The sequence below is a fragment of the Garra rufa genome, chromosome 1, assembly GCF_049309525.1.
Source record: "Garra rufa chromosome 1, GarRuf1.0, whole genome shotgun sequence".
Taxonomy (NCBI): Eukaryota; Metazoa; Chordata; class Actinopteri; order Cypriniformes; family Cyprinidae; genus Garra; species Garra rufa.
The window spans coordinates 49,477,039-49,530,239 of NC_133361.1; the positions used below are offsets into that span (position 1 = coordinate 49,477,039).

The 53,201-nt window shown below is 36.5% G+C and overlaps 1 protein-coding gene across 1 annotated transcript; it reads left to right on the top strand.

Moving 5' to 3' along the window:
* The first annotated feature begins 476 nt into the window (after window positions 1-476).
* wnk4b (WNK lysine deficient protein kinase 4b) lies at window positions 477-49,507 on the top strand. The gene is made up of 18 exons (XM_073833454.1): window positions 477-690; window positions 3,261-3,418; window positions 24,307-24,395; window positions 26,992-27,211; window positions 28,234-28,636; window positions 30,639-30,841; window positions 31,362-31,435; window positions 32,762-32,897; window positions 33,083-33,199; window positions 35,972-36,145; window positions 37,265-37,319; window positions 37,875-38,003; window positions 40,243-41,123; window positions 43,219-43,321; window positions 43,668-44,217; window positions 44,561-44,766; window positions 47,625-47,719; window positions 47,839-49,507. Exons 1-18 carry the CDS (start codon window positions 492-494, stop codon window positions 47,839-47,841), a joined length of 3,795 nt encoding a protein of 1,264 aa, XP_073689555.1. The 5' UTR covers window positions 477-491; the 3' UTR covers window positions 47,842-49,507.
* Window positions 49,508-53,201: the final 3,694 nt, after the last annotated feature.

The window sequence follows — 53,201 nt, forward strand, 5'->3', positions numbered from 1 at the left end:
AGCATCCCAAATAGCACCACACTTTGTGACATAATGTTGCACAGATTGGTGTCACAGGTTGCATAGCAGGAGCACCATAAAATGGCAACTACACTCTTAAAAATAAAGGTGTTTTAAAAGGTTCTACACAACAATGCCATAGAAGAACCTTCTTTTGCCACAAAGAACCTTTTGTGAAGCAGAAAGGTTCTTTAGATGTTAAAGGTTCTAAATGGAACCATTTGGAAAAAGGTTCTTCTATGGCATAATGAAGCACCTTTTATTTTTAAGAGTGTAGCCTTTGTAGTCCACCAACATATTGCTCTGCATGGGAGACTGAACTCACAGTTGATTTCAGTATAGATTGTTGTTAGCATGTTGCATTGTGTAAGCATAACGCATTCTGTTATTGCCTTTTTCGTGAACAATACACATGATGCTTCCTTAGAAATGTCTGAAGTAACTACAATGCCAACATTTTTACCTGTAGGTACCTGAAAAGATTCAAAGAGATGAAGCTGAAGCTACTCCAGCGTTGGAGTCATCAGATCCTGAAGGGCCTTCATTTTCTGCACACCCGGACACCTCCCATAATCCATCGAGACCTTAAATGTGACAACATCTTCATCACTGGTCCCACTGGATCTGTTAAGATTGGTGATTTGGGCCTAGCTACTCTCAAGAGTGCCTCATTTGCCAAGAGTGTCATTGGTGAGTTCAGAATCGCACAACATTTCAGTTGACTGCTTATGGCAACAATTTCTCTTCAAACACTCTTGAAGAACTTTCTTTGACCTTCACAGTTACTGTAAACAGTGTCCTGAGCTACCTCTACTATGGGGCTTACCTTGTTTGTTTACTCTGTCAACTGTATTTATGCCCCAGGAAGTGATTGACACAGATTTCTCACCTTGCTTATATACTATGGTGCTTGTATCACATTAGCTCATTAGCTCAGCATTGGTTAAAATCTGATCTGCTCATGCTCAGATTAGGAGAGTTCAGTGACATGTGTAAATAAAGAATGTGTGACCTGCATTGGACATCAGGAAAGCACAACCAGGAGCTTAAGCTCAAGTTCAGTGTGGATTTCAAATGTACTGTTCATGTTTATGGGAGAGAGCACATTTAACATTCAGCCACTTGGTGGGCCAACTAACTGGGATCAGCCCTTGAGCAAGACACTTTATGCAAGGTTGTCCTTGTGATATGTACTGTATAATTACAGAAGTCTGTTTCCAACACTGAATAAAAAATAAGAAAGGTAATTGCGACTTGTTGACTTCACGAGTTAACATTTTGCAATTCTTCTTAGAATTGTAAGATATAAACTTGCAATTGCGAGTTATAAAGTCCGAACTGTGAGATATAAACTTGCAATTCTGAGAAATATAGTTGGAATTACGTTATATAAACTCGCAAAAATATGACTTTTTTCAAAGATGCATGATGTAAACTAGCAATTGTGAGTTATAAAGTCAGAATTGCGAAATATAAACTCACAAATCAGATTTTTCTCAGAATTGCATGACATAAACTCGCAATAGTGAGTTATAAGTCAGAATTGGGAGACATAAACTTGAAATTCTGAGAAATAAAGTCAAATTTTGAGAATTGAAGTCGCAATTTTGAGAAATAAAGTCGCAATTCTGAGAAATAAAGTCGCAATTCTGAGAAATAAAGTCCAATTTTGAGAATTGAAGTCGCAATTTTGAGAAATAAAGTCGCAATTCTGAGAAATAAAGTCCAATTTTGAGAATTGAAGTCGCAATTTTGAGAAATAAAGTCCAATTTTGAGAATTGAAGTTCGCAATTTTGAGAAATAAAGTCGCAATTCTGAGAAATAAAGTCCAATTTTGAGAATTGAAGTCGCAATTTTGAGAAATAAAGTCGCAATTCTAGAAATAAAGTCAGAATTGTGAAATATAAACACGCAAATCAGACTTTTTCTCAGAATTGCATGACATAAACTCGCAATAGTGAGTTATAAGTCAGAATTGGGAGACATAAACTTGAAATTCTGAGAAATAAAGTCAAATTTTGAGAATTGAAGTCGCAATTTTGAGAAATAAAGTCGCAATTCTGAGAAATAAAGTCCAATTTTGAGAATTGAAGTCGCAATTTTGAGAAATAAAGTCGCAATTCTGAGAAATAAAGTCCAATTTTGAGAATTGAAGTCGCAATTTTGAGAAATAAAGTCCAGTTTTGAGAAATTAAGTCGCAATTCTGAGAAATAAAGTCAAATTTTGAGAATTGAAGTCGCAATTTTGAGAAATAAAGTCACAATTCTGAGAAATAAAGTCAGAATTGTGAAATATAAACTCGCAAATCAGACTTTTTCTCAGAATTGCATGATATAAACGAACAGCTGCAATTTATAAAATAAGAATTGCGGGATATAAACTCGCAATTCTGAGAAATAAAGTCGTAATTCTGAGAAATAAAGTCAGAATTGCAAAATATAAATTGGCAAGTCAGACTTTTTTTCTCAGAATTCTCTGATATAAACTCACACTTATAAACTCTGACCTGAAAATTGAGAAATTGCAGACAAACTTGCAATTTGGAGAAATAAAGTCACAATTCTGAGAAATTAAGTCGCAATTCTGAGAAAGTCATAATTGCAAAATATAAATTGGCAAGTCAGACTTTTTTTCTCAGAATTCTGTGATATAGACTTATAAACTCTGACCTGAAAAATGAGAAATTGTAGACAAACTTGCAATTTGGAGAAATAAAGTCACAATTCTGAGAAATAAAGTCAGAATTGCAAAATATAAACTGGCAAATTTGACTTTTTGACCCAGAATTGTGTGATATAAACTTGTAATCGTGAGTTATAAAGTTAGAATTGCGAGACAAACTCGCAATATGGAGAAATAAAGTCACAAATAAAGTTTCAAATTCTGAAATTTTTCCTCAGAATTGTGTGATAAAAACGTACAATGTCAAGTTATTAAGTCAGAATTGTGAAATATAAACTTGCAATTCTAAGAACATATCAAAATTAGACTTTATCACTTGCAATTGCAAGTTTATATGTCACAATTGAATTGTGAGAAAAAAGTTATAATTGTGAGATTATATCTCTCAGTTCTGATATTATTACCTTATACCGAGCTTATCACGCAATTCTGAAAAAAAAACTTTTTTATTTTCCATTCAGTGGCGGAAACAGGCTTCCATAGTATACTGTATGCTGCTTTGGATAAAAATGCCTGCTGAATGGTAGAAAATGGTAAAAAAAAAAAAATTTGGCATTGATCTTTGCTTCCACACAGGAACCCCAGAGTTTATGGCTCCAGAGATGTACGAGGAGAAATATGACGAAGCTGTGGATGTTTATGCCTTTGGCATGTGCATCCTGGAGATGACCACATCAGAGTACCCTTATTCAGAGTGCCAAAACGCTGCGCAGATTTACCGCAAAGTCACCAGTGTAAGTCAATCCTCACACCTGTATTACAAGCTTGTGAAATACGTCATGGCCCCCGGCTGCAATTAATAAGTTATTTACTGTCAATATAGACTTCATTGTCTTGTCAGGTTGCTTGACAAATATCATCTATTTCCCTGTCTGCCTCTCACACATATTACAGCTTGTGTACACTCTTAAAGGAGAAGTTTACTTCTATAATAAAAATGTCCTGATATTTTACTCACCCCCATGTGATCTAAGATGTTCATGTCTTTCTGTCTTCAGTCGCAAAGAAATGAAAGGTTTTTGAGGAAAACATTCCAAGATTTTTCTCCATATAGTGAACTTTAATGGGGATCAACAGGGTGAAGGCCTAATTGCAGTTTCAGTGGAGCTTCAAGGGTTCTGCACCATCCCAGCCGAAGAATAAGGGTCTTATCTAGCGAAATGATTGGACATTTTCTTAAAAAAAAAAAAAAAAGATATACTTTTTAACCACACATTTTCATCTTGCTGCATTGAAACTTTGAAGCAATTGGACCTTCAACCAGTTGGCCACCATTGAAGTTCACTATATGGAGAAAAATCCTGGAATGTTTAACTCAAAAACCTTAATTTCTTTGTGACCAAAGACTGAAAGACATGGAATATTTTGGATAACATCATCAGGAAATTTTTATTCTGAAAGTGATTTCAGATCTATGGTTCCTTGAAGAACCTTTAACATCCATGGAAACTTTTCATTGCACAGATAATGTTTTTAGTCAAGTTCATTTATATAGCGCTTTTAACAATACAGATTGTGTCAAAGCAGCTTTACAGTATTAAATAGGAAAATAGTGAGTCAATAATGCAAAAGGAAAACAGTAAACACACAATTTTCAGTTAAAGGCAGTTCATCATTGAATTCAGTTTCAATTTCATTACCCAGCTCAGTTCAGTTCAAATAGTATGCAATGTCACTGGAAATTAAGTGTCCCCAACTAAGCAAGCCAGAGGCGACAGCAACAAGGAACCAAAACTCCATCGGTGACATAAATGGAGAAAAAAACTTAGGAGAAACCAGGCTGGCCAGACGAACCAGCAGTTTGTTCCATGTTGCAGCAAGGCTAGGTGACAAGGTCCTCATTGGGGATCTGTCTCTGGGGCTCATTTAGTTGACGTGGTCTCCACTGACTTTCAGGGCTATAAAGTTGTCTCTAGGCTCTGATCCACCATCTGGGCTGGATACAGACTGAATCCGGGGGACTGCAGTGACCATCTTATCTGGATTTAGGTCATTGCAGTGTTCTTCACACTAAGAAATAATGGTTCTTTTAAGAACTGTTTACTGAAAGGTTCTTTGAGGAACCCAAACTGTTAAAAAACCTTTTGGAACCTTTATATTTTAAAACGTTGTTGGCCATTTTGTGAAACTCTCACTCTCAGCTCACTGCCATCCACTTCATTAGCCATCTCTCCTCAAAGCAGCATCAAGATTTTACAAGTCTGCTAAAAGTTCTGTGAGGCCTTTATGAGGCTCTCGTTGACATTTCTTTGCAACAAGGGGACAATTAGCACATCTCTCTTGAGCTGTAATTCTATTTAGAAGATGGCGATCTTGTCTCTTGCCCAGATCTCTAATCAACCCTCTGGTTAACCCTAAAGTCCAAGTTGATTTCTGGTTACAGTGTTGCAGATGTGTCATTTCATTGTACTTGTGTGTAATGCATGCTAACCGCAATCTTGGGTGTGCATCGTGTTGCATGGTTGTAATCTCTTCCATAAGGAATGACTTTTTCCCTCGGGGCAGCTCATTAACTGTCCAACCAATCGGCGTGTTTACGTAAATAATATACAAAGCAAAAACCACACAGTAAAACAGTTCTAGAACAACAGTAGTAGCATTGTTGAATACAGAAGCTTTAGATGAGATTTATTTTTGTGGGCCAGCTGCCTGATTTTCTCTTCCTGAAACCTCTATCAGTTCCATTTATGATGTATTTAATGGCCAACACATGTTGAAGAAAGATTTTTCCAATTTGAAGTACCACACATAGATGGATGCTATTTCAAAATGATGTTGCTTTAAAAGCGCACTTTGTATTTTCTTTCCATTTAAAGTATTTTATTGCCAAAGAAAATCATAAAGTCTATATAGTCTGTATAGAAAAAAAACAATTTTATTCACATGACTAGTGCAATAATACTTACTTTATGACAAAATTGGTTGCAGAGTAAATGAATCATTTACATATGCGTCAAAAGTTCAGTTTAAATCAAACTGAAACCATTTTTGTAAGCCCTTATAGTTCCACTGAAATCATGCCTGTCCGATTTTTGCAGGGTCGTCCTGACAGACCTAGATAATAAATTGTAGCTTGTTGGCAAAAAATAAACACTAACTCTTTCATAAACTATAGAGTATGCAAAGCTAAACTCAATGTAAATATAATTTCAAGTATTATTTGGGTTGTTCTTATTCTTTCATAAGCATTATGAGCATTAGCTATGATAAGTTAAAACCTGTTTTGGCCTCCCTTTATTTTTTCACACATTCAAGGACATTATATTGTCCTGTCCTGCATTGTGGTCTGGTGTTTATGACATTACAGCTATGCAGACTTCAATCAGCACGTCCTTTGGTTGTTTTGTTCCTGTTTTCCCTCACCGATTAGTGTTATGTCAAGGTTAGGCCATATCAGATTTAGCTGATAAGGAAAGAGGAAGGAAAGCGGGAATTAGATGCTTCCAGTCGTTTGTGTGCCTGACATGACTGTTGTTCCTGATACAGTAGAGAAGGGACTTTGTGGCATGTGTGACTCTGGCTTTAAAGCTGGCATGCAGAAATTACATGGTTGGTCAAAGAGCACATTTCCGTTTTCCAGAACACTGAGCGATAAGGATAGACAGAGACAGTAGCGCTTTTCCAAAACATATTGAGCTGCCAATGTAGGCAGCATTTTTTAACATCATGGTTGTGCTTCTGATGCAAAAAGATACAAAATCCAATGTAGTGGCATACCTATTTGTTGCTATAAAGGCAATCCCACAAAATTTATATTTGGTATATTTATATATGTTTACATTTATCTATGGAAGTCTGTTTCCACCACTAAATAAAAAATAAAAAAGGTAATTGCAACTTTTTATCTCACTTCTTCTCGCAATTGCGAGTTTACATCTCGCAATACTTACTTTTTTGTGAGAATTGTGAGATATAAACTCACAATTGTATGTTATAACGTCAGAATTGTGGGACATAAACTAGCAATTCTGAGAAATAAAGTCGCAATTTCTGACTTTTTTTCCTCAGAATTCACTTTATAACACAGAATTGCAAGTTAAGTCAGAAATGTTCGATATAAACTTACAATTCTGGGAACCTTTTCCCTCAAAATTAGAATTGTGAGTTTGTATCTCACAATTCTGAGGAAAAATTCTGAATTGTGACAAACTCACAATTGCGAGAAAAAAATTGCATTTGTAAGAAAAAAAGTCTAAATTACATGATATAAACTCGCAATTGAGAGAAAAAAATTGCATTTGTAAGAAAAAAAGTCTAAATTACATGATATAAACTCGCAATTGAGAGAAAAAAATTGCATTTGTAAGAAAAAAAGTCTAAATTACATGATATAAACTCGCAATTGAGAGAAAAAAATTGCATTTGTAAGAAAAAAAGTCTAAATTACATGATATAAACGCGCAATTGAGAGAAAAAAATTGCATTTGTAAGAAAAAAAGTCTAAATTACATGATATAAACTCGCAATTGAGAGAAAAAAATTGCATTTGTAAGAAAAAAAGTCTAAATTACATGATATAAACTCGCAATTGGGAGAAAAAAATTGTGAGATAAAAACTGTGAGATACAAATTCACATTTGCGAGAAAAAAGTCAGAATTGCAAGTTTTTTTTGCAATTTTGAAAAAAAAAAAATCCAAATTGAGAAATTTAAACTCACCGTTGTAAGAAAAAAAGTCAGAATTAAAGGATATAAACTTACAGTTGAAAGAAAAAAAGTCAGAATTGTGAGATACAGACTTGCATTTGCGAGAAGACAGTCAGAATTGCACCTTTATTTCTCGCAATTAAGTTTATATCACGCAATTTTGAGAAAAAGTCAAAATTGCGAGATATAAACTTGCATTTGTAAGAAAAGTCTCAGTTGTGAGATATAAACTCACAATTGTGAGAAAAAAATTCAGAATTGCAAGATACAAACTTGCATTTGCGAGAAAAAAAGTCAGAATTGTGAGATATAAACTTACATTTGTAAGAAAAGAAAGTCCAAATTGTGAGATATAAACTCACAATTGCCAGAAAAAAAGGGCAAGTTTGTATCACACAGTTCTGAGAAAAAAGAGCGGTGAGAATTTTTCTCTTAGTAGAATATATTTCTATTTTCTATGCTCACCTAAGCTGCATTTATTTAGTGAAAAATACAGTGAAAATGTTATTATTGTGAAATATTATTACAATTTAAAATAGCTCTTTTCTATTTTGATATATTTTAATCTATAATTTATTCCTGTGTTGGTAAAGCTGAATTTTCAGCAGTCATTACTCCAGTGTTCAGTGTTACATGATCGTTCTAAGTTAATTTAGTGCTTAAATATTTTAATTAATAATATTAATGTCGAAAACAGTTGTGCTGATTAATTGTTTGTCTAAATTGTGATATTTTCAAGATATTTTGACAAGTAGAAAGCTCGAGAGCTTAAAATATATAATAAAAGAGAGTAATAGTGTCATAATTAAACATAAATATAACAATACATTTATTACCTTTTAAGGTTAAAATTAGAGAAAAAACATTTGAAGTAGTATAGGTATAGGATAAAAATACTGATTTAGACAGTGTATTTTTTCCCCCTGTGTGTGTATATCTTGTCTATCTGTATTTTGCATGTGTAGCTTGTATGTCTGCATTTGCATGTCCATTCACGTCACAGACTCGAACCATTCATAAATCACTGATTACGACTGTTCATTTTCCCACTACACACAGTGGATCAGCTATGCATGATCTAGAGTGTTGGCAAGAGTAATGCAGTGGCCCCTGGCAAGCATGGGAGGGACGCAGCGGAGTTCAGTGGGGCAAAGTGGAGCCCAAAGGAGTTCAAACCATGTGCTTGAGCATCAGCTGATTAGAGAATGTGTCTCAAAGGCACATTCATATTTGATCCCGACGGGCTTTTGCACTTCCCGGGGTTAATGAAAATCATCCTCTGTGCCGCCGGGGGCTGAGAGCGTGGGGTTTGTGATATGGCGGTCATGATCTGTGGAGGAGGCGTTTGACCCTGGCATGTTTATGAGAGCAAGAAAGATGCTGTTGTTTATAGATAGTTGTGTGCTCTGTTTAGACTGCGAACGGGTTTTGTGATCCGCATAAGCATGTAACAAGCGTTAAGAGACGGAAATAGGAATGTTCAACTGGTCCTGAAGCAAAGAAAGTTAGAAGGACAAACAGCAGCTTTTCAAAGCTGTTTTTGAAGCACACATCCCAGGCAAACTCTCAGCGTTGGAAACAACAGGTGTTCCTTAAGCCATGCGTTTCTACACTTGAAGTCAAAAGTTTACATACACCTTGCAGAATCTGCAAAATGTAAATTATTTGACCAAAATAATAGGGATTATACAAAATGCATGTTATTTTTTATTTAGTACTGACCTGAATTCAGTATTACAGAAGGTTCAAACGCTCACCGATGCTTAAGAAGGAAACACGATGCATTAAGAGGTGGGGGGTGAAAACTTTTGAACAGAATGAAGATTTCTTATTTTGCCTACCTCATTTTTTTCTCATTTAGTATTGCCCTTCAGAAGCTACAAAAGATACTTACATGTTTCCCAGAAGACAAAATAAGTGAAATTTACCTCAGGAGCATCAGTAAGCGTTTGAACCTTCTGTAATAGTTGCATATGAGTCCCTCAGTTGTCCTCAGTGTGGAAAGACGGATCTCAAAATCATACAGTTATTGTTGGAAAGGGTTTAAATGCACAAAAATGTAAAAAAAACAAAAACAAAGGATTTGTGGGACCTGAAGGATTTTTCTGAACAACAGTGGGCAGTTTAACTGTTCAGGACAAACAAGGGACTCGTGAGCAACTATCACTAAACAATAAACAGCTGTGGAATTTTCAGGTAACAACATAGTATTAAGAATTAAGCGTAACTTTTGAACAGGGTAATTTTTATAAATTCAACTATAATTTTTTTTCTTGTGGACTATATGTAAACGTCTTTAATGTGAAATATCTTATTCAAGTCAGTACTAAATAAACAATAATATGCATTTTGTATGATCCCTCTTATTTTGGTAAAATGATTAAAATTTTGCAGATTCTGCAAGGTGTATGTAAACTTTTGACTTCAACCCTTGTTTTGGCCGATGTGCAAATACCACAAAACGCATGCATTTTGTGGAGGATTGAGTTTGAGCTTTAATATTCAGAGCCTTAAGTGCATAACATGTTCTCTAACAAACAAAATCCCCAACATCAGCGTGTTTGTTTTTCAGATAGGTCCAGGCGGGTGGGCCTTCGAGCGCAACTTTATGAACCACGGCCCCTGCACTTAAAATTCTTCTGTTGTTATGCCACAGGTTTTTCTCGGTATTCTAGGATTGCCATAGCAACACAGTCTCTCATTTAGTTCTTAACCTGTCTTTCTTTCTAACTGCTGAAAGTCATTTTGTACGGTTGAAAAGAAAACGTGAACCACCTGGTGACTGGTTTCTAAAATATAAGAGCCTTCGAGAGCCTGACACCTTGCAAGTAATTGATTTTTGGAAATTCAAATCCGAAGTAGCTCAGAAAAAAAAATATATATATAATAATAATAATATATAAAATATAATCTTTCAAGTCACCCAAATTCTTTGGTTTTTTGGCATTTTTGTGAATTTGAACCCTTTCCAACAATGACTGTATGATTTTGAGATCCATTTTTTCACACTGAGGACAACTGAGGGACTATTACAGAAGATTCAAACGCTCACTGAAGCTTCAGGAGTAAAAACTAAGAGCTGGAGGGTGAAAACTTTTTGAATTTAAAGATCAGGGTAAATTTAACATATTTTTTCTTCTGGAAAACATGAATATATCTTCTGTAGCTTCTGAAGGGCAGTACTAAATGAATATATATATATATATATATATATATATATATATATATATATACTGTATATATATATATGCAAAATAAGAAACATGTAAACATCTTCATTCTGTTCAAAAGTTTTCACCCCTAGCTCTTAATGCATCGTTTAAAATATGTGTTACACAATGCATGGAATTTGTGGGATTTGAATGATTTTTCTGAAGAACAGTGGGCAGTTTAAATGTTCCCGACAAACAAGGGATTCACCAACAACTATTACTTAATAAAAACACAGCTGTGTATCATTCAGGTAACAGCACAGTATTAAGATTCAAGTGTATGTAAACTTTTGAACAGGGTCATTTTTATCAAATTCAACTTTTATTTTACTATATGTAAACATCTTTTTTGTGAAATATCTCATTCAGCTCATTTTGTACGATCCCTCTATAATTAACTTTCTGCAAGGTGTATGTAAACTTTTGACTTCAATTGTATACATTTACAGTCATGGTCATTAAGTTGTGTTTGTACATTGTTCTGCATCTAATTTTACAGTTCAGACATAAGGCTATAAATAAGGAGATTTTATACGATAAATTTTCGGTTGGCCTTGGTGTTGTTCTGTTTATATAAAGTAAGTTTCACTTGTTCCAGTAATGCAATGCTGTTGTTGTCACTGCTCCAGCTAATTAAGTGTAATACAATTAGCCTCTCCTCGATGTGAATCTGGGTCCTGCATTGCCATGGGGACAGATCTGTTCTCGCGAGGTTGCGGAGGCGTTGAGGACCAAACTTACTAATGTGCATGTTATTAGGAGGTCAAAAGATTGTGTACCACCTCTGCATAACACATGTGCTATAATTAGACCATCACTATGAAGACTGTCTCCTCATCTGCCTACACATAAACATAGATAAACCTTTGGTGAAATGTCAGTGGAATATAATGTTTTTCCAAAGAACCAGTGCACCTGATTGTACAAGTATTAAGAGTTTGAGATCTTTTTCACGTGTGCATGACCTTCAGTAGATCCACAGTTTGAGTAGCATGCAGAACCAGAGAGAATTAAGACTGGACCAGACGTTAATTATGTCTGTTAGTCTTTGTGGAGCCAGTTATGTCACTGAAGCATGTGGTTTCACCACATTAGCTCAGCTGATAGAGCATGGCGCTAGCAACACCAGTTAAAGGTTTGATTTCTAGACAATGTACTAAACAAGCTGATAAAATGAGTAGCTTGAATCAGGAGGTAACAAACCTGTATTTATCTGACTTTCTTCCATAAAACACAAAAGAAGACACATTGAAGAATGTTTTAACTGTTTTTGGCCATTAAATGGAAATCAATAGGGTAATTGAACCCTAACTTTTGTAATTGAATAGATACAAAAAAGGCATTTTTTCAATAAAAGATGAAGTCATACAGCTTCAAAATGACATATGGGTGAGTGAATGCTAACAATTTTTGGGTGAACTGTCCCTTTAACTGTAAGAACCATCATGGCAGCTTAAACTATTCTGACAGCTGGTTTCATAAAATAACACTGCTTTCATGTTTACAGCTAACACTGAACCACACATGATGTATTTACCAAAACATGTAACCTTGCTATTTTCTGTATTTATCTTCCAATTCACCCCATGCTGCTTACCTGTTAAACACACAGCGGAGATGAAAAACCTTTCCATCAACCATGAGGTCTTTGCCGGCAAGATGACTGTGGTCACTTAACTGAGACGCAGAGAAAATTGACCCTGCTTTTTACTCAAATCAAAAGCTTTCAGGTCGATTTATGGCCTTCGTGTAAGTGTAAATCCTATAATGAATCTTGCCTGTAAAACAAATGAAGATCTAGCAAAACTAATTAACCTAATCGCAGAGAGAACATTTTGACGTACATTGCTTTGCCCTTTAACACTTGGTTTCTGTGGGCACATTTGTTGGGTGGTATGCTTATGTGTATACAGTTGAAGACAAAAGTTTACTTACACTTTGCAGAATCTGCAAAATGTTAATTATTTTAGTAAAATAAGACGAATCATATCAAATGCATGTTGTATTAAAGGAACACTCCACTTTTTTGGAAATAGGCTCATTCTCCAACTCCCCCCGAGTTAATAAGTTGGGTTTTACCGTTTTGAAATCCATTCAGCCGTTCTCCTGTTCTGGCGATATCACTTTTAGCATAGCTTAGCATAGATCATTGAATCCTATTAGACCAATAGCATCACGTTCAAAAATGACCAACGAGTTTCCATATTTGTTGTATTTAAAACTTATATTATAATACTGCTCCTGCTTCAGCCTTATTACGGCAGCAAACTTCCTTGACTATTACGCCGGAATGGAAGTGTAGTTCCTAATCTTATCAGCCTAGAAAATTGAAGCTTTGCATTTCCACCGGTCTTAGTACACGATATAACTACAGAAGAGTCAAGTTTTAAATATAGGACAAATATGGAAACTCGTTGGTCATTTTTGACATGATGCTATTAGTCTAATAGGATTCAATGATCTATGCTAAGCTATGCTAAAAGTGATATCGCCAGAACAGGAGAACGGCTGAATGGATTTCAAAACGGTAAAACTCAACTTATTAACTAAGTTGGAGAATGAGCCTATTTCCAAAAAAAGTGGAGTGTTCCTTTAAGAGCCAGGGGTGTAAACTTTTAAACAGAAAGAAGATGTGTAAATGTTTCTTATTTTGCTTAAATATATATTTCTTTCATTTGGTACTGCCCTTTAGAAGCTTAGATGTTTCCCAGAAAACAAAATTAGTGAAATTTTCCCTGATCTTCAAATGTAAAAAGTTTTCACCCCCAGACTCTTAATGATTTGTGTTTCATTCTGGAGCATCAGTGAGCATTGGTACCTTCTGTAATAGTTGCATATGAGTCCCTCAGTTGTCCTCAGTGTGAAAAGCTGCATCTCAAAATCAGACAGTCATTGTTGGAAAGGGTTCGAATACACAAAAATGCTGAAAAACCAAACAATTTGTGGGACCTGAAGAATTTTTCTGAAGAACAGCAATCAGTTTAACTGTTCAGGACAAACCAGGAAAAAAATATAAATAAAAATAACATGCATTTTGTATGATCCCTCTTATTTTGTTACAATATTAACATTTTGCAGATTCTGCAAGGTGTATGTAAACTTTTGACTTCAACTTCAGTTTGGTACACTAACAACTGGCAAGTTTATGTTGACAGCTAGAAAGGTTGGCATGTCTGTCTGCAATCCTTGGCGAAAAGGTCATTTCATATCTACTGTGATGTTTTCGTACTAAGAGTATGAAAAATGTTTTGTCGGCACCAGGGCACCTACATTGTTTTGGGTAGGAAGTGTTTAATCCATTTCATATATGCACTGTTTTTTCTGCTTTCACTTTCTCTTTTGAAATCTTTCACGTTCAGCAAGGAGAGGAGAGGAGAGGAGGGCAAGGGGGGCGCAGTAATTTGTATGAGGGGCAAGGCCTATGAACACTTCCCTGGCATCAGCCCTGCCTGGCAGAAAATTGTAATGCTTAGCATTCGCTCTTTGATAACTCAGAAGACTTGGAATTTTGTGTAATGTTTCCTAAAAGTGCCAGGTGTTTAACCAACAAATTCCTCATAGGGAAAAAGCTCAAGTGAGACCGTTGTTGACATAGTAAGTGCTATGACGTGAATGGGTAAAATTTAATTACAAAAAGATTCAGTTAGTTAACATTGACTAATGCAGTAACTAACGTGATCTAACAAGACCTTTACAGCATTTATTGTTCATTTTGGTTAAAGGGCACCTATCATGCAAAATCCACTTTTGAACATAAATGTGTGTTGGCAGTGTGTGACACAACCACCCTACAATGATATAAATCCACCCACTCCTTATTTTTTTTAAACCAAATCAGTCTCATTAGGCATGCGGTTTTGATTCTTAAAGCAGTGTGATGTCACATTTTTTAGGCCACGCCCACACCAGCTGACAGTCAACAATGTCTCGTAAGCAATTAAGGTGTTCTGTGTTTGGATGTAAAACTGAACATAGGAGCCTTCATTTTCTCCCAAAATCTGAGCCACTAAGGACGCAGTGGATTACTTTTATTTTTGAAGGTATTGCGCCTCAAAATCAAAAAAAGTATTTTAACTGATCAGCACCGCACTGGTAAGATTAGAAAGCGGAACGCCGTTTCATCCCACTTTTGATCTGTTTGGCTTCCCATATGTACGGCTGAACACCGGTTCTCTCGCCCTCATTTATGTTGCTTTTACCGACTGTTTATTGCTGTAGGTATGCAAAGCAGAGATGTATAGGCTATGCCCTCTTCTGAAGATGGGGCGGGAATATGCAGCTCATTTGCATTTAAAGTGATACACACCAAAACAGCGCTTTTTTTTAGACACGCCTTAAAAAGGAGATTTTCTCATGTTATAATAAATGATCTGTGGGGTATTTTAAGCTGAGACTTCCCAGACACATTCTAGGGACAACCACGACTAATATTACATGCATAAAAGGTGCCCTCTAATGTAAAATTGTATAATACTGCATTTTATAAATTAAAGTTTTACATTAACATTATGAATAAACATGAATTAACACTGAACAATAGTATTTGTATAAATTAACATTAACTTTGATTAATAAAACCATTTTAATCATTGCAACTAACATTAAAGTAACATTATTGTTAATGTTTTAAAATTAAACCTCATTGTGAAGTGTTTAGCAGTAGCTCAGACAATTTGATCTTGCAAGCATTTGGTCAACATTTGGTCAGAATTCATATTAACTTTTGATTCAGATAATCTGTTGAGATTTCTAGAGAAAATAATCAGTTACTCAGGTTTTTTTCAGGGTTTTCACTTAAGAAACAAATGAAATCATGAAGATTATTGACAGCAGACTTTGTACACAGAGATGAAATCCGGTTTCAAGCCACCAGTACGTAATTGCTGCCGCTCTTTCAGCTGGATGTAATGTTGGGCTTCTTGCGTAAAAGTGAGGTAATGATCATTCCTCAAGGCACTGGCAGGGAAGAAGAAAAAGAGAGAAGATGCAGGGCATAAACTATTTTTTATTTAAGATGTTCCTTGTAGCACAACTGTGAACGTTTGCTGGTTTTAGCTGGTTTAAAATGGTTCCTGACTATTATGGCTGGTCACCGAGTCTTAGGGCCAGTTTTACTAACAGTCTTTTGGCATTAAAATAGTAGGGTACGGCGGGGCTAAAGGCGCCCTTGATATTATTTTCCTCTAAACCACTAGATGGCAGAAAAATGTGCCATAGCTGTTTCCAAAACATCCGCTTTTCAAGATACTGGTGCAATTTTGGCTGATGCTTAAAGCGATCGCAGCCAGCAGCGCAAAGTCAATTCTGTGCTTACTTGATCTAATATTTGATGTTTTTAAAAATGTTTTTGTTAGGGGTGTGTGCAGGACGAGACGAGACGATAGACGAGGTTAACAATTAACAATATATTTAATAGAATTCTCCAATGAGGAACAAGGCAGGAACAGGCAGGAACACTTTCACACACATACACTACGTTAAAGACCGACAGGGAACTGAAATCAAAGACAGACTCTTAAAGACATACTAATCATAAGACACAGGTGATACAGATGACGATCTAATCAAACACAGGTGATACACAAACGAGGACTAAACCAACTGATCACAAAATGACAGGGGGAAGACAAATGGGAAAAACCAATGACAAAACAGACAGAACTGTGACAGTTTTAGATTTAGTCAATAATTAACATGATAATTAATAGAAGGCTGACTTTTCTATTTGTTGACATGACATTGTTAGATTCAGATGGTAAAGATCATATATTATGTTGGGTGTCAATTTTAAAGATAATCAAAGATAATAACTTAAAAACATGCTATTAATTATATTATATAATAAAATATAATTTGTTGCTAATACTGTAAATCTATATTAAATTACTATGGGATCTCCTTCAATGCTTTCAGAATGTTTCAGTATTTAAAAATATATATATTGTAACATATTTTAATGACAGTATATTTATTGAATGAAAATGAATTATTTTATTTATCAAAATAATAATAAGCAGAAAATAGATACAATACACACTTTGCTAAAGTGATTGTTTTGAGCAAGTACTAACTCTATTGTCTATTAAAAACATTATTTTAGCTAAAGCATTTCTTTCAGGTGCTTTTTACCCCATGCTGGTACACAAAATTTGTTGTTCTATAAATGTTCAGTACAAACATATATTCTGCAATCATACACTTTGGCCACAGTGAAAAGCATTTTTTTTTTTCTTAGGGTGTGCCTTTAGCCTTAAGAAGTTGTATCCTACTGTTAGGATTTACTAAAGACATGCAGTAAAGAATTAGCGCTGAAAAGGCGTGGATAGTTATTTTTGCACCCGACCTTATTGAATATGCATTTGTTTACCTTTCAGATGCAAAATTTATGGGAGGAGAGTATAAAAATGAATAACAAGAATCACATCAAATTACTGGTATTTGCGCCATTATTTAACGGCCCCAAAAAAGCAAGCGGTAATTTGCTCTGCTCTTGGTAAATTGTGCTGGTCATTATGGAAATGATCCGGCTGTGTCTGTGTTTGTTAATGTGTGCATTGTCAGTAAATCACACACAGAATTTTCTCCTCCCATCTGTGTTTTTATGGAATTTCACTAATTTGCTAATTTGCCCTGTTTAGTAAAACCGGCCCTTAGGTTGGTCTTTACCTAGTCTAGTTGGTCTCTTAGCCTGACCAGCTAATAATTACCCCAAACCCCTCTAAAACTAGTAAACCAGACCAGCTTGAACAGGCTGAGAGGCCTAGTGCTGGTGTAAGTATTTTTGTTCTCTGTAGGGAGAGAAAAAGAGCTGATTAACGGTGTGTGAAACAAACATACATGGCATTTGGTTCTTTGCCTAATGGTCTCAAGAGGTCTCCTCAAAAGACTGATTTCATCAAGAGGCACCTGACCAGTGAACAATCATTCACTCCTGAACCCCGCGTTGAAAGCCTTTGAGATCAGTTTTACCCATGGCTTGGGCAGAAGCGTTTTTTAGGGGTTAGAACTTCAGGCCGTCCCACCCCCTTTACACTGAATTGCACCTCTGTTTTGTATTTTGTGTTTTCCTTTCCATCTCAACCTTTCAATGGGCCTATTATCTGAATAAGCAATACCAAAGCGTTCCTGGTTACGTCAACAAGTTCCTCTCTGTATTTTCTGGGCAGTTGAGAACATTGAGGTTGCCACAGAAATGTTCTGTCCAACAGCAGCATGGATCTTGTCCATGCTTTTGCAATGAGCGTATGGCACCGGGCCTGGCTGGAAGAATACTGAAGTTACGCCATAGTTTTCCTCCGTGAGGACTTCAGGCCAAGAACAGTATTTTAAGTGATGATGTGATAGATTTTAAACCATTTATGGCATATTGTGAGCTTAAGTTTACCTAGAATCACTGGGTATAGTGCTGCAAAAATGTCCTCAGCATAACAGTTTTGTGGTTTTCACCTCATCTGTTTTACAGTGCGGTTTCGGCTGCCTCAGAATTAGAGCTTGATTTGATTTTGCTTTTCCACTTAACAGAGGAGATGGACTGTGAAAAGAGTATTTCCTTGAATTCCAGAATTGTATGTCTTATCAACGAGAAGAAGTGATGGTTTTTCTAGGTAAACACTAATTTTATAGAATGACTGTACAGTGTGGTCTGTTTATCAGTTGCTTTTCTTTCAAATCCAGTATGGACTCAATCAAAGTGTTCTTTGTAGTCATTTTTTATGTCTGTTTGTGAGTGTTTATTATGCTCAATTGTGGAAACATGTCCTCACAAGGCTTGTAAAATCCAGTTGAGTGTGGAAACGGGCAACCGGACCATGTTCCACAAAGCATGTCTTGTGTGATCAATGTTTTTCCACAAAATGGCGTCTGTTCCCTGTCATTAGATGGCCAATAGTTAATATTGATATCATGGTCTGTTTAGCCCAGAAGGACTGAACATACTACTGGCATAATGTGTTCTGTTGACTAAATACACGCTGTATAAAAAAAGTATTCGCTTTGCGACCCTCTATCAGCCATAACAGCACTATGTAAGTTTGGGTCGTCGGGTCGCGGTTTTGTAGTTCAAATGATACTACAAATGCGACTTGCTTCACGGCAGGCTTCACAAAAGGTTTTCATACTTTTATAAAGTCATACAACATACTCTACCTTGTCACTGGACATCGTTATTTCCAAAGCCGGTCCTGGATAGCCTTTCAAACAAATAATGTGCATGTGACACGACGGTAGGCTAAATTATTTACGACAGTGGTAATGAACAATTCCGCTTCTAACCTGTAGAGGGAGCATTGAGGGAAAAGTTACTTAGGCCGCGATCACACCGAACGCGTTTTAGCAGTTGGAGGCGCCTCTTTTGAATGGTTTTCTGTTGGCAGTCAGCGTTCTCCGCGCTGCTTATGCGCACTGGGCGCCTCGCGTTTTCGCCGCCTGCTGCGCCTCGCGTTTTTGCAGGAGCGCTCTGAGCGCCTGAAGTTGAAAAAAAATCAACTCTGAGCGGAAAAACGCCCAACGTCATTCGCGTTCTTTTCCATTGTCCAATCGAATGAATAGAGAGGCGGGCCTTCTGTTCTGGTGACGAAAGTTTACCGTTGCTTAAAAAGTCCGGAGACTGCAGAAAAGGAGGAGAAACCTTTGCGGTCTATCGTGGGTAACCCGGAGCTGTATTATTTAGGGTTTCTGCTAATATGACAGTTTACTTAACAGCAAAAAAACTAAGATTTTAGAGCGCTCGCGCTATAATCCTTTGATTTGACTGACAGGACAGCTGTTTTGGTCATTGCTTAGCAACATAAAAAAACCGCAGCACACTGCTCTTTTTTAAAAGTCACCAAAAAAAGGCAGTGCTGTGCGCCTCGCGTTTTTAGAACTAAAAGACGCGTTCGGTGTGATCAGGGCCTAAGTGTTGCTTTAAGAGAGCTTTCTGACCCTGCATAGACAGCAATGCAACTGACAAGGCCCAGAAAGGTAGTAAGGACATCATTAAAGGGGTCCTATTATGCTCTTTTACAAAGTCATTATTTTGTTTTGGGGGTGTACTTGAACATGCTCTCATGCTTGGTGGTTCGAAAAACGCATTATTTTTCACATAATTTACATTATTAGAATAGCTTTCTCCCCAGGCTGGCACAAACGGCTCGATTAGTTCCGGGTTCCCCCTTCCGAAAAACCAAATGTGTTGTGATTGGTCAGCGGTCCCACTGCGTTGCGATTGGCAAACAGCGTAGACCGCGTTCCGCCCTGCCGCACCCCCCTTCCCAAAGCAGCATAGATTAAAGTGATTCTTACGTTTTAAATCTGGATATTTTTCTTACAAAAACACATTGGATTGCTAAAGGAGGCTTTTACCGACTGCCCCGGAGCCATGTGAGGCACTTTTTTATTATGGATCGACTTGTTTCGGACTGATGGAGAGAAACACTCATCTATACCGTTCAGTTCTAACGCTTGGGAGAGCTAGGATTATTTTTTAATGTAACTCCCGATTGCATTCGTCTGAAAGAAGGAAGTCATATACACCTATGATGCATGAAAGGTGAGTTAATAAAACGCTACAGTATTGTTGGTCCTATCATCAGTCTGCGAGATCGCCGATACATGATATTATCATTATTGTGCTAATGTATTTGTTATTTACTTGCCCGAAACCATAAGGCTAGTGAAGCTATCTACACTGTATGATGAATAAATGTCTTACCACACACTGCACGACTACGTCTACATCTACACGTGCACGGATGATCATTAGTCAGGGTTCGTGTTTACATCAGCCGCGACTAATACCGCACGTCAATGGCGCCGCTCCAGCACGGCTACCGGAGCAGTTCGCGGACTCTTTAGTTAAAGCTGAGACGACCTGCGGCTCGCTGAAGCATCCCAGAAGCGGCTGTCTATAATACATGCTAAAGTTAGGCGAATCCCCCACCCGCCAATGAATTGAATTTCTGTAGGCGGGATACCGCGTTGTGACATCATTGCATGCGGAAAACAAACGCTGTAGTCCAAATGAGCCGTTCGTTGTAGTTCTTGAAAAGGGACTTTTTAAAATCTAAAATCTCCCTTTGGAGTGGAGTTTGAGATTTGTAACTTTGTAGATGTTTTTTATGCCCAAACGTACACACCACACACTGGCTAAAGTTCAAAAAGTGAAAAAGCATAATAGCACCCCTTTAAAATACTCCATGGAACATAAGTGGTTTAACTTCAATTTGATAAAACTACGACAATAGTTTTTGTGCGCAAAGAAAACAAAAATAACGACTTCATTGAACGATTTCTTCTTTTTCGTGTCAGCCTCTGATGCACTTAGACACGGTCACAAAGCTCTCGAATTTCATCAGAAATATTTTTCCCTTTATGCTCTAATAACAGCATCCTATAGACGCTTAGTTATAAGTAGAATTTATAAGCAGTTGTAAATACAATTATTTGAATTAGTTTTTAAAAAACTAAGGGACTCTGTCAATTGAGCTTGAATTATATTGAACCCAGAACATTTATTTAATCATTGCTGTCTGTATTGTATACACTATTGGTTTTTATTTTAACAATATGAGAAATAAACAGTTTTTGCTATACCTTTTACCTTTTACCTTATACCTTTTATCATTTACATATAAGTATATATGTAAATGATCTCTATTATGATTTGCTAACCTTTTTTATGTGAAATAAAAAAAAATGTCCCTGTCTAGATGCTTTAGAGGTTAGATTAGGTCTATACAGCCTGTATGAAGCCAAACAATGTCTGAGGCTTTGAAAACAATGAAACACTGAAGGTCAAACCAGCAAGCATGGTCTGTAACAATAGCTATGTTTACACACACACACACACACACACACACACACCCTCAACTTTGTCGTTAGGGTTTGAATCTTTGAATCTTAGGAATCTTTGAATTTTTGATTCTGTACATAATTTGATTCCTTGTGATTAACAACAATGCAATTCAGTATTTTTTATTTTTATTTTTATTTTTAATTTTTTTTACAAAATGCATTGATAAGATTCTTGCCCTAATGACTTTTAGACAAGAAAAATAAGTGCAGACTGTATTGTACCAATATACACTACCAGTCAAAAGTTTTTTTACAGTTACATTTTTAATGTTTTAATGTTTTTTTTTTTATTAAATAAGGCTCTTTTGTTCACCAAGCCTGCATTTATTTGAATCAAAGCACAGCAAAAACAGTAAAATTATTTTGAAATATTGAAATATTTATTTCTATTTAAAGGTCCCATATCGTCAAAATCAAAATTTCCTGGCTTTTTTCATGATAACTAAGGTCTAGGGGCTATCTAACTACCATATGAGTTTCAAAACAGTCAATCCACAGTAAACTGCACACAGCCTGCTTAAAGTAGCTGTTCATTTACACGAGCAGCTGTGACTTCCGTAACGATGTGACGTCCGATCGACTCAAGTCACCGCCTTCAGTCACAAACCAACGTCCCACCCTCCTTTTGTCAAACCCCCAGACAACAACGCATCCATTCCATTGAGCAACAACAACAGGAAAACAAATTGAGAAAACCCTGTTCAGTCGATAGATGTCAAGCTACGATCATTACACAGGCTTCAGAACAACGTTAATATAAGAGACCAGCGGCACGTCAACTTCAGCCTCTTTCACACAGCGATTCCGGTAAATACACGCATAATGTGTCCCACGATTTGTTCCGGAATTGTTTAATTTGGTTCATTCACAGTTGTTTTCCGGAATCTGTGCTTGCTTTACACACAAACCATAAAGACATGTGACGTTTGGATGTGAGATGTAATGCGACGCGTACGTTTCACTAAACTGAAACTAACCTGAACAAACTGTGCTTCAGCGCTGATAGTGAGGAGCTGGCTCTGCCTGATGATCGCTGCTTCATTCCACTTTGCACGTAACGTTATTTTTCGTTGTGAAGAGTCGCTTGATAACGTGCATCATTACTACAACACTGCCTTTAGGTTCTGGCTTTGGTTCACACAGTTCCCGTAATTTTCCAGAATCAGCGCGCATTGTGAAAGGGGCTTTACTAAAGCAACAGTTATGTAGCCTACTGCATTCGGTGTTTGTAAAAGAAAAAACATTAATGATCATTCTAAAATATCCTGTTGAGTATCAGCTCTCTCTATTGCTCTGAGCTCGCTTACGCTTACAGCATACATGACCGTAGTTACCTGTGATTGGCCTGGTTGTGCGTCACTCAGAAAACAACAGGCCAATCAGAAGAGAGGCTCATGAATATTAATTAGATGGGCCAAAATCGACCTGTTTTTGACAGAGCTCCTAAAAAAGGAGCTGTAAAAATATATTGAGATGGATTTTGGCACTTATACCGCAAATATATATTCTTAAGGACATCAACAAATAAAATAAACCTCCAGAAATGTGTACGATATGGGACCTTTAAAATAACTGCTTTCTATTTGAATATATTTTAAAATGTAATTTATTCCCATGATTTCAAAGCTACATTTTTAGCATCATTACTCCAGTCACATGATCCTTCAGAAATCATTATAATGTTCTGATTTGCTGCACAAAAAGCATTTATTATTATTATTATTATTATTATTATGTTGAAAACAGATGAGTAGAATTTTTTCAGGTTTCTTTGATGAATAGAAAGCTCAAAAGAATTCTTTCTGTAACATTATAATTGTCTTTATCATCACTTTTGATCAATTTAAAGCATCCTTGCTATATAAAAATACTAATTTCCTTCAAAACAACAACCACAAAATAAATGAATAAAATATACGGACTCCAAGCTTTTGAATGGTATAGTGTATAAGCTTTTTATTTCAGATAAATGCTGATATTTGGGTCTTTCTATTCAAAGAATCCTGAAAAAATGTACTCAACTGTTTTAAATATTGATAATAATAATAATAAAAATGTTTCTTGAACAGCAAGTCAGCATATTAGAATGGTTTTGAAGGATTATGTGACACTGAAGACTGAAGAAATGCCACTGAAAATGTAGCTTTGATCACAGGAATAAATTACATCTTAAAATATATTCAATTATATATAGTCATTTTAAATAGTAAAATAGTTTTTGCTGGACTTTGAATCAAATAAATGCAGGCTTGGTGAGCAGAAGAGACTTCTTTAAAAACATTTAAAATCTTACTGTTCAAAAACTTTTGACTGGCAGTGTATATAATTAATTCATTAGATGTGTTTGCATTTTATGTTGTTTTTGGGCCAACACAAGTTGCATTTTAAGATTTATGCATATGAAGCAGTGTTAAATGAATATTTAATACGCTGTTTGCGGAACCAAATATTGGCCAAATATGAGGCACAATTCTTTTTTGTGTGACAGAATGAAATATCAGTAAATATTGTATCTGTAAATACTGTAAAATTGATATGTTACTTCCTCATTTGAGTCCCTAGAAATGTAACACTACAGTATGTAAATAACATCAGTATGTACATACAACATCACAACATCACTCTTCAAACAGGATTTCTGTCCCTTTGACCTCTGACCTGATCTACTAATCTCTTAATGCAACTAAGTGTAACGTGTGCTAAACATGCAGAGATCTCTTACAGTGTCTTGTGTTTTGTGGGAGGATGGTTCAGTCAGCCCACTTGACAAACGTACACACACAGTTTTTCCAATTAAAGTCTTAACTCCCCTCCTGACTTTTTTTCCCCACTCATGCCATCCATCAACATAATTGACACCTGTGGCATTTCCATTATCTAAAGTGAATTTCCTTTCCTTTACCTTTCCTCTCCCCCTCCGCTCTTTTTCAGGGCATGAAGCCGGACAGTTTTTACAAAGTGAAAGTCCCTGAACTGAAAGAGATCATTGAGGGATGCATCCGGATGAACAAAGACGAAAGGTAACTATAATGTCTACAAGGTCGTTCGACAAACATCTGTAACCAAAGAACTGCAAAGGCGTGTGTGTGAACCAGCAGTCGTGGTAATGTTTTAACACCTGCCAGACGGGTTTTTACTGTGTGCACATTTAAACAACAATACACCAGATTCTTGTCCTTTTGACATTTAAACAGCTCCTCAGAGAGCCCTGCACGCCACTATTTTTGTTACCCAGCTGCACTGGTTGATATTTCTGTTCCACCCTACATTGATCAGGTGACACATGGTTACAGAATCAACAGCGTCAAAGATGCAGATATAAACACTTTGGATTTTGTAGTGGTACAAGGGCATACAGCCATACATTTTCTCCTCTGAGCTGTTTGTCATGACCTCCGTTGTGTCAGAGAGTTAAAAAGCGAGAGAGTTACGGTTAGGGTTACTAACACAATCCTCCCAGTCTTTTTAGCCCCCAGCTAATGTCGTAAACACAGTATATATATATTTCTATTTGAGTTTATTTTGGTTGTGTACTTCAAAGGCAGCTTTATGACCATCATGGAACCCAGTTTGGAACACTCAACACAAATAGCAGAACTCATGACTCATAACAAAGTTTAACATTAGCATGTTGCTAAGCTAACAACAAAAATACACACAGTAGTGTGTTCATTATTAGCACTTCTCTTGCTTTCTTAGACCTGCTAGACTCTGTAGATAAACATTTGTGTAGATTTCCTGCAAATATGACTTTAATTTTTTTGGCTTTTTTCCCCAATTTTATACTAAAAAAGTAACTAACAGTTTCCATCAGTAACCAACAAGTTCTCCACTTGGAATCACTCAATCACACCACTCTTGTTCTACCTAAAGTATCGTCATAATCGTGTAATCAATTCACCATAACACATTTCTGCCTGGATAATGGTCCATTTAAAGTCATCCAGCCATTATGTAAAGCATTTGGTCAATAGCCACTAGTAATGACTCACTCCATCCAGCAGCAGCAGGTAATTCTGATGATTAATAGTGTTGATTTAATTAACTTTTTGTGGATGAATGTTCTTACTCTCAATCACATTATGATTTTAAAGTGCGTGCCTGACAGTCCGTCTCCCGTAAGAAGTGAGAGCTTATTATGCAAGGATTTCACTTTTTTTTTATTGGTTGTGCGTTTCACAGGCATTTTAATCTTAGCAACAAGAAAATATGGCATTTATTAAAAGCAATAGCTTGTGTAGCTAATTTAGGATAGTCATTAATATTTGTCACTTGTATGTGTACAGAGCTACAGTTGAGGTCAAAAGTTTACATCCGCCTTTCAGAATCTGCAAAATGTTAATTATTTTAGCAAAATAAGAGGGATCATACAAAATGCATGTTATTGTTTATTTAGTACTGACCTGATATATAATATATTTCACGTAAAAGATGTTTACATATAGTCCACAAGAGAAAATAATAGTTGAATTTATAGAAATGACCATTTATAGAAAAGTTACGCTTCATTCGTAATACTGTGTTGTTACCTGAATGATCCACAGCTGTGTTTTTGTTGTTTAGTGATAGTTGTTCATGAGTCCCTTGTTTGTCCTGAACAGTTAAACTGCCTGCTGTTCTTCAGAAAAATCCTTCAGGTCCCACAAATTCTTTGGTTTTTCAGCATTTTTGTGTATTTGAACCCATTCCAACAATGACTGTATGATTCTGAGATCCATCTTTTCACACTGAGGACAACTGAGGGACTCGTATGCAACTATTGCATACCAGAAGGGAAAACCATGCATTTAGAGCTAAGGGGTGAAAGCTTATAAACAGAATGGACATTTTTATTTTTATTTTGCCTAAATATCATATTTTTTCATTTAGTACTACCCTTCAGAGGCTACAGAAATAAGTTAAATTTACCCTGATCTTCAAATTCAAAAGTTTTCACCCCCCAGCTCTTAATGCATGGTTTTTCCTTCTGGAGCTTCAGTGAGCGTTTGAACCTTCTGTAATAGTTGCATATGAGTCCCTCAGTTGTCCTCAGTCTGAAAAGATGGATCTCAGAATCATACAGTCATTGTTGGAAATGATCAAATACACCAAAATTCTAAAAAACTAAAAAATTTGTGGGACCGGAAGGTTTTTTTTTCTGAAGAACAGCAGGCAGTTTAACTGTTCACTAAACAAAACAACTATCACTAAACAAAAAAACACAGCTGTGGATCATTCAAGTAACAACACAGTAATAAGAATCAACTGTATGTAAACTTATGAACGGGGTAATTTTTATAAATTCAGTAATTATTAGTAATTCTCCTGTGGACTATATGCTAACATCTTTTATGTGAAATATCTTATTCAGGTCAGTACTAAATAAACAATAACATGCATTTTGTATGATCCCTCTTATTTTGGAAAATAATTAACATTTTGCAGATTCTTAAAGGGGGTGTAAACTTTTGACCTCAACTGTAATTGGAAAAAGATGCTTTTTTTGCAGTCACATAATATACTTTTTAACATCCACCAGAAGGGACTAACAGGCTCTTGTTAACCAGCCAAACCTTGATGCCTTTTTGTAAAACCCAGAAGGACGTATATAATGTGTTTTTTCATTTTCTTGTTCAGGTACACTATCCAGGACCTGTTAGAGCACACCTTCTTCCAGGAGAATAATGGTGTCCATGTCGAATTGGCTGAGGAAGATGACATGGTGAAGTCTGGCCTTAAACTCTGGCTTCGAATGGATGACACTAAGAAGCTCCATGGCAAATATAAAGACAACAACGCCATTGAGTTCCTGTTTGAACTCTACAAGGACGTCCCGGAAGAAGTGGCTCAGGAGATGGTGAGATCGAAAATCTTGCTTCGATAGAGATTAAAGGGATAGTTCACCAAAAAATGAAAATTCTGTCAATAATAACTCAGCCTCACGTTGTTCCAAACCTGTAAGACCTTTGTTCATCTTCAGAACACAAATTAAAATATTTTTAATATAATGCGAGAGCTTTCTGACCCTGCATAGACAGCAAAATCGTCCACCGTAAGTTCATGAAATTATGAAAATACTTTTTGTGCAAAGAAAAAGAAAACAAAAACGACTTTATCTAACAATTCAAGAAGTATTCTCATAGTGTAACAGAGAAACAAGGACGAGAAGCAGGCGGATCCATATGCAAAGCTTTATTTACAAACATCGTCAAAACAGGCAGGGTCGAACAACGGCAAACATACACAAGAGTAATCTGTAAAACAGGCGAAGGTCGATTAACGGTGAACATAATCCAGTGGGGCTAGGCAAAAGGGTAATCCAACAAAACAGGCAAAAGATCCAGGGTAGGCAGCGAGACGTAGAACTAGGAACAGGAAACTTGGAATGGGCTTCATAGAGTAGCTAACACTGGGAGAGCGTTAAACGCTAGACAATACTCGGCCATCAATAAGAGGAAGTCCAAGGCTTATATCGTGTCTTTGATTGATTGCAGCTGTGTGTGTGTAATCAGTGCAATGTATGATTGGAAATGTAGTCCGGGGTGACATGCAAAAGTCTGTGTAGTGTGAGAGTCAACATAATGACACGGACTAGATTCATAGCTTCATAAACTTACAACTGATGTCTCCTGGACGTTTTTGCTGTCTATGCAGGGTCAGAAAGCACTCGGATTTCATCAGAAATATCTTAATTTGTGTTCTAAAGATGAACAAAGGTCTTACAGGTTTGGAGCGACATGAGGGTGAGTAATCAATGACAGAATTTTCATTTTGGGTGAACTAAACCTTTAATTTTCTTTTTTTTTTTTTTGTAATTTCTGTGCCTTTACTGAACAGATTAGCAAAAAAAAAAAAAATAAACTAATCCATGTCCTTCAGGTTGTTCTTGGCTTCGTCTGTGAGGCAGACTACAAACTGGTGGCCAAAGCCATCCGCGACCGAGTCACCGCCATCAAGCGCCAACGAGAGAAGCTTCGCCGTCAGGCCGAAGAGGCACAGAGGCGGCGACCAGAGGAGGTGATCGAGGAGGAACCCGAACCTAGTCTTGAAGTTGAACCTTCAGTTTCGAACCCACCTACTCCTAAGCCTCCTGTAGAGACGCCTGTATCCACCACTACTCAAGCTCCACCCACCGTCACAGTGTCAGGCCCTGTTTCCCTGCCTGCAAACGAATCTATGGACTCTGGCTTTAACGCCAGCTTTGCCACTGAACCCGAGGAGCCGGACGCAGACCAGCGGCAGCATTTCAACATACGTCATGCCAGCTACTCGTCAGCAACGTGTAAGTCTGTGTACTCTTCTTGTATTAAAATCGGCATGAAATGGAAATTCACCATTTCTCATGGGTGTCCAAACCTGCTCTTGGCCACTATTTTCCAAAGTTTAGCTCTAATCTCAATTAAACGTCCCTGAACCAGCTAATCAAGGTTTTTAGGATTACTAGGTAGGTGTGTTGGGGCAAGTTGGAGCTAAACTCTGCAAGATGGTGGCCTTCCGGTAGTAGGATTGGACAGCCTTTCCTTATCTATTTTTTAAATGCATGTTATAGATCTTATTGTGAACAGTTCATCAGTGCATATGCACATTTTTTAATGTCATAACTCAACCTTGTGCTCAAACCCCACCACTGCAAGCTCAAGTTCATCCAATTTTGAGTGCAGTGCCCACATGTCAAAATCCAATTTAAAACCAATACATAGAACCAAGTCCCACCCACATTAATTTTCTTTTTTGATAATCTTTTTTCTGTCGCAATATGGAAGAATGTGGTCCAGGCAATTACATTTGTGGCAACGTTTTCAGTCTTTCAGTCTGTGTTGTAAATTTTCTAAAAATCCTATCTGCTCTAGATCTCTATTTTTTTGCTGAATGTCTTTTTTCGTGACTTCTTTAAACATGTTTTTCATGAGCAAATGACCTAAAACCAAACATGATTTACTTGTTAGTGGATAAACAGTTGCTACATTGTACAGTATGTCGGCATACGCTCATTACTGAACCCTCTGCATGTATGGAATGTTTACTAACTTCCATGGTAATTTAAATGGGTAAGTTAGTTTTGAAAAACTAGACATGTTTAGATACAAGTCCAAGGTTTTAAATTGGGCCAGAATGATTTGAAACAGCATTTGACTGCTTTAAATTCAAGAAGAAAATAGTAATGGCAGTTTGTTTGTCAGTCGTTTCCATTAAATACATGATTTTTTTAGTCTGATGTTTATTTGATCCAGTAGGATAGTCTGGCTCCAATTAGTGGCCATGGAATGTATCATTTTATTTTATATTTACACAAAACACTACCATTTAAAAGTTTGGGGTCAGTAAGGTTTTCTTTTAAAGAAATTCATACTTTTATTCAGCAAGGATGCATTAAATTAATCAAAAGTGACAGTGAAGAAATTTAAACTATTATAAACTATTTCTATTTCAAATAAATGCTGTTTTGAACATTTCTATTTCTGTTCATCAAAGTCATGTCATGTTTTGTTTAAATGTAATTAAAATAATAACAAATAATTGTAATCATATTTCACAATATTGCCGTTTTCACAGTATTTTTTATTAAAAAAATGCAGCCTTGGTGAGCATAAGAAACAATCTTACTGAAATGAATGGTAGTGTATTTTACCAAACTTTATCCAGGTCCTGTAGAAAAGAGACATTTAGCTAATTGCCTAGTTTATCTGAAACTCCTTTAAAATAGTCAACCTTTATGAAAGTCGTTATATAACCTGTGGCCAGTTGCATAAACTGCTTAGACTAGTCTTAAAGGAATAGTTCACATGAAAATGAAAATTTAGTCATTTATTACTCACCCTCATTTTGTTCCAAGCCTGTAAGACCATCGTTCATCTTCGGAACACAAATTAAGATAGTTTTGATTGAATCCAAGAGCATTCTGTCCTTGCATAGACAGCAATACAACTACCACGTTCAAGGCCCAGAAGATGAACAAAGGTCTTACTGATTTGGAACGGCACATGGGTGAGTAATTAATGACAGAATTTTCATTTTTAAGTAAACTGTATCTTTAAAAACTTATTCATCTATTTTTTTTTTCTTCAAGACGGAAAAGTAAGACTGATTACTCTTTGTCTAACTGTTAGCTGGTCAAAATAGTTGTTAAGAAACAGTCCTAACATAGTGACTGTGTTTATACAACGAACACACTGGTTCCTTGCTAGGGCAAGCATGACGTCTCTATGCATTTTAGCATTATGGTTAAGCTGCACACTAACAAACTACTTTCCTGCTGTTTGTTTGAATTGTGGTTACTATGGCAGCTGACTGTGAGACGGACGGATACCTCAGCTCCTCCGGACTTCAAGAACCTTCAGAAATTCGAGTTCCTGTGGCAAGCCAACCCTCCACAGCTCCACAACCAAGCAGTGGAGCTCCTCAAGTGGAAACCCCACCCATTGAAGCTCCACCCACTGAAGCCCCTCCTACTCCAGCTGCAGGGATCCCAGCTCTCCGTTTCCCCTCGGTAGGTTACCAACGACCAAAAGTGACAATAAAGACATTTGTAATGTTTAAAAATAAATTCTATTTTAAATAAATGCTGTTCTTTCGAAAGAATCTAAAAAAAAACATTCATAATAATAATTCTTGAGCAGCAAATCAGCACATTAGAATAATTTCTGAAGGATCATGTGACACTGAAGACTGGAGTAATGATGCTGAAAATTCTGCTTTGCATCACAGAAATAAGTTACACTTTAAAATATAGTCAAATAGAAAACAGCTATTTTAAATCAAAATAATGTAATGAGTGTTATAAAATTAAATTAAAATAATCAGTATTAATGGTTTTACTGTATTTTGATCAAATAATGCTGCCTTTGTGTGCATCAATTCAGAATTTTTTTTAAATGTGAGATTTGAGATTTCTGACTGATACTACAAAAGTGATCATATAATGTGTCTATATGATACAGGTTTGAATAAGGTTTACCTCAGTTGAGTCACAATTTGCATTGCTAATCGTTTTCCTTTGCCTCCCACAGAGCATTGCTGTGTCCCAAAACACAGAGAAAGCCCAATCAGGAAATGCCAGTGGTTTTTCCTCTCCTGTCGACAGGTAAGCTCAATTCTGATTAACAAGATTTATACACAGTGTTCACTGCTCCCTACACACCAAGCATGGGATATCTACAGTATCTAAAAAAGGTTCACTTTAAAGCGATAGTTCACCCAAAAATTTAAATTAACTAATGATTCACACACTCTCAAGCCATCCTAGGTGTATATGACTTTCTTCTTTCAGACGAATACAATCAGAGTTATGTTAAAAAATGTCCTGGTTCTTCTAAACTTTAATGGCAGTGAATGGGTGTTGAGATTTTGAAGCCCAGTACAGTGCATACATCCATCATAAAAAGTACTCTACACGGCTCTGAGAGGTTCATAAATGCCTTCTAAAGTGAATCAATGCATTTGTGTAAGAAAAATAACCATATTTAAAACCATAAACCATAATCTCTAACTTCAGCGAACTGGTGTCTCCTTTTGGCTTGTACCAAAATCCCCTTTCCACATTTCCACAAAATTTGAACGCGAGTACAACAGTTAGCGAAAGCTAGAGATTACCGTTTAAAAAGTTCTAAGTATGGATATTTTTCTTTCAAAAATGCATTGATCAGAGCACTTTTTATGATGGATTGACACAGTTTGTTGTGCTTCAAAATCTCAACAGCCATTCAAGCTTGGAAGTGCTAGAACATTTTTGAACATAACTCTGATTGTATTCCTCTGGAAGAAGTAAGTCATATACACCTAGGATGGCTTTAGGACGAGAAAATCATGGGGTAATTTTCATTTTTGGGTGAACTATCCCTTTAAATGCCTTGCAACGTCTTCAACCTGGCCTTAACCTGTTAAACTATGAACACAGATTCAGTCCTAAACAAGACTGTCATTTAAATAAAAGCTCCCCCACTGTGTGTGTGGATGTGGCTTTTGTTTTGACGTCAAGAAAATGTGGACCTGATCCTAGCTGTGAGAGCTGTAATCTTACTCACCAACTGACCAACACAGTGCCACGTTTACCCACGGTGCCTGTCGAGCCCCAGTGGAGAGCAGTTTTTTGTGTGTGACTCATATATAGACGCACACACATGCAATGTACATAGCCTAGTGGTAAATGCGTTTAATGGTAATGATTTAGCTCAGGGGAGCAATTTACCGTGAAGATCATTTCTGTAGGAAACCAGCAAAGGTAGCAGATGGGTACACAAGAACACTGTCGCATTTTACTCAATTAGCTCAACCTGATTTAAAAGATCTATCGTAAATGACTTGGCCTTTATGTGCGAATGTTCAAAGAAACGTTCTGTGAAGTCCAGTTCTGTGAAATTCCAGAAGTCGGAATGTCACAATGTGTTTTATATCCTTCCTCTCGGAACAGCTACGCTTCTGATGTCACCTCTGGTTTGAGTGATGGAAACGAGGGTCTTTCGGAGAGAGGTGGGAAAGGTCAGAGCAAACGCACCGGAACCAAGCTGCTCAGGAAGAGGGCTCGCTCACGACTACGCATCACTGGGGTGACTCATCTGTCAATTAGCTAGCCTTAATTAACTGTCCACACGCAGTTCCTAACCTTACACTATGCTAATACTGAGTCGGACAATGTGTCATAGCTCATAAAATGGATAACTGCTTTCAAAGTCAATTGCCTTTTTGTGATACACTCACAGATTAATGCTCTCTGTGTCTTTTTTTCATGCAGCTGTCAGATAAAGTGGATCGGGTTGTAGAATGTCAACTACAGACCCATAACAGCAAGATGGTGACATTTAAGTTCGATCTGGATGGAGACAACCCAGAAGACATTGCTGCAGTAATGGTGAGCTAGAAATACTCAAGCAAAATCTGAACAAAAACTACTAAATATTCATTAAATATTAAAATCTTAGATGTTTACCAAGATCCTTCTATTATCTATTTAAACCCATAATAATATTTAAAATATCAGTAAGCTTAATATATTTAATATCATCATTTATTGGGTACTTTCAATTGGGAGGTGGTCGTTCTGAACCCTAACCCCTAAATTACAATTTATGAAAATAATTTTGAAATAATTTTTGTATTTTTTTCCCATTGTTGGTTTTAAAAGTTTGATTCTTTTAAAAAGTGAAGTTTAAAAAAGAATGTTATATTTTCTTTGCAAATTAGGAACATTTATTTAAAAAACATTTTCATGTCACTACCGAAACAGTGCATGTTTAAGACTGATTTTAACTACACCCCTACATTTATGATCAGAAAATATTTATATGCCACTCTCTCTCATAGCTACAAGGTGTGAGTAGATAGGTGCCATCATTTTGAGGTAAATGTGTTCAAAAGTCTGGAAAACCTGTGTGTAACTTTAAGGAACGTCACTACCGAACACCATTTTTGTATAATTAAGCACACTTTTTTGGGAGTTATTCCATAACATTAAGTTTTTCAATGTGTACAACTATTCAGAATTGTGCTAACCATGCTAACCATATGCTGATTAACATCTTTAAGCTAGGTTCAAAAGTATCTAAAATTGTCATTACCGAAACAGTCACTACCAAAACATTTGGTGAAGTTTCGGTAGTGAAATTTTATCCCAAATGTTATCCCAAAAAAATCATCACTTCTGAAACTGTGACGACTGAAATATGTCATCATTGTTTCGGTAGTGACAATAGGGAACACATGTTTTTAGTACAGTTACTACCGAAAATGTGCAGTCACTACCGAAACATTGGATGTTTTGTCAAAAATAAAGTATACTGAATTGTCAACTAAGATGTTATGATAGTTTTTAGTTCAATGTATATTCAAACTAATGAATCTTTACCTTTCAAACCAGTATGATCAACTTTTTGCCTTTTACAAAGAAAAATTAGATTCAGAATAAAAATTGTTAAAAATGTAATTGTTTTTGATTTACCTCTAAAAAAAATGTTAATAAATTAGCAAAAAATATATTTACAATGTAGATGTAAGCAAAATCTTAATAGGTCAACATAACCCTTCTTATTAAATTAAATATTACTGCCAAAACCTAAACTAGAAAATAATATGAGAATTAACGGCACAATTACTAGAAATGTGTACCTTGCATATTGTACAATGTGCATACAAACAATTTTTTTGGGAAAATAAAATAAAATTCCAACTCTGACTTTCGACCAATTCTGTAGATAGTAAATATTACTATGTAAAATAAAATATGGAATGAAAAGTCTAAAATTATATTAAATTAAAATAGAATTAAAAGCAAAAATGGGAAAAAGTAAAGAAATATGCAATTAAATATCAAATATGAAATTTCTATATGTCTGTGATGTCTGTAAACTGAAAGTTATGGAGGTCAAAGTGGACACAAGGACAGAGGTAAGGCAACACTCCTTGTGAGAACTGCATTATACCATGAGAAGTGTTGATGGTTCAGCTTCTGTGTTTGCACAAACTCTGCAACCTCAAACCTGCAGTGAAAAATCTATGCACCATTTCTCTCATCTGTTCATCTAAAACATTTTGTACCATTGCATCTTCAATTACCAGTGCAAAACCAGTTCTTATGCGTCTATTGCGACTCGTCAGCTATTTTTGACATATTTTTAGCCGTCAGGAGAAAAAACTGGTTTGTGACTCATCACATTCTCAATTAGTGCTAAAAATCACTGGAGTATTTCCAGACTTTGTGTCACTGCTATAGTGTTTTTCTATGGAAACATGCACCATGTGGGCTTGTAGGACTGCTTTAAGATGCTATATTATGTTAAAAAGAGGTTTCAGTATTGATAAGGCACAAAAACATTTACAGTCAAACCAAAATTGATTCAGAAAGCTGCAATATTTCTTACATTATCAGAGTTTATTCGCTATAGTTTAGAAAATGGTAATAAAATATGACATAAACTCAAGAGTTAAACTTGATAATGTCAGATAACTTTGGATTACAATCAACCAAAAATTACCAAGCAATGCTCCATTTTGTTCAGTCTGTGGCATAAAAAGGTCGCATTAGGAATTTAAGAAAAAATACTTAAGCCAAACATGGTTAGGTCAAAGTGTAATCTTTATTCCCAAATAAATCATTTTTGGTCCCAAATTTTCATGAAATGTACTGGTAGTCCACTGTATGAAGACTTTTTGGGTATAATGTGTCACAGTTTACTTGATTTTGCTATCCTCACTTACATAAATGAGTCAGTATCCAGCACCCACTAGTAAATAAAATATCAAAAATTATATCTGGTGTCTAAATAATTTTGGTTTGACTGCGTGTAAAATGTAATCTGGGGTGAGTGTGGTTTTAGTAGAGACACTGAAAATAACTTTTGTTTGCTGCTTTCTTTGGCTTCTTTGTGTTAGCTGTGACTAAACCTTGTTTTGATCAGCCTGTCCATGGCCTTGAGACTGGTTTTAGGAGTCGTAAATATAGGCGGTAGCGTTTCCCTTCTCCACATTATGAGTACATGTCTTTGTTCGCTGCTCTGTATCACTGCTCGATATTGAATTCCAGTAGCTTTGAAGGAGACCTTTGAACTCATTAAGAAAGTCTGCACGCAAGAAGACTCAAAATTACATCAACCCAATTAACTTATCTGTCTCTTTGCACCCCTTTTAGGTACATAATGAGTTTATCCTACCTGGGGAGAGAGAGGGATTCATCCACCGCATGAGAGACATCATTCGTCGAGCAGAGGCCCTGATGAGGAGAGAGCCTTTGGAGCCGCTCAGCCCCAGAGACAACGCTCGTCTGCCTTATCTGAGCGGAGTCGGCTCACTGTCTGCCTCGCAGGTGTGTAACAACTGTTTTCGACGTTTTATACATAAGAACTAAGAATTTCAGCATTTACTAATGCATTATTAAAATCACTAGTTGTGTTTTTTAACATTAGTTAAAGGATAATCTACTCACCCCCTTGTCATCCAAGATGTTCATGTCTTTCTTTCTTCAGTCGTAAGGAAATTATGTTTTTTGAGGAAAACATTTCAGGATTTCTCTCCATATAATGGACTTCTATGGTGCCCCGGAGTTTGAACTTGCAAAATGCAGTTTCAAATGGCTCTAAACGATCACAGCCAAGGATCTTATCTAGCAAAACGATCAGTTATTTTCTAAAAAAAAATACAATTTATATACTTTTTAACCTCAAATGCTCGTCTTGTCTAGCTCTGTGTGTACTCGTATCATTTCGCTAGATAAGACCCTTCTTCCTCAGCTGGGATCATTTAGAGCCCCTTGAAGCTGCATTTAAACTGCATTTTGGAAGTTCAATCTCGGGGGCACCATAGAAGTCCATTATATGGAGAGAAATCCTGAAATGTTTTCCTCAAAAAACATAATTTCCTTACGACTGAAGAAAGAAAGACATGAACATCTTGGATGACAAGGGGGTGAGTACATTATCTGTACATTTTTGTTCTGAAAGTGAACTACTCCTTTAATGCACTGTGAACTGTATTTTTATTAACTTTAACAACACACTTCGCCAGTATACACAATGCTTTATGTGCTATTTGCATTTCTGGCAGATACTAAACTGCATTTCGTTTCTGAGTACCTGTACTGTGCAATTACAATAAAACTTTATCTACCCATCTATTTATATTAGCTTTTATTTTTATGTGTGTATCTGGCGAGGGCTTGGAATTCAGTTGTGAGGTTTTATATTGGGGTTGAGAAATCCAATCTTCTGATGTCATCAGATGTTAGAAACAATTAACGATTGTAATAAGAGAACTTGGTCATCAATATTGAACAGTCATTAATAAGAAAGGCTTCTGCAGCAGTGTGATTGCAGACTTTTTTTGTGATTGTGTGACAGTGTTCTTTTCTGTTCTCACGTGTTCCTAACTTTGCCACTTTTTTAGACGGTGATGTTAATGCCAGCGTATGCTCTGTTTTTCCCCACAGCCCAATCTCTACACGCAAGGCCTCGCTCGCACACACTCCTCCTCCTCGTTGCCAGGTAACAAACACACACACAGATCACATAAACACTTGTGGAGACAAACACTGATCATGTGTGACCCTGGACCACAAAACCAGTCTTAAGTAGCTTGGGTGTATTTGTAGCTATAGCCAACAATACATTGTGTGGGTCAAAATGATCGATTTTTCTTTTATGCTAAAAATCATTAGGATATTACGTAAATATCATGTTCTGTGAAGATATTTTGTAAATGTCCTACTGTAAATATATCAAACTTAATTTTTGATTAGTAATATGCATTGCTAAGAACTTCATTTGGACAACTTTGAAGGTGATTTTCTCAGTATTTTGATTTTTTTGCACCCTCAGATTCTAGATTTTCAAATAGTTGTATCTCGACCAAATATTGTCCTATCCTATCAATTAAAAGCTTGTATAAATCTCAATTTCAAATAAACGACCCTTATGAATGGCTTTGTGGTCAGGGGTCACAAATATGTCTTAATTAAAATCTAAAAATACAGAAAGCTTGTTCAATATAATAATGAAAGTGCACATCATGATATAACCCTGTTGGTGTATGTCCTTCAGATTATGCTGCTGCCAGTATAGGGCCAGTGACCCGGGGTTCCTCACCTACACTGAGCGCCGACTTTTATGTTGATCCTGATGCCAATCCACCTGTCCGGCCCCTGCGTTCACAATCCTTCCACACTACAGGTACACACAATAAACCACTTTTTCCCTTTCATTTATGTTTTGCTTTTTACTAGCACTGTCAAAATTAGTGTGTTCACACAGGTGATTTATTTTTCCAGTTAAACAACATTAATATACAAGGTTCAATTGCTCACTGATGCTTCAGAAGGCAAAACGCTGCATTAAGAAAACTTTTTGAATTTGAAGATCAGGGTAATTTTAACTTATTTTGTCTTCTGGGGAGCATGTAAGTATCTTCTGTAGCTCCTGAAGGGCAGTACTAAATGAAAAAAATAAGAAAAAATATGTACAGATCTCCATCCTGTTCAAAAGTTTTCACCCCAGCTCTCGTTTTTCCTTCTGAAGCATAAGTTTGAACCTTCTGTAATAGTTGTATGTGAGTCCCTCATTTGTCCTCAGTGTAAAAAGAAGGATTTCAAAATCATACAGTCATTGTTGGAAAGGGTTCAAATACACAAAAATGCAAAAAAACAAAAACAAAAAACAAAGAATTTGTGGGACCTGAAAGATTTTTCTGAAGAACAGTTTGACTGTTCAGGACAAACAAGGGACTTATGAACAACTATCACTAAACAAAATAACACAGCTGTGGATCATTCAGGTAAAAACATAGTATTAAGAAACAAGGGGATGATTTTGAACAGGGTCGTTTTTATAATTTCAACTATTATTTTCTCTTGTGGACTATATGTAAACATCTTTTATGTGAAATATCTTATTCAGTTCAGTGCTGAATAAAAATAGCATGCATTTTGTATGATCCCTCTTATTTTGGTTCAAATAATTAACATTTTGCAGATTCTGCAAAAAACGTCAACTGTACATCCAAATGGTAATGAATCTTCACTGAACTGAAGGAACCCAAAAGCATAGCCAGAAACTTGTTACGTCATGTAGATTCAGTTAGTTCTACTGAATAGAAAGCAGGTTTTGTGCCTGTCATAGCGTGCAATTTGAATCAAGCCCAGCAGATGTCTTTTATCCTCAAACAATGGGTAATTACTGTTCCATTGTTTAATGTTATTCAATAAAAGCTTGTTTAGCAAAATACTGTGTTGATAAACAAGTTCATAATCCATTTTTAGTATGTTTTCTGCTTTTGCACAGCCTCAGGTGTCTCAAAATACATTAGTCTGTCAATTGCTGTATTAACTAATCAGATTTATTTAAAATATTTTGAAGAAAATTTCAAATTCAGATCGTCTTTGGTCTCTCTAGGTAATGAGCGGTATGTTCTGTCACACAGACAATCAGTACAGTCCGGACCTCTCGGGGACGTTCTGCGTACAAGGAGCGTCATAATGGACATTCTCTCTGTCTCGCTCTTTCATCTTGTTTCTTTCACTCGTGCCATTGTTACCGAGAGCACTTTTCCATGCCTTTTTCTCTCTCTCCACACCATTAGCTGTAAGGCTCTGGGAACAAACTCGATATTTTGTGTATTCCACTCTGCAATTGGCTTTCTAAACACCCATCCCCATGGAGACCAAGCTTTGACGCCAGTGTCATTGTTGACGTGTCTCAGGATTTGCTTTTGACACCTGCTGCTTCGAAATGAACAAGTAGATTTCATTACCTGAGAGAGCAAACTATACATATCACACAGCCTGTGCACACTATAAAAGCTCTATTTTAAGATGACCAGTTTTTTCTTGTCTTGAAAGATACATAATCATTGCGCCAATAGGAAGTAAGGTTTGATAAATGCTCCAGTGTGGTTAGCTCCTCAGGACTGAGGTCACATCCCGATTTGAAGCTTTGTTTTTATGCCACAGTGATGTTAATGGAGCGTTTTCAGAAGTCAAGCACAGCAATGACAGGTCAAAGTACGTCAGAGAGTCCTATTTTAATAAATGAATTCTCAATTGAAAATTATGACATAAGACGATGACACAGCACATAGACAGTTACCGAAAGTTTTCCTCTAAAGTAACCACACTTAGAGCTCATTTACTCAAGGGACAGTCCCTGTGGAACATCCTGGAATTTAGGACATAAAGGGTGACAGGTCATGTCTTGTTCTTTGTAAGACTTGAACCCACAACTCCTTTCTAGACCTAAGTTTTAGCCACACTGCCATACCACTTCTTACAATTACGTAAATGGCCGCACTGACGGTTGATGACATGACTAAGTCAAGAAGAGTTTTGCAGGAATGCCAAATAGAGATGAACACTACAACAGTGTATTCAGCTTAACTCAGTTTTTCTCTCTTTCTTCCCATTTCCATTTCCTTCAGGTTCCTCCCAGACCTACCACTCTTCTACGCCCAACTACCCACAGTACTCCCATCCCGATGTTCTGCCACATCTCCTGCCAAACCAGATGTCTGCCATGGCCCCTCAGCAACCCCCTTACGTCCACAACACCCACTTCGCCTACCCCTACCAAATGGATCACGCCTCCCTCAACACTCCCCTTAACCCAAGTCCTCTCACCCGCGTCCCCAGCAACCCAAACTTCTTTTCCTCCTCTTCGTCATCTTCTGTTGTTTCCCCAGTTCAGCAGTCCGTCGAGATGCCGCCTCAAGTTGAAACCAACACTCTGCCGCTTCCAGTTCCCCCTCCACCTGGTCCACAAGCTCAAGGCATGTGGCCACCGCCTTCCCAGCAGCCTCTTATTTCGCTGGCCAATGTTCTTTCTCTGGCTATGAACTTTGCACAGTCCTTTATACCCCCTGGATCCATCCCTCAAGGTTTCCACCCACAAATGACCCCTCAACCAGGGTATGGCCCTATGTATCCGGCTCAGTATGCGGGTATGAGCAACCCTGATGCTCCATACCACCAGGGGGCACAGAGCGGACAGTATATGGATATGTACCACTATCCTGATGCTCATATGCAGATTCCAGCACCAGTTCCTGAACCGCAAGAAAGGGGCCAGACAGCATCTCCACCAGTAGTCCATCTTAGGGAGGTGAGAACTCCTGAGATTAAACAGCCCATTCCCACAAACCCAAGCTCTTCTCCAGGGTCTAGAAGTAGCCCACTGGTGGAGAGCCAGTCTAGCCTTATTGGGCAGCTCAGAGAGCGGGCAGACAGTTCAGCATCAAGCTCCCGCACCCCATCCAGCACAAGCTCACCAGCGTCCTCCACATCACCCAGTCCACAAAACACTGTAAGTGTTTGAAATAACACATACAAAACAACTTTAACTTAAAGGGACAGTTCACCCAAAAATGAAAATTCTGTCATTAATTACTTACCTTCATGTTGTTCAAAACCCGTAAGACCTTTATTTATCTTCGGAACACAAATTAAGATATTTTCATGGCTCAAAATTGTTGCATTGCTACACAAAAATGGTTCTTCTATTGACACAAAATCCTTAAGTGTGTGTCAGCACAGTCTGAAGATGACCTGGCTCGATTTTGGTGAAAACGGTCTAGGACGAGTTCGAAAAAGTAGGTTTTCAACTTAAATCAAAATGGCAGACAGGAAGTTTGGCAAAATATGAAATTGGCCGTCAAAATTGGTATCTATGTTCTCGGCATTATTCTGAGAATATTTTGAGATTACAATAGGCTAATGTAGTCAAAAGTTATTAGCAGTTTTGGATATTTCATTATTAATGGTTAATGAATGGTTTATTCATTTTGACAAATAGCTGGCACTGTTACCAAATTGATGTGGCGTGGTCAGTTTGAGGTGACAATGGCACATACAAAGGAGTTTGAAAAAGTAGGTTTTGAACATGAATTAATATAGCGGAGATAAAGTTTGGCCAATTTTGGCATAATTGGTATCAATGGTTTTAACATTACCCAAAGAAAATATACCGAAATCACTTTCATTACAGTAGACCAATTTAATCATTAATAGCATATTTTTAAATTTATAACTATAGCGAAGCCTCCAAAATTTTACAGTACTGTCAGGGCATGGTGCCGAAGACATACAGAGTTTCATGATGATACGCCAGTGCTTTCGTAATATATAGCATTATAAAATATAATTCAAAAAGGGCCAACACTCAAAATGGCTGACATGGGAAAATTGGGTATGGTTTGGCATGCTTCTCCAAATCTAAAAAGACCAGTTTTGTGATTTTTGGCCAAACCATTTAGAAGTTATAAGCAAAAATAGTCATTATTCATATCTCTTGACCACTAGGTGCTGCTGCTCCAAAACTGTTCAGGTAGCCTCAGGTCATGCTTTTTATAACACACATCAAGTTTGGCCTAAATACGCTAAACCATTGTGGAGATATAGCCTTACATCCATTTTTGTGCACTCTTCGTAGAATTCGTTCATTCGTTATTCGAAAACAGTTTGACTAATCCACTTGAATTCCATAACTTTTTGCCAGCATGGTTTGAAGATGATCTGAGCCAGTTTTGGTGAGTTCGAAAAAGTAGGTTTTAAGTAAACCTTACAATTTTCACATTTTGGTGTTCATTCGACTTGGCATGAGGCAAGGATTCAGAGGAAAGAATTTTCCTTCCAGACCTTATGTTTCAGAAGTTATTAGAATAAACATGAGTGAAACTTTGGACAAGTGGTGGCGCTAGAAAGTTTGAGTTAGAGACTCCAAACTTGCTATGGTTAATCTGTGTGCCAAATTTCATATCTTTTCGTAAGCAGTTCTATGGGCTGCCATAGACTCGAGTGTAAGAAACTGAAGAAGAAGAATAAAAAATCGAACCGATACAAGAACGGATACGAATGACTTTATTCATCAATTCTTCTCCAAGTCACGTCCTCCACCATTATTGAGAGTACCACAACGCATGGTGTTTCTCACAAAAAACTATTGCATTGCAGTTGCAATATGTATGTTTAGTTGAATATTTGAATATTTTATAAACCTTCTCCATTTGTGTTTTACTTAAGCAAGTAGTTTCTTCAAGTTCGAAATAACATGAAGGTGATAAAACAATCACAAAAAAAGTTTCATTTTTGGGGTGTCGGTCACTTTACTGCAACTTTAAAGACTTCTAAAGCCAAACCTGTTCTCCTAATGATGTGTACCATTTAAACAAAGACATGCATCACCACAAGAACGTCTTTTGAGTGTTTCTGTCAATGTAAATATAAGGGTATATTATTAAGTAGAGCCTTGTTCTCAGACATCTTTGTGAGCACACAAACCGGTTTTGAGCATGTACAGTATTTGACGTGGGTGTCGTCTGTTATTACATGTCTCAAAGCACCTGTAAAATGAAGGACGTCTGGGGTTGACACTTTTATTAATGTTTTTCCACTTGCTTTAGGTGTCCTCACCTGTTCCAAGGTCCTCCCCTACTCTGTCCATGTCTCTGGCAGTGTCTGAAACTAATTCCATCGGCAAATCTAGACTCTCACCTATATCTGAAGGTGAGTTGCGCTCTTTCCATCTGTCACACAAACACACACCCATAAATACTACACACCCTTCTTGTACACAAAGACACACAAGTACATGAAGGCCACACAACCAGGCAAGAATAGTTTTCCGATTGGCTATCCAAGTGCTAAAATGAAAATACACAGCTGCCATCTATTGACCGTAAGAGCTTATTGCATAATAAGCACACTGTTCAGTTAGGTTTTATATGGTTTTTAAAAAATTTTAAGCACTTTACCACTTCACATTTACTTTAGAAATTGAAAAGAATTGTTTTACTGTTATACCATGTTTACTGTCCACATAAAAAAAAATTCTTTGTCTCCATGTCCACAGAGAAAAAGTCTATTGTCACTGTGGGACGGTTCCAAGTCAGTCCAAGCAAGGAGATTCCCATTCCACCTCCCAGCCTAACGCCAACTCCCACCCCTACAGCTACATCCACATCCACATCCATACCAGTCCCCCAGGCCACGCCCCCAGCACACAACAGCCAATCAGACAGCAGCACAGATGTACAGGTGGAATCAGAAAGCAGTCCCAGCTCTTTTAATGAATCACCACCACTTATCCAACCACCTAGTGAGGCCTTATGCAGCTCAGACAGCGCCCCCTTGTGGACCGGAGAGCCTAAGACAACAGACAGACAAGTTGTAGAACCAGAGGAGGGACGTGGAGGTGAAGAAGGGGAGGAGGTGGAGGAGGAGACAGAGAAGAGGCGGAGGAGGATAAGTGTGAGTTTGCTGGAAAGTTCAGCTGGGAGTCCTCAGTTCAATCTAAATCAGCCGTGGATGAGCTATACGCGCAGTACGTCGTACGCTAGCAGCGACGAGACAGAAAGTGAAGACGAGGGAATGTATGAGGAGCTACAGGAACTCAGAGAGAGGTGAGCCTGTAGTATGTTACATTCATGCGAATCCCTGTACATTTTATGAAGTGCTGCATCAAATTGTAGCATAAAGTCATAGCTACTGTAATTCTTATAATTTAGATCCATGCCCATTACAGATTTTGACCTAACATGTCCGAACATGTTCAGTGTTCAATTAGAAAAGCACTTTCACAGTCTATATGATGTACTTATTGCTGAATGAGATCTACTAGGTTATCAGTAACCTAAATCTAAATGAGTAACGTTTATTTTTAATTATTATTTATATTGTGTTTAAGTGCCACCTTAAGTTTTACTGCCTTGTTTTTGACGTCCTGTTCTTCTCTCTCTTTCTTAGACATGTGGCAGAGGTTCAGGCTCTCCAGGCCTCTCAAAAGCAAGAGATTGAGGAACTCTACAAACAGATGGGTAAAGTGCCCCCTCCAGGAATCGTGTCTCCAGCGGCCATGTTGTCCAGCCGCCAACGTCGTCTGTCTAAAAGCGGAGGGTACCCCAGTTCTCGTCGAAATAGCCTGCAGAGACTGGAAATACTGCCTCCTGCAGGTACTATAAGAGAAGCTACAAAGATTTTTGCTGCTTAACAATTGAGTCTACCTGGAAATTCATTCACACCCTATTTTGTACTGAAGCAAGAAAAATGACTAGGTAGAGACTTAATTTTATCTACTAGAAATTGATTGGATCATGAAAAGTGGGTGTTACATGTCAAGTTATTGACGAGGTTAAAAAATAAAAGGGCTTTGATGTCGGCTACAAAGAGTTGTCGTTTCAGAAGTTGCATTTGAATAAATATTACAAAGGAAGAAAATGATTTGGCATTTGGAATACACAATGTATCAGCACCATATTAGGCTTAATATTAGACTTTTTTTCTCAGAGTTGTGAGATATAAACTTGCAATTGCAAGAAAAAAACTCACAATTCTGACTTTATAGCTCACAGTTTCAAGTTTATATCACAATTCTGAATTAACACGCAATTTCAAGTTTATATCTCTCAATTCAGACTATAACTTGCAATTTCGAGTTTTATCTTTTAATTCTGACTTTATAAATGACACTTTCGAGTTGATCTCTTAATTCTAACTATAACTTGTAGTTCAGGGCTATTCAATTAGATTCATTTGAGGGCCAATTATCAAGCTGAAAATTTGAAGGGGGCCAATGGGATGGGGGCCGTCCCGATCTCTTTCTAGGGGGGGCTATACAATTAAATTGAAATGCACTAAAATCAACTAATATTACAACACCAACATCTATAAAAGGTTAACATTAGTGCAGTCTGTCAAACCATAAAAAAAAATCATGCATTTTTCTGTAATTAATCATGATTAATCGCATATTTCTATAGTCAGAATTTCACACTGGACCTCCAAATTAAGGTAGAAACAACATAAAGTATATTTTAAGTATGTGTTTAATGGCTTTTTTTTTTTTTTTTTTTTTTTACCAAGTAGCTTATTATTAATGAAGTATTGATATCAGTACTGGTACTGGTGTCTTTATTAAATGAATTTTCTCTCAGTTTTACATATTAATTATGTCCATTCAACATTACAGTATAATTGAAAGCCAATATTTTCAACATTTAATAGGCTCTGAAATATATAACTTTTAATTTAGATGATTTTCTTTTTTTTTTTCTTTTTTTTTAATTTAAATATCTTCACATGAACTATAAATTGTTTATGCATGAACTACACAGATTATTATTGCAATATACTGGTTATAATTGTGATTTAGCAATTTTGTATTTATATCTCATTTCTGCCTTTACAACTCGCAATTTCGCATTTATCTTAGTTCTGACTTTATAACTTATAAAAAGTTATATCTAAATTCTGACTATGTAACTCACAATTTCGAGTTTATTTCTCAATTCTGACTTTATAACTCAGTTTTGCATTTATATCTCAATTTTGACTTTTTAACTCACAACTTTGAGTTTATATCTAAATTTTTACTTTATAACTCACAACTTTTAAGTTTATATTTCGCAATTCTGACTTTATAAACTTCCAATTTCGAGTATATATCTCGCAATTCTGAATTTATAACTCACACTTTTATGTTTCTATCTCACAATTCTAACTTTTTTACTCGCAATTTCGAGTTTATATCTCGCAATTCTGACTTTATAATTTGCAATTTTGCATTTATCTCTCAGTTCTGACTTAATAACTTGCAATTTCAAAGTTATATCCAAATTCTTACTTTTTTACCTTCCAATTTCGAGTTTGTCTCTCAAATTTGACTTTATTACTCGCAATTTTGCATTTATATCTCACAATTCTAAGTTTATTACTCTCAATTTTGAGTTTATATCTCGCAATTCTGACTATAACTTGCACTTTCGGGTTAATATCTCGCAATTCTGACTTTATAACTCGCCATTTTGAAGTTTATATCTCACAATTCTGTCTTTATAACTTGCAATTTCAAGTTTATATCTCGCAATTCTGACTTTATAACTCGTAATTTCATGTTTTTATTTCTCAATTCTGACATTATAACTCGTAGTTTTGCATTTATATCTCAATTTTGACTTTATAACTCACAACTTTTAAGTTTATATTTCGCAATTCTGACTTTATAAACTTCCAATTTTGAGTTTATATCTCGCAATTCTGACTATATCTTGCACTTTCGGGTTTATATCTCGCAATTCTGACTTTATAACTCGCCATTTTGAGTTTATATCCTGCAATTCTGACTTTATAACTCGCCATTTTGAGTTTATATCCTGCAATTCTGACTTTATAACTCGCCATTTTGAGTTTATATCCTGCAATTCTGACTTTATAACTTGCATTTTGAAGTTTATATCTCACAATTCTGTCTTTATAACTTGCAATTTCAAGTTTATATTTTGCAATTCTGGCTTTGTAACTCACCATTTCGAGTTTCTATCACAATTCTGACTTAAACTCACAATTTCAAGTATATATCTCGCAATTCTGACTTTATAACTCGTAATTTAATGTTTTTATCTCTCAATTCTGACATTATAACTCGTAGTTTTGAGTTTACATCTCACAATTCTGAGAAAAAAGCCAGAATTGCAGTTGTGTAAACTCGTAAAAAAAAGTCTGAATTGTGAGAGAAAAAAAATCGCAATTACTGTACCTTTTTTTTATTCAGCGGCGGAAACTGGCTTCCATTCATATTAGTCTTTTACTGCCCATTGGTCTTTTACAGCGCATGTCATAGTGAGCTACAGTGTGCATTTAATGATAGCATATCTGTGTGCATTCATTTCTTAACAAAGTACTTTTACTAATGTTACTTTGTTAATGTTACCTTTTTATAACAAATGAATATACATTTATAATAACAGCCGTTTGTCTGTTTTAGATTACAGCTTAAATGGCAGTATAAATAACTCACTGTAAACACTTTCAGGTATCATGCGCAAGAACTCAGTAAGCGGCAGCAGCAGTGGGTCACAGGAAAGGACCAATAAAGGAGTGACCTTTGCCCCTGATTATGCCAGACTTGTGAGTGATTCCTTCTATTTGCTTCTCAACCTGTTTTGTTTTGATCTTTACCCCTGCTAATGGAATACACAAGAGAGGAATGTTACGTACACTGACCTTTCTTTTTATCTTTCCAACAGTGATTTCTTTTTCTATAGGAGCCCTTTGGCCTTCGTACTCCTCTCCTTTTAGACTGAAGCGACTTTCTCATGCAACTGCTGATGTGTGTGTGATATCAGGAAAGGAGTGTGTGTTCTTCACAGACTGTGATGTGAATATTTTTCAACCAGTATACCTCTGCTCAGTATTCTAAGGATGATTTACGTACCTAGTGAGCTTTCTGAAGAGACGGGGCACCCGAAAGCACAGACTTTATATATGAAACTTGTTTAGAGATGTGATGTAGTTGAAATTCCCGCTCATTTGCAGCTATAGCACCCCTAGAGGTTGAATGTATAAATTGCACATGTGTTTTCACTTATTAGGCAGTCCATGTGGTTGCTCTCTATAATTTTGTCAATTATAGATCAACTGCTGAGTTCATTTTTATTCCAAATCCCAGGCAGTCATAAATAATCGGTACTGTAAACAATCATATTTTCTCCTTTTGCAAAAAAAAATGCAATGCAATTCAATACATCCAGTCCTTTTAGGCCTCACTGTAGGTTTGTTTTTAAATGAACAGTATCATGTACATATTTGACAAATTGTAAAAATGTTCATCATGGATTACAGTGCATAAGTGACTTTGTTGCTACAGTGTTTTGCACTCTCAATAATATTTTTCTAAACACCCATAACTTGCAGTATTGACATTGATTTTAATTCCTTTTTATGATACAGATCTCTGATGCCTTTAAATGCATTTAGATAATGCAAAATGCAAGGCTTTATTGATATTTAGACATAAAACCACTTAGGTTTCATTCTGAAATTATTTTAATATTTAAATGAGATTAATAAGCATATTTAAATGCGCTTGTCAATCAGTTCTCATTTAGATGTTCTGCTAAAGTGACTGAATAACCAAATTTTAGAGAACAAATAGTATACAGTCGCTCCAAGAAACCTGCCTTCAGTTCATTAAATGTCCATACTGCCATTTTTTTTTTCTAAATTGTAAATTGTAATTATACATTTAGTTGTAGTTTTACTAGGTACTTAGTAAGAATTTAGTTCCTCCCGATGTTAAAACTTAGCATACGGTGTGGTTTTGCTTTACTTAATGGCTTTTCAGCTTATGGCTGCCTACTGTTTCCTATATTTGAAACTCTTTTGTCTTAATGCTTTTTCCTTTGTTATTTGTATCTAGTTAATAGAGTGTGAAATGAAGATGTTAACTCGTGTTTTCTTAATTAAAAGAAAAAAAAACAAGCAAACAACTGACACACCGCACTTTTCTTCATGGCATTTGCCAGTAGATGCCATAGATGATCTGTATATAAGGACAGTAATGAATTGTGACGTGTGGAGTCTCAGTTTATATGCCTTGGCCTATACAGAGATGTTACGTATATAGGAATATGTGAAGATAAACATATTGACAACTGAGAAACTGTGAAGTTTGAACAATTGTTGCCTTAAAGTATCTGCGTTTGATTGGACAGCAGGTGTGCTCTACTGCATAGCAAGAGAATATTTATATATAGATACAGATATATTTAGATAAAGACAAAAGCTGTATTATACTATGCGAAAATGTTGTACTGCCATGCAGATTGTGCCTATTGTTTCTTTTTTATTTTTTACAGTTTACTCTTGATTCCTGGATGAAACCTGATTGTTGTAAATGTACAAATAAATAATGATTCACAAACAACCAAATGTTTTGTTGTTATTAAATTGTATGAACATGCACACTGGGGTCTAAAGGCCTGAGACGAATGAAAATGCTTTTTTTTCCATTTAATAAAATATTTTTCAAAATTATTTTAATTATGTTATTAGCATAACAATATAGTAAAAAAAAAAAGAGTTAAAATGTCTTTGAAGGAATACCTTACTTTGTCACAAATTTGGTTACTAGATTAGTGGCCTATAGAATCTTAAAAGGAACCATTCACCTGAAAATGAAAACTTGCTAAAAATGTACTCACCTTTCAACCATCTAAGATGTGGACGAGTTTGTTTCATCTTCAAAACAGTTGGAGAAATTTAGCATTACATCACTTGCTCATTAATTGATCCTCTGCAGTGAATGGGTGCCGTCAGAATGAGACACGTGAAGCAATAAGCTGCGTAAGAAGCAAATTCATCATTAAAGGATTAGTTCACTTCCAGAATAAAAAATTTCCTGATAATTTACTCACCCCCATGTCATCCAAGATGTTCATGTTTTTCTTTCTTCAGTCACAAAGAAATGAAGGTTTTTGAGGAAAACATTCTAGGATTTTTCTCCATATTGACAGCACGGAATGTAAACAAAGCCACTGAACTGATGGAAACTTGCATATTTTGCTGATTATTGTTGCTGAAATTGGTCAATTATTGTCATGTTTTGGGCTGTACTAATCTGTCGGACTGGAAAAAACATTTGGAGTTCTATTAAAAAAAAAAAACTATAGCAAAAAACTGTCTGAGGAACAAAGAGCATTTGTGGTTGGCCAAACTGAGGAGAACCAGGATTTCCAGGGCAAAAACCAGGATTTCCAGGGCAAGAATCCTGACAACATTCATGTTTGCTCTTATCATTTCCGGTCAGGTAGGTGAAATATTGTCAAAATATTGCGCCCTTTCCTGCATGCTAACTCATTCTCTACATGATTTAGCAGCTTCCACGCATTTAGACATCATAAATTAGCAGAACAACGTATTCAGTAGTAACTGACCAAATCGTGACAAGTGCACTGCAAACCCTCTATAACCCACTATTTAATTCTGGAAGTGAACTGGAAGTAGCTGGTTTTAGCTGGTCTCCCAGGCTGGGAAAGTGGCCAAGACCCCTCTAAAACCAGCCTGCTGACCAGCTAAAACCAGCCAAGGCTGGTTAGCTGTTTTTTTTTTCAGCAGGGTTCTCCTTTAAGAATTTTTGAAACTGTAGCTTCTTTAAAAACATAATCCATAACAATGTTTCCCTCAGTGAAAAAAAGACCATTCCCTGTTGTCCTCTCACATCAAAATTCACATGTGTATAGAACTGTTTTCGCTTGTAAACAATGCTTGATCTCTTCATATTTCCTGATTCAGATGGCTTTTTCACTGGAAGAAGCAATATTATGGAATTTATATTTAGCCGGAAGCAACGTTTTGAAGTTTAAAAATGTTCTGATGATGGATCTGTTTATTACAAACACAGTTTTTTACTTCTCAAGATGTTATTGACCCTTTGCCGGGATTTTGATTGACAGGCGATCTGACTAGTCATAACGCGGAATCCGCCATTTTCCAGAGTTGTGGACTCGAGTCAATGACTCGAGACTCGACTCGGACTCGAGTCACAAATTTGATGACTTGTGACTTGACTTGACTTGACTTGACATAATCAAAGATGACTTGCGACTCGACTTAGACTTTGACAGCAATGACTCGAGACTTGACTTGGACTTGAACCCTGTGACTCGGCAAGTCTTCTAAAGAAAAACTTCGGAGAGTTCTGATCATTATAGGCTGAAGCGTATCACACTGGTATGATTAGCGCAGCATTTGGCACTGAGCCAGAGAGGGACTCGCTAAGTGAGCGCTTGTAATGTTTTTATCCACACAATGTTAAGGATATTTAATGTTTTTTAGGGGCCATTCACATGTCGAGCCTAAAAACGCGTACAAAACGCTTGGCGCGCCACTTTGTCTTTCTTTCCAAACCGCTCTTGCAGCTCGCGCTCCTGTGGCGTGACTGGCGTCAGGATAGGTAGGATGAAATGTTAGAACACCGGCTCTCACTACAGGAGTTTTAAAATCCTAACCGAATATGAAATCTGGTTGCAGCGCACACATACGGAGAAACTTAGCAGATTATCTTACCTGAAATCCTAAACATGCATACACTACAACAGTGGTTCTCAATCCTGGTCCTAGGGGACCCCTGCTCTGCACATTTTGCATGTTTCAGTTATTTACTGCGGTAAAGCCAGCCGCGGTTCAGAAAAACACGGTCAAGCCAGCCACGATTGACTTTAAAAGTGCGCGCATATTACAGTCATTACGGTAGTTTCAGAAACAGCCCAGAGAGAACGCGCTTGCAGAGCGCTTTTCATTTAGACGCCCAGGACTGAGAAATAATACTACAAAATACTCGTGAATGTTTACTTACTTGTTTATTTGCATTTCTGCTTTAAGATCCGTGTTATTTATTGGTGTCTTTGATGGTTCTTTTCTGATATGGGACAGTATTAGACTTTAGAGGGGTATATTGACCCCATTTCTAATAAGTAGAAAAAAACAATGATCAGTTCTTATTCAGGACGTCCCATACTATATGCACGCCTCATATGAAACCATTTTACTGTACCATTTTTGAGATATGGGTCATTATTACACGTTAGAGGGGTTTATTGACCCCATTTCTAATAAGTAGAAAAAAACAATGATCAGTTCTTATTCAGGACATCCCATAATATATGCATACCTTATATGAAACCAATTTACTGTAGCATTTTTGAGATATGGGTCATTATTACACTTTAGAGGGGTTTATTGACCCCATTTCTAATAAGTAGAAAAAAACAATGATCAGTTCTTATTCAGGACGTCCCATAATATATGCATACCTCATATGAAACCATTTTACTGTAGCATTTTTGAGATATGGGTCATTATTACACTTTAGAGGGGTTTATTGACCCCATTTCTAATAAGTAGAAAAAAACAATGATCAGTTCTTATTCAGGACGTCCCATATTATATGCACACCTCATATGAAACCATTTTACTGTAGCATTTTTGAGATATGGGTCATTATTACACTTTAGAGGGGTATAAAAAACCCATTTCTAATAAGTAGAAAAAAACAATGATCAGTTCTTATTCAGGACGTCCCATACTATATGCACACCTCATATGAAACCATTTTACTGTAGCATTTTTGAGATATGGGTCATTATTACACTTTAGAGGGGAGTATTGACCCCATTTCTAATAAGTAGAAAAAAACAATGATCAGTTCTTATTCAGGACGTCCCATATTATATGCACACCTCATATGAAACCATTTTACTGTAGCATTTTTGAGATATGGGTCATTATTACACTTTAGAGGGGTATAAAAAACCCATTTATAATAAGTAGAAAAAAACAATGATCAGTTCTTATTCAGGACGTCCCATGCTATATGCACACCTAATATGAAACCATTTTACTGTAGCATTTTTGAGATATGGGACATTATTACACTTTAGAGGGGTATAAAAAACCCATTTCTAATAAGTAGAAAAAAACAATGATCAGTTCTTATTCAGTATGTCCCATATTATATGCACACCTCATATGAAACCATTTTACTGTAGCATTTTTGAGATATGGGTCATTATTACACTTTAGAGGGGAGTATTGACCCCATTTCTAATAA

What these genes read in the sequence shown, in the direction of transcription:
- wnk4b (XM_073833454.1), top strand. Translation starts at nt 492, where the DNA reads ATGAAGCTGAAGCTACTCCAGCGTTGGAGTCATCAGATCCTGAAGGGC. An exon ending in CACGACTACGCATCACTGGG is followed by an intron (nt 32,898 to 33,082) that starts GTGACTCATCTG and finishes TTTTTCATGCAG; the next exon opens with CTGTCAGATAAAGTGGATCG. An exon ending in ACTCTCACCTATATCTGAAG is followed by an intron (nt 43,322 to 43,667) that starts GTGAGTTGCGCT and finishes CCATGTCCACAG; the next exon opens with AGAAAAAGTCTATTGTCACT.